At 40.3% G+C, this 72,089-nt stretch overlaps 1 pseudogene; it reads left to right on the top strand.

The window, feature by feature from the left end:
* The first annotated feature begins 47,044 nt into the window (after window positions 1–47,044).
* LOC144374184 (hexokinase-2-like) lies at window positions 47,045–65,083 on the top strand (annotated as a pseudogene).
* Window positions 65,084–72,089: the final 7,006 nt, after the last annotated feature.

Raw genomic sequence — 72,089 nt, 5'->3', positions numbered from 1 at the left:
GTCATCAGTCCTAAGAATAATTAAATATTCCAGCATTACCTTTTCTACCTCTGTTAAGACTGTTTACAAATGCCTTTAAGTTTAAAGGAATTCTCCAATATTACTTTCATGAACTTCAAAAAAAAATCTTTCATTACCTTACAGATTGAAATTTTATCTTAAAATTACTTTGTACCGTATCATATTTGAATAGACGACTCAATGAAGACATCAACTACCGTTAAATGGGAGGGATGTTTCAATGGAGAATAATTTTATATCATCAGTCAGATCGTAAGCATCTTGTCTTGTAGCAATATTCATAACGGCATACTGGATATGCAGCTAAACACGCTGCTTGATTTTATTTTCAATTTATTTCAGACAACTGTGAACATGGAGATCATTGACAGGACTATAACTCTTTGAGTTTACCATTTTACTTTTGCTGCAAAGTATTATTTCCTTGCTATGCTCTGAGCTCCCTTCTTTTAGTGTTTTCCCTGGAAGACAAATCTCTTCTTATTAGTATATGGCATCTGCATTGTTCATCACCAGCCTAATCATTTCACCACCATTTGCAATAGTTGGAAAACTACTTTCACAATATACAGGAATCTAGAATCAGTATCCTGGATCTTGTTGATCACAGCCAATTATGGGGCTCTTTATGTCTTTTGGTAGGAAATATATTATTATGTAATATATAAACTTGCAGGGGCTAAATATTTTTGTTAGGGGGCAGGTGTATCTTTCTTGTTTATGCTGAAATATCAGTGGCAAGGAGACATCCTCATTGGGAACAAATAGCCAAGTAAGAAATCTCGCTAGAATCTGCCTTTTGCTGCAGAAACAGAAAGCATTTGCAGGATCTCTGGAACACACTTGCTGTATGCTGATGATTTTGAGCCTGACTCCACCCTGTGTCCTAGAACCTAGTTGTAAGGGCCTCAATGAGGATCTAATGAAGGGGTATCTGACTGTGCATCTTTAGAATCAGGATTGAAAACAGGCTTCCTAAGGTTTTCAAAGAGTCTTACTTTTGTATTTCCCTATGCTTTTAAATGTGTGTGGTCGATTTTTTTTTCCCCCAGTAACCAGCATGTAAGCTTTAAACTGAATGCTGTGGGCTGAAAGCCTTCCCTCTGTGTCAAATGAATTTTCACTCCAGGGGTACCTTCATCTCCTCCCTGTCTGTTCTCCACTCACCCAAAGGTGGACTGTTATAGTCTCAGAAATATGATTATCATATTCATAAAAAAATGTGTGCACCACGCATTATAGAAAGTCATGGAGAAAATGGAAATACCTCTGAATTGTCAAGGCCATGAACTTGCCTTCCTTTAAGGTCTACCATACTCATGCATTCACTTCCTCACATGTTCAGTAAGTAATGACTGAGCATCAGATGAATGCTAGAGGCAACACTCATCTGGATCATAAGCCTTGTTTTAAGTGATTGACCCTCTCAGATAGGAAGCAGACACTAATTCCATGTGCAAATACAGAGGTAAATATCTATATGAGCAAACAAATAACATACATTTACTTCAAACAGATAGGTAGAAACTGGGTGCGGTGATGCACATCTGTAATCCCAGCAGCATGGGAGGCTGAGACAGGAGGATTGTGAGTTCACAGCCAGCCTCAGCAAAAGTGAGGCACTAAGCAACTCAGTGACATCCTGTCACTAAAATAAAATGCAAAATAGGGCTGGGAATGTGGGTCAAGGGTTCAGTGCCCCTGAGTTCAATCCATAGTACCAAAAAAACAAATAACATACATTTACTTCAAATAGATAGGTAGAAACCGGGTGCGGTTTCTACCTATCTATTTGAAAGAAGGAGAAATACTAGAAACCTATAGCAACCAACATGTATTGAGGGGAATCAATCAACCTTCCAGAAGTAGTGGCTTTGGGGATAAAGTGCAATAGGTCATTAATATTCATCTAGGTGAAAGTTGAGGATAATAAGGAGAAGCTTCTTGGCAACATGAAGGAACTATCATGATTCTTTGGGTTTGGGGGTGTTTTTTCACATTGTTTCCAGTTTAGGGCAAGTTGAAGTTACATGGGATCCAGAAGCATGAAACTAATCTGTGACCTTTAAAACGTTTAAATATTTACATTGTCCATTTAAAAATACTTTATTTTCTGTGCAATCACTCATGGTGGGATAGGTACCAGTTACAATTTTATTTTAAATTGCAAAAAGACCTCACCTGGGCTGAGGTCTTCACTTTTAGGAAATTGTATTTTGTCATGTATGTAAAATACATATGTATGAAACTGAGTTCAGAGGTGGGCTGTTTCAGAGTTATTACGGAAATATTTTGGCTTCAGTTATGGATTGGTACTTTGGGTAGGACCCCCTGGCCTGCCACTTAACCCAGTTCTGTTTAACTCAGTAAACACCTGGCCAATGCTTCTTGAATTGGGTTGAGGCCCGTAAACCTGCCTGGGTGGAAACAGATGATACCCTGCTCACAGGGCTCTAGGAAGCCTCCTTGTTCCTTTCCAAATTGCCATGGTTCGCCAACTGCAGTTTTGAAAACTATGGATGAAATTCCTTCTGTGTCCTTGTGGGATGGCAGAGGGTGGGTGTGGGGTGTAGGGTCTGAAGCTTGCCGGGGAGTGGCTGTGCTGAGATTTCAAGTCCTTCAACTGAAGGATTGCTTCCAACCGTCATGAGGAAGGCCTGGCTGGGGCTGCTGAGTCCTGTCTGCATGCTGGGGCCACAGCCATGCTCAATCCAGACAGAACGGGCCTCGGCCAAGACAAAGGGCCAGCAGCCCCGCATCCTCAGTGGCTGTCACAGATCAGAGGGAGATTTTAGGTTTTATCTTTGGATGACATGTTGCGCTGTCAGAGAGAAAGAGCTGTCTCAATAAGGGTTTGCCAGAGTCTGGCACCACAGTGAATAAATTTAAAGGCACATTCCCCAGCTTCGCCTCCTCCTGCTGAGACATCACAGGGCCAGCCAGCCGAGCAGCTAAGACTAAGAACCCACAGGTTCCGGAGCATGAATAAAAACGGATGTAGTCATACTTTGCATTTATATAGCCCTTTTACAGGTCTTCACAATAACCCGGAATGGTGGGCTGAGCAGGTGTTATTATCTATGTTTTACAGAAATACCTCCCAGAGGCAAGGAGCACGTGGGAAGAGATGAACGGATGGAAATGCAAGCCGATGAGGCTAATGGGCCTTGTAAAAAGCAAGATAGAAATTGAGTGTGTTTAGAGGGAGGAAAGTTGCATTAAACATCTATGGTCGGGTTTTTAGTTTCTTCCCGCTGCTTGTGTTATTTATTTTTTAATTAGTTACATCAAAAATGTTGGTTTATGAATTCACGACGGTGGTATCATGAGTGTGTTTGTTTACAGAAGGGATCTTAAGTTCACAGGCCCGGAAAGGCTTGGCAGACGGCCTGACCAGAAAGGCGGGTGGCCTGGGCTGTGCTTCAGTGAGAAGCCCGAGCCTCTCTTACAGTGGACGCTACCAGTTGCAGATAAGGTTCTCTGCAGGAATGCAAGAGAGGGTCCCCGGGTGATGTCCTTGGTCAGGAATACTCACATGTTACACAGAAGCTCTCATTTGAAATATTTGTGACTAGAATTTTTAAAAATTATAAAAAACACCCAAAGGCAAAAAAAAAAAAAGTCTTGAAAGTGGATTCAGCACACCTACTGCAATTCCCAACCACCTACAACCAACTGCCTGAGTATTAAAAGTTCTGATTATATTCAGAATGGTCTACCAATCCTCTTTCCACTGAAAGAGATCCTGAAGTCTGTTCCTGGAGAGAATCTTTGCCTTGAACCTACTCGAGATGTTAGTAGTGACATCTTTGAACGGCAGCTGTTGATCATGAGAAGCAGCTTCAGCATCCCAAAGTGTATTGAGAGCCCTTTGAGTGACTTCTCATTAGAGATAACTTATGATGACCTTTGACACTAAAAATTCCCCGAGCCCTTCTCTAAAGGGTATGTGGACTGTTCAAATAAATGCATCCCCGTGGGAGCAGAGGGACATTGTTATCTCCATGTCAGTAGGTTTTCCTTTCATTTTTATGGACTTCTAAGTTGAAGTGGTCACATCCCTCTAGATAGTAGAAGTAATGTTATCTATAGCTTTGTAGAAAGGAGCATCCCATCTGCTTTAGCCGCTGAGCTACATCTAATGCATAAAATGTGCAGTCATTTTCAAAATTTTCTGAATGCAAGAATGTGGTGTAAGGTAAGAAGTATGAATCTGAGTGACCAATAATCCAAAATTATATCATCTGCCAGTGGAACACAAAGTAGCTAACTGGGTGACTCCTCGGAGCCAATGTAACTCTGGGCCATAATTCTTGGATGTAGGCATCTGAGCTCATTTATTTTCAAGTAGGAAAACTGAGGGGCAGAAAAGCACAATGTGAGTATTTCAACTTCATGGGGTTAATGAAGTGAGTGTCTCAATGGCTTTTTTTAAAAAAAAAAATCCAATGCTAGTCTCTAGGAAAACAGAAAAATAAGTGCTAGCCCCCAAACCTGCACATACATACACACACGCAAATACACTGGAGAGGCTTGGAGTAGACTCGTAAGACTCCTTTCATCTTCCCATCTCACTTCTTCCCTCCTCTGGTTCTTTCTCTCCTCCTTCTTAAGGTGTTCTGAATTTCAGTGTCACAGTGGGGACATGGTTATGGTTGCTGGTAAAAACTGCACTGGCTAACCCCATCGAAGTAGAGAACGCAATTTTATATTAGAAATGAGAACATTGAGATAATTTGAAAGAGTCTAAAATGTTTCTGTGATGGGAGACAATTCATTTCACCAATTACCCAAGAAATATTATTTCCAAAGGGAAGATAAGCTAACAAAAGGTAAGAAAGAAAGAGGGGAAAAAAAGTCACAATCTCTATTACCCAGCAACAAAGGCTGTTTATATTTCAATGTGTGATGTTTGTGATTATTCTGATGCGAATTTATGTGTTTACAAAAATTGATTCCCACTCTACATTATTCTTCCATTCAAGGATTTTCAAACTGTGACTTATGAACAATTAGTGGGTTAGAAAATCAATTCCATGGATAATGGCTGGCATTAAAATAATTAATTTAACTGAAACATAAAGTAAGAGAATAAATGGAGCAAAGGGGAATCTTTTTTCAGTTGTACATACATGTGCACACACGTGCACAGTTGTGTTTGGAGTCACGGTGTGAAGTGATTTCTTTTTTGAATGATTGAATATTATTGATACAAAATGGTGGGTTTCATTCTTATTGACAGCAAAAATACCTGAATCAGTACTACAGCCTATCTCCTTTTCATATTTATTGTGAAAGCACACCCTTTTAAACCAGTATTGGCATCCAGAATCATTTTGAATTCTTCCTGAACATTTCATCAGTGAATCCCCTTCTGTTGAGCACTCAGTTAGTTCTTGCTTTGTGGTTATATGCAGCATGATGGTGAACATCTATGTGTATATTTCCAATTATTTCTGAAGAATAAAGAAGCTAAGGATCTCCAGCTGTGAATGTTTGGGTTGTTCCTAGATGGTGTGGTATTAGATTTCGAGCAGGCCATCCAAAGTTTCTTGTATGCTTAATGAGCAGACAGAATTTTTCAGCTTGGAGGGTCTCTTGGCTGTTTCAACTGTTACTCCCATTCCACTTCCATCTTGTAAGAAACTTCCACAGATTCTGCTGATTTTGATCATCATGAGAAATAGTTTGCAAACCATTTCATTTCTGCTTAAAATATTTTGGGAAATTAGTTGTACTCTGCTTTGGGCCTATGTTATTGCTACCTTAATATAGCAACAAAACACCAGGTACTTAGGATTCCTGCATCTCTTGTGGTGGAGACATCAAGCTGTTTGTGTCCCCAGGTCTTTATTTCTAAGGCCAGCTAACTCAGGAGTAAAAAACTCAGGAGTTTTTTTTTTTTTTAATTTTCTTCTTCTTTATTTGGCTAGCAGTTTTTTTTGGGGGCAAATCAGAGAATTAATCTAACTTTCAAGGATTGGATCATAAGTTGATTAATTACGTCTCATACAGGGGCAGTGACCTCAGATCATTCTACCGTTGACTTTTCTTGGAAGGAAACCCTGTCTATTGGTCAATAGAAAACCCTGTCCATTGGTCAATCATTCTGTCATCCCTTGAAACAGAGTCTGGCATTAAGGGATGTGGAAAAGGTTTTAAATGACTAATCCTTGCTGACTTTCAATCAAAATTAAAGTTTTGCTTGTTTTAACACTTCTATCATAAAGAGCAATTTGTATGTTTACTAGAAGCAGTCTCATAATTTCTTTATCTCCACCCACATAGGCACAAAATTCATTATGTTAAATTTACACACTGTGACAAATCTCTCTATGCATCCTGCACATGAGGCAAGCTTTCTGAAACTTATTTGGCATAATGAATAAATGTATCAGAAGATCAAAAAGTTGTCTCCAGAGTCTGCCTAGGATTCCTTTGAATGGAAACCTTTCTACATTTTCTGTGATTTGATAAGAGCAGGACTAAAATTGCCTATCATAATAATTATTTCCAGTCGATAGGCTAATCAGGGTTTTCTGCAAGCTGCAGAAACCGTACCAGCATGTGGTCACTATCTATAAAGGGCTTTCATGTTTCTATCCTCACTCAGAAGTGTGAAAACTTGTCAAATTAACTGTGTAGAGCAAGGGCTGAAACTAGGGTTCTTGTATGTAAATAAAGCGGAATCACAGCCTAGCCGTTTGGAAGTGTGTGCCCCTCTTCTCTGTGGAGGTCATGACAAACTATTATGTCAGATGCAGTAAAGTCTCAGCAGCTTTCAGAAACAGGCAAGGGATTGCACATTTAATAAACACAATCTCATTTGAGGAGTTAGAAATAACTCAGATTGGAGGGACCTCTAGTGGTCATTGTTGGCATGTCTGAGGGTGAACCCACTAAAACAAGGAACACTAAAGTTGCTTTAAAAATCCTGTGCTAGGGGCTAGAGACAGCTCAGTTGGAAGAGTGCTTGCCTTGCATGCACAAGGCCCTGGGTTCAATCCCCCGCACCACCCAAAAAAAGAAAAAAAAAATCCATTCTAAATTTACCTGATATACATGTATAATTTCACTACTGATGTGATTCTGTACCACATAGAGTTAGAGGAATGAGAAGTTGAGCTCCCTTGTGCACAGTGTGTCAAAATGCATTTTACTGTCATGCATAACTAATTTTTTTAATCGAGAAAAACTAACATATTTATTGTGAGAGAAATCATCTTACAAGAAATTCATGTACTTTTTTGCATTACAATTCTTAATACATATATACACCACAATTCATATCTCTGTATATAAGGTATGTTGACACCAAATTTGTGTCTTCATACATGTACTTTGTATAATGATGACCATCACATTCCACCATCCTTGGTAATCCCCTTCTTCCTCCCTTTCCCTCCCACTCCTCTTCCCTATCTAGAATTAATCTAATCCTCCCATGCTCCCCCTCCATACCCCACTATGAGTCACCCCCCTTATGTCAGAGAAAACATTCGGCATTTATTTTTTTGAGATTGGCTAACTTCACTTAGCATTATCTTCTCCAACGCCATCCATTTACTTGCAAATACCATGTTTTTTTTTTAATTCTGAGTAATATTCCATTGTGTATATATGCCATAACTAATTTTTAATTAAAAATAAGGAGGAAAAATCCCATTCTAGGGAAAGTTAAAATATTGAGGAAGGATATTATAAAATTATACAGTTATACTGGGTTTGTGTAAGAATATGTAACAACAAATCCAATTAAGTAAACTATAATGCATCAAAAAAAAAAAAGAAAAAAATCACATTCTATATTTCTGCAACAATACATTATTTATTTTTAAAACTTTGTTTTAGTGAATTTAACTTTACCAAAATAGAATATTTGATACAGACAAAGGAGTTGCTCTGCAGGAGAAAGATTAAAGCATTCAGTCTGAATACATATACTCAAAAGCCAATTGAAATTTTCCTTTTAACATGCCATAGAACCCAAATACAAAAGCCAGGAAAAAAAACATTTTTCATGAATCTTATTTCTGCTATCACAGAATATCCTACTTAAATTACTTGGAGTATATTCCATACATAAAGCACTTTTTAATTTTTATCCCCAAAGTTTAATTGACTTCCATTATTGAAAATTTTTCAAAATGAGAAACAGCCAATCAATCAAAGATCCCTTCCATAAAACCCTCTGTAAACGTTTCCTGGGACACTATTTGATATAATAAAATCAGTGACCTGAATAATTCCAAAAAGCCACATCAAAGTACCGAGTCATCCTCCTGCCTTTAGAAAGCTGAAGTGTTTTGGAGAAGAGACCACAAATCCCAAGAACCTGGGAGTTCTGTTGCCAAAGATGACCTTCCCTAGAGTTTGGAAGTTTATGCATCATGATAATAACCGAAATAAAGCCTGGTAAATTTTCATAACTCCAGAGGAATATTACAAAATCCAATGTACTTTTGCTTCTACCTGTGAATGAAAATTCATTTTTCCCATTATTTTATATTATAGCACAGTCTACATAGGTTTGTTCTTAATTACTTGGTAATTATCTCTCCATGGATTAGAAGATTTGCTTCCAACTGCAAACTCTTTGTAAACAGAGAACACCTCTTCTCACCTTCTTACACCTCCTTATTAACAGGCTGCTCCCTCTCCTGTGTATTGGCCGGGTTCCCTCATTGCTTACAGGCACCTGCTTTACCCCCATGAGTCCTTCCAAAGGAATGTACAGGAGTCTGGAGTGCATAGGTATAGGTGGGGGGAAAGAATCATCCCTACTGTAGATCCTGGGGTTTTTATTATCATTAAGGCTGATTCAATGTCATATATCTGTTTCCTTTAAGAATCTCTTCAGGCCATTTTGTCTATAAATAGGAATCATCTTTCAGAGCCAATAATTCCAGGAGCATTGTTTACTTAGATCAGAATATTCTTATTTTTTTTAAATGCCTGTTTTCATAGGTTATTATTTCTTTTCATTAGGAATGAAGCAAAAACACATACAGAAGCATAAACATATTGATCTTGGTTATCAACAATAGAAATCAGACATTTGCTTTCCACATTACAAATGTGACACATATATCAAATATTATCTGTAACTACTGTAACTATGGTAATTTTAAGACCTGCCACTGGATCGTGGTGTTTTAAAGGAAGCTCATAAATTATCTTAAACTTGCATTACTTTTAAATATTGACAATTATTTGAAGATGAATGACTTGCTTTCTACTCCTGTGGACTTTCTTTTCTGCATTTGCCTCTACCCAAAAAGAGGCTACTGAGACTTCTTCAGAAAATACTTGGTGAGATTCAAGAAAATGGTTTGTTTTCTTTTATTCATTTCTACAAGTGTCAAAACCACAGACTCTTAAAGAACTCTGAAATGTGTGTTCTCAAGGGCCACAGTGGGAAGGCAATATGGATTGCTCCCTTTGGAGGTGATCCCAGGTGACAGGTGCTGGGTGCCCCAAGGCAGGTGGCACCTAGTGTTCAGGAGGTCAGGGGAAAGCCAGCCCCAGGAGGCAGGCTGAAAGGGGAGGAAAGGAGCCCTGAGACAGGGAGAATAGCTTGCACCCTGTGCAGGATAGTGGGACTGAGACCTGGATTGTCAGGTGCGGAATGGTCCTCAGGGAACCTCTCTGTGTCACCTTTAAAAGCCCCTGTGAAGATTGGATTGAAGCAGCAGGTGGTGGAAGACATTCCCACTGGAAACCAACATACTGTGAGACCTCACTCAGCCACTGTCTAGCAGGGTAGCCTCATGCACAAGACTTTCCTCTCTCAGCTCCTGCTTCCTCCTCTGTAACAGGAAAGAGGCGCATTAGATAATCTCAGAGTTTCCTTCCAGCCCTGTAGATGCATGATTGACTCCATAATAGGTTTCTAAACTGTAAACTATTATAGAAAGTATCTGCTGGGAATGGAAACACCTTAGCCATTCCAAAACAAGGTGCCATACAATCTTTTCTGAGTGGTTATTTTTTGTGAATTTTATATTTCTTCTTTATGTATCTTACCTGCAGGAAGAAATTAATGCAGGAAATGCACAGGATGATGGTTTTATACAGACACTCACCAGATCCAAGATCTAGAAAATTTGCAGGGAACCATAAGGATCCCTGTGCTCCCTTCCTGCTTATGAGCTCCCTTGACAGACAGCCCTGCCTGTCCTCTAGAAGCACAGTTTGCACTTTCCTGTTCTAGTCCATTCCGGTGAAATCCTTCAGAATGAGCCTTCTGTGTCTGGCTCCTTTTAGCTAATATTCTGCTTACGAGAGGATCAGGTAGATGCATGTTGGAGTTGGATCTCTGCTGTCATTCTCTTTGAACATGTCCCAATCCATTTATCCACTCCATGGTTACCTGCATTTGTGTCCTTTCCATGGGGGATAATGGCGAGAGTGCTGTGAACCATTTTGTGTATGCGGTTTCGATGGACACATGCAGGCAATTTTGCACAATCCATAAAGCGCAGGTTTTTTTCATTTTGACAAGTTGATTTTGACAAATGGTTCTCTAAAGCGGCTGCACCTGTTTATCCTTCTACTGGACTGCATGCGAGTTCCAGTTGCTCCAAATCATTTGTGAGCCTCCATATTTTCAGTCTTTTGATTTTATTCATCGCAGTGATGCACAGTAGACTCACCTGGTAGTCCTGATTCACATTTCTAAGTACTGATATCTGAAGGGAATCATAATTGGAACAACTAAAGCCAGCTAGCAGTTTCCTAAATGTGTTTGCTTTGTGTCTTACTGCTTTAAAAATCCTAATAGATTAAATGCATAACATATAATTATACAATTTCAGTTCAATGCTTTAAAGAAGTCTCTGTCTGCTTGAGTAGAAATGATTAAATTAAGAACTGTCAGACGCTGGGCGAAGGGTACCAACTTTCAATGATAAAATTAATAATGTCTGGGGATCTGATATACAGTATAGGATGTAATCGGTGTCATTTTAGTTGATTTGATTGTGAGAATCATCACACAATATGTACATATATCAAATCATCACATACACTGAATACACAAAATTTTTATTTGTAGATTCAATATTTAATTGGTCTTTTTAGTGGTTGTGAAGTGCTTTCTAATTTGTTCTTCTTAGGTACACGTGACAATAGAGTGTATTTTCACATATTATACATACATGGAGTATAGCTTATTCAAATCAGGATCCCTCTCTTGTGGTTGAACATGATATGGAGTTCACTGTATTCATATATGAACATAGGACACTTATGTCCAATTCGTTCTGCTGTCTTTCGAGGAAGTATTTTAAAATACATATCCCTGAACAAAATGAGGCTTGGTATTTTAAAATTAATGTGATATGTATCATATGATAAATTCTTTTTAAAATGGAATAAATAAATAGATCCGTCATATATATTTTAAAAAAAAAATAGGGCTGTTCATATGCCATTTCATCAGTGAGATTTCCAGGAAAAGGTTCTCAGCCTCCTTTTGAACCCACCCCTTTGGTTCATATCACAGTATCTAAATACCGACATTCTGCAGTTTTGGAAGTTCCTATTTAATGATGGTGATATGTAGCTGGAGAAAAGAGTCCTCGCCTGGGTAAAATAATCCTTTTCCCTGTGTGCCTCTGACTCTGTCGTAGGTGATCTGTGCTATCTGCATAAGGCATCACACATGACCTTCATGGTGCCCTGCATACCCCTTTCCCCTTCCTTTATGCCAGTCTTCTCCCACCAGTGATAGCTAACAGACCAACCACTCCTTAAAGCTTGGAAGTACTCTCTCTGCCCTCACACCAGCCCAGGGCACGTCCATTTCTGGCTAAATATTAATAGGCTTTTTGGATTTGATGGACTAATTCAGCTGTCAACCAGTTAAAATAGATACCTCATCTGAGAAATCAGATCAAAGTTGATATTTTAAAGCAATGCACACATTTTTGGAAAGCTCCATTTCTATATCAATGTACCACCTTACAATTAAAAAGAAAACCCACTAGCCCTTGGACAGCAAAGACCTACTGTTGACAATACTACTTACTTTTAAAAGCCTGCTCATAATAGTTCAAACATAAATTGCCTGTTTATGTATTTTTAATTGTAAAATGTTTATCACCACCAACACCTTTTTATTTCTCTTCACTGAATAAAATTTTCGATAATAACACATAAATATTTGACACTGCATTAACATGATTCTAAAATCACAATTTCAGTTAATGATAGGCATGTTATTATTTGTCTACAATAATTGCATCTATACACTGAGTAGTAATTGAAATATTTTTATTAACAGGGTTTGACATATCTAGTAACTAGTTTATCTTTTATGAAAAGACAAAATTCTTTGAGCATAATCTACTTAAAATTTTACATGCCCATAAATCATTTGCTTTTCTCTATGATGCTAATTTGGACCAATGTTCAATTTGAAGCATCTTCTATTTCAATCACACAAGAATGGATGGTATTGCTAGATGTGGTGGTGCATGCCTGGAATCACAGAGGCTTGGGAGGCTGAGGCAGGAGGATCTGTGTTCAAAGCCAGCCTCAGCAACTTAGCAAGGTGCTAAGCAACTCAGTGAGACCCTGTCTCTACAGAAAATACAAAATAGGGCTGAGGATGTGGCTCAGTGGTCAAGCACCCCTGAGTTCAATCTCCAGTATCCCCCACCCTTCAAAAAAAGAACTATAAATTTATCTGGTTAACATAAAGTTGCTAAGTGACCAGAAGTTCACTTCCTGGAATTTAATGTTCTGATATTAAGGGTAGAAGATGGCAATCATATACTGCTATCATCCACATATTTAAAACACAAAACTGGAATTGAATAAGTTGCCCAAATTGGAAAAGACTGAAACCTTCACAAGAGTCTCACATAAACAGATTTCCATCCTATCTTCTTAATTAAATAAAAAAATCACTAACAAAAAAATCATAGTTATTTCAGTGTAAGTTGTGGTGTTCTGACACAGGTAGGCACTGAGTGATGACAAATACCATAACCATTACCCCACTGTGTATCTTCTCTTGAAAAATCAGGCTATCCTGCTAATAAACCTTCATTCCAACAAGCTGTGGTCCAAAGCTGAGAGACTCTAACATTCCTTCTTTTGGAGACTGGGTAATCCAAGATTTTCATGATTTTTTTCTAACATCTAAATTTAAATAATTAAAAAATCTTACACTTAAGAAAATGCATTCATCTCTAGATAGAGAAATGTAAGGAGCAAAGGTCTACCTAAGTTGACTGAGGACGTCATGAGGTGAGAACTGGGAATAAAATGAAGATCCCTTAAGTTCTGATTCTTTAAAAAATTATTTGTTCTTTCCAGATATACATTACCGTAGAGCATATTTTGACATATTCATGCATAATTATAACTTGTTCCAATTGGGATCCCATTATTGTGGTTTTTAAAGAACATAGAGTTACATTGGTCAGGTATTCATATATAAGGATAGGAAAGTGATGTCCAGTTCATTCTACTATTTCTTCTATTCCCATTCCCCCTCCGTTCCCTTTATTCCCCTTTGTCTAGTCCAATGAACTTCTAATCTTCCCCTGTGTTGTTGTAAGTTAGCCTCTGCATATCAGAGAGAATATTCAGCCTTTACTTTGGGGAAGTGGCTTAGTCTCTAGTTCCATCTTTTTACCAGCAAATGCCATAATTTTATTCTTCTTTATGGCTGGGTAATATTACATTGGATATGTGTACCATATTTTCTTAATGCATTCATCTGTTGAAGGGCATCTAGGTTGGTTCTATAGCTTGGCTATTGTGAATTGAGCTGCTGTAAACATTGAAGTGGCTGTGGCGATGTAGTATGCTGATTTTAAGTCCTTTGGTATATACTGAGGAGTGGGATAGCTGGGTCCAATGGTGGTTCCATTCCAAGTTGTCAGATACTTACCTAGCACTTGGGTAGGTACTTAAAGCCAGAGTCCAAAATCTTTTAATCTTAGAATTTAGCTTCTATAGTTTGTAGATCCTTCATAAATGGCCATGAAAACATTGGAATTTATGTTTTAGAGGCATCTGCAGGTGAATAGAAAACCAAGGACTTATTAATGAAATTTAAGAGCTTGGGCTTTGAGCTCAGGCAAATCTGGACTTAGATTCTCCTTGTTCTAATCTTGCACACATGTAAGTAAATTCATATTCCAGCTCTCAGCATGCCCTTCACAGTGACCTTGAAGTCCAACCCCATCCTCCCCAATAGGTTGGCTAAATTGCTGCTGCACCTCCCGAGGAGACCTCTGCCTTTTCCTCTGCCACTTTCCATCTTCTCTTCAGACACAAATGTGATTTTCTTTCAAAAATTGAAAGTAGATTCTGCTGTGTCTCTGCTCAAAATTTATGAACAACTTCCAATTCACTCCAAGTAAACTAAAAACTTACTATGAGCTGAAGAGACATATGCAATATTCACGTGGCCCCCGCTTCCTGGTCTTATTGCTCATGGGACCCTGTGCTTTGCCACCCTGAGCTGACTCTGCAAATTCCAACCACCCTGGCTTGTTCCCTGACCACTTCAAGCACACCCCTCTTGGGGTCTTTGCCCCTGTGCTTTGTCTACCTGAGTTATTTCTCTTCTAATGGTTAACATGGCTGGTGTTTTCAGGACAACTCTCAAAAGTCTCCTACAGAGTGGGTGGACTGTGACCCAATCGATATGTACAACATTGTCACTTGTATTCTTTCCATCCTCACTGGGATTTCTCTATTTATTTTTTTTTCTTTTTGCTGGAAGTATTTTCTCCTCTCTAATAGTCAATCTGATTTGGTTATTGAGTGTGTTCCCTATCCATTCTGCCCGCTCACTGGATAACATAACCATAAATGGAGATGTTTGCTTATTAAGTGTCCTGGACCCTGGTTATGGTTTAGATACGAGGTGTGCAACCAAACCTTATGTGTGAGAGAAGGCAAAATGTTCAGAGGTAAAATGATTAGATTATGAGAGGTCGGACCTAATCAGTGGATTAACCCACTGATATGGATTACCTGGGGGGTAACTATAGTCAGGTAGGGTGTACATGGAGGAAGTAGGTCACTGGGGGTGTGCCTTAAAAGTTTATATTTTGTCCTTGGTGAGCAGAGCTCTCTCTGCTTCCTGGTTGCTGTGTCCTGAGCTGCTTTCCTCCTCCACATCCTTCTGCCATGATGCTTGGACTCAACTTGGGCCCAATACCATGGAGTTGGCTGACTATGGACTGAATCTCTAAAACCCTGAGCCAAAATAAAATTTTCCTCCTCTAAGTTTATTTTTGTTAAGTCTTTTGGTCATGGAGACACAAAATATGACTAAAACAACCATAGAATAGTTCCTCATATACAGAAGCACCCAGTACATATTTATGCATGAGCTAACAAATCAAGAAATGAACCTCTCTGAATCCTAGAAGAGGTTAGTGTAACACTCACAGAGCAACTTTACAATCACATGAGACAATGTATGTGATGAGTTTAGCATGGCATCTAGATATAGTGGGTTAAATGCAATGGACTACTCAAATTAATTTCCCTTGTTTCCTAAATGTGGCTACATCGTTAAGAGGAGCTATCGCCAATCAAGAGTCACAACTTGCTCAAAGGATACTTTATAGACAGATGTCATGGTGATTAAAATCCCGAAGGCTCACTTCCCCTTTTCCATTTTCCTTCCCTCTCTTCCCTCTCCCCCTCACTTGTGTGAGCTGAGAGAAAGGCAGAGGATTCGAGATTGTAGGCACAGGTCAGCCTCATGGGACAAGAGGCAGAGAATGGCAGAAAATGGATTTTGAAGGGCAAATGAGAGCTGTCTGGTGAAGAGGAACTTATTTTTATGTAGTGCTAAATCTTCCAAGACAGCCTCTAATTTCCTTACATATGGTGTTAGCCCCTCATGCATGTAGGCACTGAAGGGAAACATCTAAATATGTGGGTCTCACTTCCGAATGAGCGCATAGCATTGGAATGTAAGTACATATTTTATGGCAGCCAATAATAATAAAATCACCATTCCATGTCAAATACTGTTCGTCCCATCTCCCTCGGCCTTGGACTAATTCCTGCAGGTTTAATAGCTGTGGGAGACCTGTGTTCATTGCATAGGTAACTGCAAATGAAAATGCTCTGCTCGACTGTGTTTCTACAAGTCTCCCTCGCTGTGCATCATCAGCTGTACAAGTGTTCTGCCAATATTCATCCTCCGAAGGGTCGTCGTGAGATGCTCCTGTCCTCTCGCAGAAGCTCCAGCTGAGAAACTGCTGGAACACCACAAGCAGGAGCAGCCAGCACCAAGACACATTGCAAGCTGCTTCCAGGGCAGTACCTGGAATTTCAAGTTCCCGACTTAGGCTGAGACGTATTGACTGCACCGTGCCTCCAGAGAGGAATCACAGCTGGCCAGCAAAATGCATCAGGGTCTGGCTTAACCTCTGTTCCCAGAAGGATTTCCCTTGGGAATCTGGGACCCACGGAAGGGCAGGCCTTTGACTGAGCTAATTGCGGCAGATTGGGTCCAGAACATCGGGTGGCAGAGAGTTGCTTTCCTGGGAGATGAGCCAGTGGTTCATTCCCTTGTTCTTCCCTGACTTCTACTTCTTTCTTAAAGTCACATACAGATCTGCAGCTAAACATATTGCTGTTTAAAGGAAATCACAAATCAATGTAATGTGCTCTGGCATTAATTACTACATGGAAAATATGTTGTACTGGAGAGCAGAAACACCAGGTGATGTTAGTTGATAGAATCAGGGCTCCCTGATGTTCCCCTCCTGCAGACTGACCTCATTCATTTGGTCACAAAGTACGCCATCAGCTGAGAACCTTGGACTCAGGGATGACTAGCATGACAGTTACTTTCCACCCTTATCTGTATTGCTTCTGAAAAGTCATCTAACACTTGACATTCTCTCGTCACCCAAAAGTCGAGTCCAAAAATTGACATCTCTCATCACTCATCTGTCAATTTCTTGGCATCGATGTCAAAACCACTTAAAAGAGAGAATGACCAACCCCATGGAGTGACTCCTCCCCCATCTATGCTCCTGGGGAGACCAGAGTAAGGAGGAGCAGATACCACCAGGCAAAAGAAGATAGCACTCTCACTGTGTGTGAATAGATGAACTTTGCTTTTGTTAGGGAAGAGTTGATTCTTTCTTTTAAAGAACAGAGCACATTTATTTAAAGTCTCCTGTGAATGGTTATTATAGAAAATGTAGGAATATAAAGAGTCTTTAATTGTACCTGTGCTTTCAGGAGGTTGGCAGTGTGTTGGGAAGGAGAATTCTTGATGTACTGAATATTCTTAAGTCGAGTGTGTGCAATTGCCCAGAAATACAGCAGGAAAGGGAATTCTTCCTTTTTCACCTCCCTGACCTTTGGACCTCAGCTATGTGTGCTGTAAAGATGAAAACTGTCCTAGGACCGAAACTATACAAAACGACACAGATGGACAGGCTTGTTGGACAGTGTAATTTGGAACGAACTTAATTGGGAAGCAAAGAAATCAGGATTGGGAAAAATGAAACACCGCTGATCTCACAGGCTTAACACAGGAAATCCTTTCAGTGTGGTCCCAATGGGGCATAAAGGACCATGTCCTGGACAGGGTCTTCACCTGGGCATGCCAGCTCATTTCCTAGGGGCAAAGTCCAGAGAAGTTTCAACCATAAGCCCACAGCAGCTTGCTTTTTTGGGAGGTGGTGGTAGGTATAGGTTGTACAGAAGGCCAAGTCTGGGTGGTTCTCTGTCTGACACCATCTTGGACAATTCTTGCTACTTACATATGGTAAGTACTACTTATGGTATCTTCAGCCTGTCTGTGACCATCTTCTCCAATCAGTTAGTCTCTTTTCCTGGTGAAATTTACAAAAGGAAAGTTAATAGGGGGAACTGTAACTTCCCCCACCACTGGTGGTCTCGGACTCATATGTGAACGCCCACTCAGCATGTCTTCCTTGGGCCACAACACCTGCCTTGTGTACTGATATGTTGAATTCAGCAGGGGGATGCATAAGTGTCCCAGTGAATCTCAACTGCCAAACACTCCTCTCTGGATCTTTATTGGGCAGCAGTCAGATATCCTCATGATCAGGGTCCCTGCCAATGGGTTGACCCCCTTCCTGGCCTCTGAATCTTTTGGCACAGTAGCACAAAGTGACCAAACATGACCGTGACCAATTTCAGTGGAAATTTGGCCATACTCTTAGCACCACAGAGCCTAGAGTTGCTGAAATAATGAAACACCTTTGCTAAGTAGGTTACTGAGAATGGAGTAAGTGGAGTCAAACATACTTTTACCACTTGGAAACTGAACTCAGAGACTTTACCTTTCTTCGTTCCTAAACAATAACAGAAACAACAAAAATGGGTATTTTATAAAAAATAATAATAATAATTCATTTGATTTGGACTGGAGGTCTTGCAAGTCTGAGAACTTGACGATAGCATCTGGTTGGCATTGGGGGAGGAGCTCAAGATGGAAAGGCAAGTGAGCCTAGGGAGGTCACATGGTGAGAAAGGAAGTGAAAGGGGGTACAAAGAGCTGGCCAGCTCTAGGAATAACCAGTCCACACCCTCTGGAACTACATTAATCGCTGCACAAGGGTAGTGACCTCATTAGCTCTTAATGGTCTCAGCACTGCTCAGTAGGGATTACATTGTGGTGAAGTCTCAACATAAGCTTTAGTGAGGATAAACCATAATTCAAACCATAGCACTTCCTACTGGTGACAGGGCACCATATTGTTTTAGTTTATTTAGGATGCATTCTTTATCCTGGAGAATGGTGTCCCATGCTCACATGGAATCATTTCTTGTTGTTATCTCAATTGCCCCTTGAAGAGTTATTCTATGTTCATTGGGCAGGTGGCTCTTGAGTAGTGTAGTACTTGCTAGAACCAGGAGATTACAGTATTCAGGTGCACAGTGCCTCACCTCCTCTGCTGGAAGGGGGGGCACATTAATGCAAGGGCACTGACCTTCCATTTTTAACAAACATATGTCTTCCAGATTTGTTCTTTTATGATGGAGTTGGCTGTTTTTGACTATCTGCATTTTCATGTAATTGCAGAATCCATGGGCCAATTTATGTGCATACACAGGGGCTGTTAAAGTCTAACTATAATTATTTCAAATCTGTAGATCAATTTGGGGAGAATTAACATCTTAACAACACTCAGTTGTCCAATCTACAAACATCATGCATTTCTTTATTTAGATCTTAATTCCTCTCAATAACATCTGTGCAGAGGTTTAAACATCTTTGTCTCTTTATATTTAAAGTCCTTAATATTATTGACAGGATATCTTTCATTCATTTATTTATTGACTTTTATTATAGGCTCTATAGAATATAATAATTACTTGGAATTGATCAAATGGTCAGCAAACTCCCTAACTTCACCCATCCTAATTATTGTATATGCACCAGCATATAATGTGTGGATAGTGATAATTTTGCTTCTTTCCTATCTATCCCCACATATTTTTTTCCCTTAATTTAACCCACTGGCCTGTATCACCAGGACAATTATGAATGAAATAAAATAATGAAAATATTTGCCTCTGTTATACTCTCAAAGGAAGAGTATCGAAAATGTCACTTGTCGATATGATGTCCACAACATTGTTTTTGTAACTACCTTTTATCAAACTTAGGAAATTCCCTTCTGTTCCCACTTCACTATGATTTTTATCATAAATATATATGAGTCTGGTCATTGGTATGTCACATCCTTTGAAAAGATTATATTTCTTTCTCCACTATTTTGTTAATGTAACAAATGAGATCTGTTAATTTTTTTACAAGTGATATAAATCCTTGTTTTCCTGGGATAAATGCATCTAGATTTACCTATAGGAGATGACAAGATGAGGTTTCTGAGACTAGATGTGCACCTGAGGATTTTTTTAAATTTATATGTGGCAGTGGAATGCATTACAATTCTTATTATACTATAGAGCACAATTTTTCATATGTCTGGTTGTATAAAAAGTATATTCACACCAGTTCATGTCTTCATACATGTACTTTGGATAATAATGTCAATGACATTTCACCATCATTTCTAACCCATTGCCCCCTCCCTTCCCCTCCCATCACTCTGCCCTATATAGAGTTGTCTAATCCTCCCATGCTCCCCCTCCCTACCCCCCTATGAGTAAGCCTCCTTATATCAGAGAAAACATTCGGTATTGTTTTTTTGGGATTGGCTAACTTCACTTAGTATTATCTTCTCCAATAAACCCTCCACAGCTCACTGATCCTTCAGATTTTGTTTTGTTCTCTTTAAGCTAGTTCTCCTAGACTGTTACATAGCAATTTCTAATCGCTGAAAATGAAGTCAAAGTAGTTTTATATTCAAGATTTGCCAATATCTATTTATTCACTGCTGTGTAATATTCTGTTGAGCCAGGCACGGTGGTCCATGTCTCTAATCCCAGAGACTCAGGAGGCTGAGACAGGAGGATGGCCAGTTCAAAGTCAGCCTCTGCAAAAGCGAGGCTCTAAGCAACTCAGTGAGACGCTATCTCTAAATAAAATACAAAATAGGGCTGGGGATGTGACTCAGTGGTCAAGTGCCCCTGAGTTCAATCCCTGGTAACCCCCCCCAAAAAAAGGAATGTTGTTGAGTAAATATATTTTATTCATTCTTCTTTCTATTCTTACACATTTTTCAACATTTTGCTAATATGAACAAAGATAATCTGAAATAATATATGTAAATTACTTTTATTAAAAATGTATCTAGTACATATAAAATATGTGCAAATATATATATGTACATATATATTTATATTTATATAAACATGCACATGAATATGTTTATAGAAATGTATATACAAATACTTTGTAAATATATGTTTATAGAATATGTGTATATTCATATATATAAAAACACATACATGAAATAATTTTTCCAAGAACAAACCTCAGGGAGGTTTTCTTCCTGGATATTTTCTATTATAGATCATGGTAATTTTAACAGTCTTTCATATACATTTTGGTACATAGGAAAGCATTTCTCTTGTGCCCATACTTCTCAAGAGAATTTCTGGGTCACTGGATATATGAATATTCCAATGAAAAAGAAATTGGTCTCTGCTGATTAAGGCAGCTAAATTTTTACTTCCTACTAGTAGATTCCACTAGCTTAATGGAGAGACACAGCAGCAGATGCTGTCATTCCACTGAAAAATGATGCTCCTTTGCCTGGGATTGGATGGATTAGGAACACAAATTGAAGGTAACAAAAGTAGCTATGAAAAGACTTGCTGATGAAGTCCATGTCAACAGAAAGAAAAAGAGACAAATAGCCAGCCACAGTGGTGCATCCCTGTAATCCCAGTATCTCGGAAGGCTGAGGGAGGAGGACCGAAATTTGAGGTCAGCCTCAGCAACTTGGTGAGGCCTTAAGCAACTTGCCTAGATGCTGTTTAAAAAGAAAACAAAAAGGCTGGGGATATGACTCAGTGCTAAAGTGCCCCTGGGTTCAATTTCTGGTATTTAAAAAAAATTAAAAAATAATTCTCAGTTTTTATCAAAGCATGAATAGATGGCAGTGCTATTATTGGGGTTGAAGGAAAGCTTTGGCATCATTGATGAATTCTATATTTTATAAAGATGTTTTTCTCAGTGATACTTTAAAAGATTGCACAGCTCTTACAAGCTATGGTTACAAAATATCCCACTTACTTAACAATTTTGGGAGCTTTTTTTGGCAATTTTCATAATATAACGGGACTTGGCAATATTTTTGCCAAGAGCTAGCTAGTAGATGTTTTAGGTTTGCAGACCTTCATATTTCAGGTCTTCGGCCATCATACAGGAATAAGTGAGGCTGGGTTCCAAAACAGCTTTATTTTTGCTAAGAGCTAGCTAGTGAATGTTTTAGATTTGCAGACCTTCATATTTCAGGTCCTTGACCATCATACAGGAATAAGTAAGACTGGGTTCCCAAACAGCTTTATTTATTGAAACAGGCCCGGGCCACAGACTACCAACCTTTGACATCCATGGTGGTAGAATGATTGACTGAATAAATGCTAATTAACAGAAGCCCTCAGAAATATTGAACTTGGAGATGGAGGCAACGCAAAAGTTTGGCAAATCAGGCCCTGATCTTTGTGAAGCCATTTCATTTCCCTTATTTGTGATTCCTGTGAGCCTCCAGACTGTGTTAGAACCCTGTCCCCAAATGTGCAAGGCACAAAATGTGGAAATCAGATAGGGGCCCTTTTGATTAAAAGACTTCTGTTGTCAAATCTCCGTAGAAAAATAGAGGTGAAAAGGCCTTTTAAAATCAGACAGCCAGAGGCGAGATATTTGTTTTGATTTCTGATTCACATCACTTATTCCAAGTGGCATTTCAGCCTTTCCAGATATTTTTTCTAAATTATCCATCATTGAAAGGTGTCACCTGAAGTTGACAATCACCTCCCCTTTGCAGGGGTCAGAGCTAGTTATTCTCAGTGTGTCTCGTGGAGGAATGCAGTCCCTACATTCTAAAGGTTATTAATATTTACTCCATATTGTGATGTATTGAAGTAGCCACTTTAATCTTGCCTTTCAAGTCTTGATAACAGAAAGGATGGGAAGATTAATAACCCCATGATGGGTAACTAATTGCTTTTGCTTCAGCCTGCAACCTTCCACCCCTCCCAGAGCTCATTCTAAAGTCCATTTGACAATCTCAGATATGGTTTTCAAGCCTGGATCCCAAGAGTTCCAACTCCAAATTGAATAGGAAAGAATATGTTAACAAAACAAAACAAAAACTTTTCTATCCATAAGGCTTTTCTACCGAAGCACTACCCAATATTATCCAGGTAGGGAATTTATTAGAGATAATTGCTAAGATGACTGTTAAGAACCGAACCAGTCTTTGCTTTGAAGAAAATGATTATGTTAATTAATTATGTTATTTAATTGTTTTTAAATATTTTTAATGATTTAATTCACTACCACACAATCAAAGCTTTACTCTGAAAATGCACTCAGTAAGTACCCCGCTGTCCAGTGCATTTTCATCCATCACCGAAAAATAGTTAACTAATCAGGCAAAGTTACCTGAACAAAGTGGCAAGGAACAGTAGGGTCTTAGGTGCACTGTCATGGAGACGGAAAAGATGAGTCAGGATGGTGGGAAAGACCAGGCCAATATACAGACAAGAGCATATTTCAGAGGAATCAGTCTGGTTTTTAATTTTACTGAGTCATAAATTAATCTCTGTTCATATAAAGCAAGAAAGAAGTTATGTCAATCAATGTCACTACACCTGTACACATGGGTCCCTTCTTCCTGTTGCCTCAGCAACTGAGACTGTAACAAAATGCATGAGGCATTTCTTGTTCATCTTGTTCTCAAAGGTTTGCAATAAACTACAACTGCTTTTACTTTTTCTTTTAAGAATTTGCTGGGGAAGAAATCATGAGTTATTTTCCCAAAATTAAATATTCAGAATTTTCCTCTCAAAAGAGAGATCTTTTGTTATTAAATTTTTAAAAAGTTTTTCAATACCAGTATTCATCCAGCAGAATGACTCCTAACCCAAATCTAACATGATATTAACCCTAACCATACTCTGTTCCCTGTATCTCATTTCATATAAAACCAGGTACAGAGTTTATCTTGAAATTCAGGTATGTAGAAGATTCTACACCTGCTGAAAACCTCACAGATAGATGCAGAAATGATCCCTGGAGAAGATGTAGGCAACTATGTAGGATCTGAGAGGCCTAAAGTCATCTTCCATGGCAAAAAACCTATCATCCTGATTCATCTGTCTGAATCAGCCTCTCTCTTCTCAATGCAGGCAAGATGGACCAAACCAGGCCTGTGTGGATAGCTGATCCTGGGCACATATAGTATGTATACCTTTCTAACTTGTGAAAAGGTTACAGGAAGATGGGGTAGCCACCATCTCATGGAACCCTTGGAAACCTCTGTTAGGACAAACTGGTTGCCAAGGCAGTGACCTCATTCACTTCCTTGAAGGAAGTGACCTCACCTCACTTCCTCTCTAACTTTGGATCCAGGTATCCAGGTACCCAGAGCCAGCCCCACTCCCAGTGGGCTCACTGTTTTGGATTTACCAAGGACAGAGTCATTCTTCCTTGGCACCTACTGATGTGGTGAAGGCCAAATGCCAGGAAAGCTCTGAAGAGGGGTCTCTTCTGATAAATAAGGTACTGGCTCATTGTTGGTTCCTGACAACTTCACAGTGTTGTCCAAAGAGACCAGAGCTGAGACAGGACAGGCCACTCCTGGGGAACACAGTGTCCCCCACCAGTCAGAGGACAGTTTGGATAGATGCAGACCAACTCAAGATGGGGTGTGTGTGTGTGTGTGTGTGTGTGTGTGTGTCCTTGTGGTTTTGTCTCATGTTCTAAGAATATGGAAAAAATATGAATTGTTCAGTTTGGAGTGGACTGCTTATTAGTGAGTCCTTTTGCTCAAGGCGAGTGTTTCTAGGTTGATGTATCCAAGTGTGTCTGTGGTCAAAGAAAGCAGAAAAAAGAATGTATCAGTGGATGTGTCCTGTGTAGTGGAAAGCTTTCCAGCACTCATCCTGGCCAATTTAGGAATGGACTGCTGCTTGCCTTGCAGATAGGCAACACCTACTATGGTCCTTAGTTCCTGTAACCTTCCTGAATTTTGGCCACTCTCCAGAAGGGGCTTGTGGTTTTGCATACAAGATATGTACCACCTTCAAGCTCTGTGACATGGCAATGAACTTGATTGCTAAAGAGAATGCCAAGCATCTCAGAAAACTCAGAAATCGGTGTGAGCAGTAAGGCTCTGAGTGGAGAAACCCTGCTTGGCTAGATAGCAACACAAGTAGCATGATCAAGAGCTGTCAGTGCCCTAGTGTTAACCTTGTGGAAAAGTCTGCCCCAGGGCTTTTATCTTACCTATTGTTCTGTTCCCCTGAATGTCAGGAAAGTCTTTGCCTCAGGCAATCCCTTTGTGAAGCCTCAAGAAAACAATTTCAAAATGAAAATAAAGGGGCCTCACTGTGGCTCTTTGGTAAAGTGCTTTGTAAAGGGATGTGTCTGAATCAAACTCTTTGCCCTGTGTGAGGCTGTGCCTTAGATTCTCAGCACCCCATGAAACTAAATAGAGATCTCATGAGTCTATCTAAAACTAAAATGACCAAAATAACAGTAATTTTAGATGAAGTCTCTCGCCTTCCTCTGGTAAGGCTCCTGACCTCCATGAAGTGAGAACAGGGATTCTTTGGGTTAAATTAGTTGTTCCAAGCCCTGCAGTAGCTAGAACAGGGGTGGTTGGGTTTTTTCATGACTCCGGGACACATAAAGACTCTACCCCCAGCAGTCAGTAGGCCTCTAATGTGAGAAGCAGAGCAGTATTAACTGCAGGCCCATTTTATCTATCCTGGTTCTCAGGAAGGGTGTCCAGGCCACCATGACATTAGGCAAATGAGGGGCATGGGAGCTTACTTTGGACACCATCTAGGACTGCTCCCATATGGGAACTTCCAGAGAGAAGGTTATGATGAGTTTCTATATGGAAGAAGATGAGGGACATGTAGGAGTGTTTTTGTTGGAATTGTGGTCATTTGTGAGGTGGTTGGAAGAGATAACTGGGTCAATCTCAGAATGAACTCTGGTGTGATTCCTATTAGAGACTGAGTTCTGGAAATGACCTCAGGAAGTATTGCCATGAAGACTGTTTGTATTTGAGGAGGCCAAGCATGAGAGGTGCCCTTGGAAACTGAGATCTAGGACCAGGGTGGCTTTCTCCACTACACTGAGAATCTCAGCCATGATCTCACATGATTTTCTTTGAAAGCCTTGTCAGCCATAGTTGAGAGCCAAAATACATGGACCTCACATTTTGCACCCCAATGGGCCTGGCTTTCTGTGACCTTTTGGCCACTCTTTCAAAAGACTTCCCTGTGTGAGTTGTCCAGAGCTTTCTTTGAAAGGATATTCCTCACCACTTAATGGTTACTGAAAGAATCAAAACCCACAGTGCCACCTACTTCATTCTTGGGTGATTGATAGACCAATAGCATGAAATATTTGAAATTCCCATGACCAGAAACCACTGGAGAAACTTGTTGGATCTCTTGTTGCTCATCATGGCTGAACCAGAAAGTGCCTTTATTGACTAGAATTCATGAAAAGGTTTAGAACAGAGATTTCGTTGAGTTGGATTCTGCTGGGAACTGGGTCTGGAGCAGTGGAGTGCAGGTATTTGATAAAACATCTGTGGTAGGGCCATGTGGATCTGCCATTGGCTTCCAAATAACATGTGACTGACATGGGGCAGCCATCAGACCCTTATATGTAATGGCATCTTGTTGTGGGGAGATGTTTTGGGGTAATGCTCAGAATCAGGTTGCTATGCTCAAGTGGGCAAAATGTATGGGATAGCAGCCCAGTTGGTGTTTTCTCTTGCAGACCCTGACTCACCACATGTGACAGAACCCTTCCAGCAATATGTCCCAGTTTGTTGTAGGGACAAACAAGGCATGGCACTGAACATAGCAGGAAACAGTTTTATTTGACTGCAGCCAAGTTCAGAGGGCACAACGTTTGTTTGTAATCAATCAATTTCCTGAACCCTGGGTTTAGGGAGTTTCAGATATTTATACCCAGCATGTAAGGGGAGAGGCTTAGAAGCTCACAGTCTGCAGAAATTCACATAAAACCAGCTTTTTGTTTCACTGTTTTGGGCAAGTTAACCCTTCAAGTACAACACCTGAGAATAGGAGAGCTTCTTCTCCCCTTGCTTTTCTCTTCCTACCAGCTGTTACCCTGGAGCCCATTTTTAACTTATCTCAAAAATGTAGACATCTCTGTGAAGCCCAGGTCAAGGCCAGAGGCCTTGTTTGCACATTTCTTCAAAGTACTATAGTGGATACCTTTGTGAAAAAGTAGTAAAGGGGTGTCCAGCACCTCGAGTGCTGGTATCTTCCCAGCCAGTCCAAGTAAACATGGCAAGATGAAAATGGGAAGTTTATCTACATTGATCTCTTTTGCAGAGACCCTTTGGCTGAGGATCCCCAAATCAGCCATAGAGAAGAGGGAATCTGTGGAGAAAGGGGGTGCCACTCCATTGGTCCCCTTTTTCCTCCAGGGAGATGTCTTTCCTGCTGTCCTTTAATAAAGCTTCAACTTTCCACTCTAAACTTGCCTTGGCGTACTTCTCTGGTGTTATACTTCAGCATTGGGGAAGCAAGGACTCATTACCAGTAAACAGCGGTAACAATAACAGTCAAAGTACAGATATAATGCCAAAAATAAAATCATTATTAAGAATTGAAGATAAAAATAATCTTTAGTGATAAGAATTCCTTAATTTGATACTTAAAAATAATAACAACTCTCTCCAGGGGGAAAATTTGTGACATATGCAGTCAAGGGGAGAAATAAAGAATGTAAACATGCTTCTGCCCCTTTTAATTATTTATTTGCTCAAATTAATACAATTTTACTCTATAGGTTCTTAATGAAGAAAACAACAATCCTTAATGATAGGCACTGCAATGGAGATAATCAATTAATAGCAAGCAATTCTAGATTAATTCACAAAAAACAATTTTAGATTAATTCTGAGCATTGCAAAACACATTTAATCATGACAGGCTAGTGACAGACATGTCCTCTGAATGCTAAGTTCAAAACTCTCAAGCCTTAGGCTTTATGTCCTGCAGATGCACACTCACTCAGACAGCAGCGATCAGGTCCCAAACCAAAACAGGCTTTCTCTGGTGTGGAGTGGATGACCAGTTGAGGAGAGGGTCATAGGGAGAAGTTGCAGCCCTCACAAAGGTCCAGACAAGGCAGGGAGTTTGAGAGCAGTGAGGATCACACAGAGAATCAAGAGAATGATGGCAAGTGCTGGGATGTCAGTGCAAGTCCTCATCAGGCTGTGCAGCTCGAATGCATCCTTGTTTAGGCTGGCTGAATCCCTGTTGATTAGCTCTGTTTTTATACTAAATTTTGGGGGTTTTTGACCACCCCTTGTAATTCTTATCAGATGCCACCAGATTTCTCCATGACGTCATTTACCATGGGGTCAGAAACATCTGGTCTGTTGATCTCCATCCTGATATTCTCACTTTTCACTCTTATCAGGAGAGGAAATCCTGCCAGAGGCTTCACTCAGTTTATCAGATTAAAGAGAAGTAATTTGTCTGAGGCCATATTAGAGGCTCTGTGTGTGTGCCTGGTGATAAATGACCTCTAATAATATTCTCAGGTTTCAAACTGGAGTTTTTTAAATGCAGTGAGAAACTGATGTGACTCCATTTTTGAGAAACCAGCTTCTACCTCAAAGCAAAGCCGGTCCAAAGGGGGGAGTTACCCTTTCCTTGGTATGTGCTCCTAGGCACATAGCCACCCTGCTGAGTTGTTTATCTGTAAATAACTGGAGAGATCTTCCATACCAGGTGACCCCGACTCAGTTGCACTAGGTTAGGACCCATAGCAACCCCTTAGCAACCACAATCAGCGTGAGACAGGAAAAATACCTGAAATGCCAGGTGACCTTCCCAGTAGTTTTGGTGATTGGTAACATAATTAGACAACCCTGAAAGTTTATCATGTGCACTCTTACAACCTGTTATGGCCTAAACCAATCAGTTCAAATGTATCCACCACTTGAACTAACCAATCACACTTACCCAAGTTGTTCCTGCCAATGAATATGCTAATCAATGTTAAGAGTTGTTGTTTGACTTTCCTGTGATGTGGAATGATTGGCTTTGTGATGTTGTGATGTATACTGTATCCCCAAAAATCTTATTAATCCTCACTGAACTAAGGGTCGGGAATTACTCTTGGGACCGCTGCATCTGAAATGGTTGTGAGTCCAGGCTCGAGCTTTCAATAAACACTCTTGTGTGATTGCATTAGATTTGGCTCCTGGAAATCTATTGGGGTTCCATGAATCTGGCAATAAAGGAGTTGCTTAGGATCAGGCCTAAGGCCATTCTCACACAACCCCTTTCACCTTGACAACATAACTCCTCTATTTATGAACTTGATCTCTTGAGTCCAGTGTTATTTCAAGTTCTGGGTCTAAAAAGACATATTTATTTCCCTGACGTTTTCAATAAAGCACAAGGAAGTCTTAGAAATAGCTTGCAAGAGGGCAAGGGATGTGGCTCAAGTGGTAGTGTACTTGCCTGGCATGCATGGGGTGCTGGGTTTGATCCTCAGCACCACATAAAAATAAAATAAAGATGTTGTGTCCACTGAAAACTAAAAAAAATTAAATATTAAAAAATTATCTTTCTCTTTAATAAAAAAGAAATAGCTTGTAAGTATAACAATGTTATACTGCAAAACTTCATGAGCTTTCATATTGCTTGCTGTGTGTGACTGACCAGTATGTGAAAAACCTTGGGGATATGTGAAAAATATATTATGAATATAACGGGGAAAACACTTGAGGTTTTTTTTTTTGTTTGTTTGTTTTTTTCCTTATTGTACACACATTCTGAGGCCAAATGAGGATCTTTATTAGAGGTCATTTCTCAAAGAAGAGATAATGATCATGAGGGAATAAATTAACCTAGATATTATGAAATAAATATAATATATGATTGATTAAAATTGAGGACATATATGGGCATGCCAAATCATTTGCTGAATCATTTCATTTACAGTTATTTAGTTATTTTAATGTTTTGTTTACTATCTGCATTAGAGACATCATTGACCTGCAATTCAGGAAAAGTGTTAATTCTACCACTGAATTTATCAGGTTTTGTCACTTTGATATATTACTTATTGCCATAGGATCTCTTGTTCTTCGATGTGTATATTTATAAATTTACACATTCTAGAAGGTTTTAGGAAGATAAAAGAAAATATGTATTAAAAGAGTAGGTAAAAAAGCTCTTTAAAATTAATGTACCATTGCTATGGTTATTATATAGCATTTTCTTTTTAAGAATGTATTAACCAGTAATATGTATATAATAATAACATAATAACCAAATATGGTATAAACAAATAAACATAAATTAATAAATTTTATATGATTTATTTTATAATAATATTGGTAAAATATAATCAAAGGTGAAAATAAACATTTAAATAATGATACATGCACATGTCCATTTTTATTAAAGTATAGTGAAATATATCTATTTTTGTAATATACTTTTGTTCACAAAAGCATCATAAATATTATTGTAGCTGCACAAAATTAAAAATCCAAATTGTACATACCTCAATAAATAAATGGCTTTTAGTGACTGAAATTTCTGAGTCTGTTTTGTGAAACACAAATACTCAGTAAAATATGCTCTGAAGAAAACCTCAATTTGAAAATGTAAAAACATAGAAAGGAGTATTTAGAGTTGTTTTACCATGAGTTTAAATTAAAATAGTTTTGATACCCGAACAAATACTCTGAAGTTTTTACCCTTAAGAAATACATATGAAAGAGTACATCAATTCTGTCTCGAGTAATGCAAGCATAAGAGAAATATGATAAGAATATTAAGTAAGCCTCAAAAATCTGAGGATAATGAAATAAATAAATTCTTGGCAAGAAAATATCTAGAATCAATTTTGATATAAATTCAAAACAAATCAGCATTCTAATTTACCAAATCTTAATGATTTAATATATTAGAGAAAAGAAATCAGAATTCCAAGCAAAGACTTGAGAAGTGGGTGTGCACAGCAAGGTTTAACCTCAGAAAATTTTATACATCCCCTGTGTCTGTCCATGTGTCTCTCTCACATCTTTCCACTGTGACACCAAAAACAAAAACAATGAAGAACAAGTTTTTGAGTAATTATATTTAGGTCTTAAAACAGTTAAAGAAAATGGCTAGCTCTCTTTATCTATTTTTAGTAGTAATTTGCCTTAGTATTTCCTCAATAATTAATGATCACCCTGTGCTTGTTGCTCATAATATAGAATGTGTAGAACCACCGAGAATGAGGCTCTGAAGACTACTATTTGAATAATGTCAAAACAAAAAGCGCCACAGAACAGTAAGAACTGAAAAAACAAGGCCAAAGCCAGTGCAGAACCACACAGCATGTAGGGCTATATCAAGGAGGAGTGGAGGTGATCTATGAGGTCTGACCTCTCTTAGGCAATGCAAAGGACAGACTAGTATACACCATCTTAGAAAATATTTCTCTTCAAATCTTATATTTTAATGGATACATGGTAAGAATCCAGAAGTAAAATGTAAAATAGCACATTTACATTCATTTCTGGGATACTTTTACTTCTAGTTCACTAGATTAGCTAATTTTAATGCCTTTCACTATGTCCCAATTGATATTTTAGCTATAGTAGATAACTTTTTCTTTTTCAATATTTATCAGGTAATTTACAAAAAATTCCATTACAGAATACAGTCATTTAAAAAAATTAATGATGAAATTGTTCAAAACACATACACAGTAATATCACAGGGTATGAAGTCTGTGTAGACATCATAGTCTTTATGTTTAGTTCCTAGTTTAAAGAATGATTGATTGGCTTGAAAGTTTAGCTTGAAATCTTATCTCAAAAAACTTGAAAGAACTTCTCCTGTGTCTTTAGACAGGGAGACTGGCAGTAACTCAGGGACAACTGTGGGTTTGGCACCTTTATTCATGATCACATTTTCCTTTGTGGAATACTGTAAACTCTTTGAAGATTCAGATTCCCACTCAGCAGTAGGAAATTTTACTTTTTCATGTTTTATTTCCCCTTTTCCATATCTCATTTCTCTCATTTTAGAATTATGTTAGGGAAATTTATTCTCCTGGTCCTATCTTCTGTTTTTTCTCTGAAGAATCTTTTCAACATTATCTTCCAAGTTTTGTAATAGCCACCTATTTCTTAAAAACTTTTTAATCTTGTTTTTAATATACAAATTATCTGCATTAATTTTTGAGTTTTGCACCTGGTGAGGTATGATTCATTGGGCTCAGGTTTGAAAAAAGATAATCTTTAACTTAATAAAGTTTCAATCATATGTATTAAGATAAAGACATTTAGTTTTAAAATTACCCAGTTTTCTATAATATTTTAAGTACAATAATTTTAAATGAAAAATATTTAAAATAAATTAATTTTCTTTCTCATTTGGCAATCTTAATAAAGGCATAATAACTCATTCTATTCTTTTTATAATTTTATTATATGAAATATTCTTTATCGTTTATCATTCATATAAAATTATTAATAGAAATTCATCACTGGTTAAGAGACATGATTCAGCCAAGAGGCAAGTTAAATATAAATTCAAGTTTTTTCTCCATACACAAAATAACCTTCTGAGTATAATTTATGATTGGAAAAAAAGCCTTCAAGATGGCAAGTAGCACAAACAAGTTTACTAAAGGCTAGAACTGACTCTGAAGGTGCATGCCTCTCCCACAGCACACCACCATGAAGTGAAGGTTTCTAAGGCCTGGGAAATTAACTGGGGTATTTTTAATGGGGACATGTACTCTTGTGATACTAACAAATTGTAGAGGGAAAATGACTCAAAAACCCATGAAATGCAAGAACCCCAGAGTTCTGAGAACTATTTTAGATGTAAGCCACCCAGGAGACCTGCCTGACCATTGGATCTTTTTACTTTAGACCTTTTAGAGTGGGAAATAAACTTTGATTAAATAAATCACTGAGATGTGGGGTTCTAAACCACATTTATTTTCTCAACTATGCAGTCTAAAACATTACTCCTAATGTATTGAAGCACAAGTCTCTGGGACACATTTTTCAAGGCTTTTTAATTTTATTAAAATATACACTTCATGTGCCACATTCTTTTCCAAATTTCTTAAGAAACAATGTCAAATATTTGACATTATGCTTGACCATACTTAGGGAGTCACTTCAAGAAATGTAGAGTCATTCCACTCATGCCAAAATGATATCATATTTACATAAAAAGTGAGTTTTTAAGTTATCTGTGGAATAAGGTACAGATTCTATTCAAAACATTAGCAAAAGAGATGAAGTCCTGATATATAAAAATAAAATCAGTTTAAAAAATATTCCAAGCTGGATATGGTGGCGAACACCTGTAATCTTGGTTGGCTATAGGGGCTAAGGTATGAGAATTGCAAGCTCAAAGACAGTCTCAGAAATTCTGTAAGATTCAGTCTCAAAAAAAATTCCTGAGATTTGGCTCAGCAGTTAAGCACCTGTGGATTCAATTCCTGATTTAAATAGTAATACTAATAATAATTCTAAGTGACATCATGAGAAACAGAATAAAAATTTGTAACTGAACATCTTTTTTCCAGTGGTATTGGGGATTTAACCTAGGACTTTATGCATGTGAGGCAAGCACTCTACCAACTGAGCTATATATCCAGTACTATGACTGGACATCTTACTAGACTCTAGCTTCCTTCTGTTACTTTTGTACTTTTACTATTCCTTCTCTTATTCTATACTTTCTGCCCAAATTTTCTCCAGAAACAACAACAACAACAACAACAAAACTCACTCCTTCCACAAATTATCTTCATAAAGGACAATTTCTGGAACATCTTGACCCCTTTGGTAAGGATTGTCAAGCCTTCTATTATGAGTTAAAAACTCTATCCTTTTTTTTAAAAATTCTGTTCTTCTGCCTGTTTTTCTGTCCTTCTGTTCAAAATTGTGATTTATAAGTACATAGTTACAATTATGGTCTACATTGCTTCCTTGACTTAGAACAGTTAAGCCTTTTGCACACTTATGTCTAAACTGCAATACTCGTGCTTTGATTTTTCTTTGGGTTCAGCTACATCACCAGGATGGTTACAGTTCTTAATTCAAGCAGTTTCTGTTTGATCTGGTCCTGTGTGGTGTTCAAAAATTTTTGTGCTTGGTGAGACTCTTAGTGAGGTTATATCTCATATACCAGTTTTGATGTAATGAGTTTTTTTTTGCAAATGTAGTGGATATGATAAGTAGATGTGACATTGAGACTCATGGAGATAAGTGACTGCAGGGTCTACCTGTCTTGCTATGAGATCTTCTTCATGGTATAAAAACATTGTCTTATTTCCTGTATATAAAACTTAAATTGATGGAGTATACAAACCATGCTTCATTTAGTTCTGATCTTAAAAGTTATGACCACTACATATCTATATTGTAGACAGCACATGGTGTTTTTAAGGGCTAATTTACTTTAGGGAACTCTGAAAAATTTTTTAGAACTTATAAGTAAACAATATTGGTCATGTTCAAATTTTCCAGTAAAATCTGAGAGCAATTACTAATGATTGGCACATAATCAACCTGAGATTCCCAGGGTTTAAGTGAAGTGATATATCATAGTTCATAAAGTTATTAAGTGAGAAAAACTTAAGATTAAAATGAAATATAGCTAAGGTTTTACACCTAAAAATTACTACAATATTCACAAAGTCTTACACCTAATAAATTATGAGGCAAGACTATGACTTTACTGGCTTCTCCATTTAATATTTTCAATTGAGCAACATTTTATTAGAAGAAATAATAGTACTTCTGATGACAAATATATAAGAAAATATTCAACACCTTCAGCATCCACAATGTTCAATAGAAACCATGTAAAGTAGAATTTTTATATCTTTTTATCAGATTTTTAGAAAAAAGCATTTATAATCTGATAGTTAAAAGCATTTTTTGAATTGTGCTACTGTAAACATTTTTGTAGCTACATTCTTTTAGAATTCTGTGATTCCATTCAGTATATGAATTGATAAAGCAAATGTTATTTTTATACAAAATAGGATATTGCTCATCATTAAAGACAATGAAATCATGGCATATGCAGGTAAATGGATAGAATTGAAGAATACTATGCTAAGTGAAGTAAGCCAATCCACCAAAACCAAATGCTAAATGTTTTCTCTGACATAAAATTGCTGATATGTAATGAAAAGGAGGGAGAAGCATGGGAGGAATAGACAAACTATAGATAAGACAGTCGGGAGGAAGGGGAAGAAAGGGAGCATGGGAATAGGAAAGTGTTGAAATTAGATGGATGTCATTATTCTAAGTACATGTATGAAGACATGAATGGTGTGACTCTATGTTGTGTATAAGAGATATGAAAAAATGTACTCTATATGTGTAATATGAATTACAATGCATTCTACTGTCATATATAACAAATTAGAATAAAATTTAAAAATTACTTTATTAAAGACTGTGAGCAAATTCCGAGGAAATAAAATATTTAAAAACAAAAACAAAAATTAAAAAGCATGTTTATATATGTTGAAAATGTTTTATATATTCCATTGTGGAGTTTGTTATACCCCAAAATAACTCTAATATATTATGAAAAAAAAGCAAATGCGTTTGAAGCAACTAAAATATATTCATTTGTTAAAAAAGTAATTTATTCTCTCATTTAAATCTATTCTTTGAGTGAGAGAGAGAAAAACAAAATACAAAGCATTATTAAGAAAGTAAATCAAAATAGGTAGAAGTGGAAAACTAAATGCACAAATGAAGAAAGTAGTCTTAAGTACTAGAGAGAGAATCCATGCTAGAAATAAGAAAAGTAGTGAATGCATGATAAGACTTTGAGGAATGACAGGTTATTTATCCTCTGATAAATCTCTGGAAACTTATTTTCTTGGGAGAAAGATAACATATAAAACTATTTCTTGTAAGTTTAGATATGATTTTGTAATTACTTTTCCATGAAAGTTCACTAAATAATATCAATACCAGATACTTTCTGGAATTTTTCTCCAAGTCAATCAAATATTTTATATATTTTAGAATGTGTGTGTGCATGTGCACTCTAGAACACTATGTATAAATATATATATGTATCTAAGTTTTATCTAAGGTTAACATTTATATGTATGTAAAATAATTTGATTCTTTTGTATTTTTCTAAATATAATGGTACATAAAATATTTTTGTAGGAAATATAATGTGAGTGATCTGTTTACTTTTATTTTAAAGTGTCTGAATTTTTTTTACATGACTGGCTTTACAAAGCCAGTCATTTCTATATTTTAAATAAAAGATGTGTTTGAATAAAAGCATTTTAAAAAGCCTCCACTCAATGATGTATAAAACTCCCTATTAAAGACTATTGGCCATTTTTAAATTTTTTTAGTAGAAAATGTTTCCCATAAGAAGAAGCAATGTATGTTAGCCCACCACAGTACTTAAATCGCCTTTAATATAAACCTGTGGCAGGGATGCTAAAAATATTATATTTCAAAGCACAATGGATCTCAAACATCAAATAAAACTCTAGCCTTAATGAAACCAAAACAAAAGATTTGACAAGCATTTTCTGTTTACCACAGAGCCTTCTCTCAAAGAAGTAGGAAATCCTATGCTAAATATTTCATAGCATACTCTTGGTGACAACATTTTCTATCTTTCTATAACAATCACTGGAGTTCCAGATTTCCCCTCACAGTCAGAATTCTATTTTCTTTTATAGAGTATGCTCACAAAGCAAAACAAAGAGGAGTTCATGGAAAAGGACTTTTCACTCATATTTTCCTTACTGTCTTTTTTTTCTGGAAACAAATAGAATGCACTTTTCTTCAAAATTGCTTTCAAACCATAGTTTACTACACTTTTCTAATCCCGATATTGGACTGCAGCAATCTCTTCTGTGGGAGCCAGTGTTGAGGGTCTTCTGCTGCCGAACAGAGGCCTCACAAGCCATGTGGAATGTGAATAAGCCATGTCATGTCTTGTGAGCTGCATGGCTTACACATTTGCTTTTCAAGGGAGTCAACCTGATGTGGTCTAAAAGGTCCTGTATTATATAAATTCTGATTTTTTTAGAAACTGGCCATCTTTATTCAGCTAAACTTGTGTGCTGCTCCTAATGGTCTCTGCATTAATATTAGTGCAACACAAAAGAGCAGTGGGTCTCAACCATTATTTTCCACGTGTTTCAATCCAAATATTCATCAGGACTACTTCAGGACTTTTTGTATAAAAAGCCCCCCCCCAATATAGGTTAATATTGTTAGGCATTGGGTGAAGAGGAAGAGCTGGAAGACTATGGTTGGATCTGGTGCAGTGCAACCATTCTGATGTGCTTGGGACTCCACCAGTTTCACCACTTAGTTCATGTCATAGGAAATTCTTCCATCCTGGAAAATAAGATAGCCAACCATCTGCATGGCCTGGGACCCAGGCCTTTGTTGCTACTTAGCTGGACTTTCATGGCAGCCTTCTAGCCAGACTCCCTTACCTTACCGCCCCCCCCAACTACAGTGAAAATGCAAATCTGACCTGCTGAAGAACCAAGTTATTGGCAATGACATTTGCTGCATGCTTGCAGCCATGTTATATAAGCCTTGTGTCATAAGGACACACTTCGGAAATATCATTTTCTGGAAGCCACAAATCAGTGCCATCTTGTATAGTTAACCCAATCCACTGTCCTGCCTTCTGGATATGTGGGCATGCCATGGACTTCCACACATGGCCACTGCATCTACATGTCCCCTTTTCTCTGTCTAGCAACTTCATATTCACTATATCCTGGCTGTCTTTTGTTGCCTCCCAAGAAAACTTCCTTGTCATAGCAGCAATGATCCTTCCTTCGATACTTGTTTCCTCTCTCCCTGTTGGCTCTGGGACTGGGGTTCATGTAGCACCAGACAGCTAAGAAGATAATTTCTCCCATGATCATTGGCAAAACAACTAATGGCAGAATGGAAAGTACTTTGTGAGATGGTTCAATCACAAATTCACTTTTTGTTTATTAAAATAGTGATTTTTCAAACATTTCTTTAAATGAATTTTTTTTTCCAATTTTTCAGTAGTGGACCCCAGTCTCAAATTTAGCCAATTGAAATCTTATGGAATAGAGCCCTATGTAAAAGACAGAAGCACTGAGAAAAAATAGAAATTGGAAGTGAGGGTATAGGACATTAGCTATATCTTTTTTATATTTAACTTAGAGATAATTTACCACTGAGCCATATCCCTAGCCCTTTTTTATTTTTTTATTTTTGTTTTGAGGCAGGGTCTCACTTGGTTGCTTAGGGCCTCAAACTTGGGATCCTCCTATTTAGCCTCTCCAGTCATTGGAATTATATGCGTGTGCCACTGTACCTGGCTGTGAACCGTATCTTAATTAACCTCCCTTAACCTTCATTAAGGTCAGACCTTGCCATCTTCATGGATGCCTAGCACTCTGGGAACACTAGGTGAAAAGGGAGTCCTGGGAATCAAATCATGGCATTTGCAGGTAAATGATGGAGTTGGAGAATATCATGCTAAGTAAAGTAGGCCAATCCACAAAAAACAAAAGCCAAATGTTTTCTTTTGATAATGTTTTTTCTTGATGCTGATCCATAATAGGCATAGGGGGAGCATGGGAGAAATGGAGGAACTTTGGATAGGGCTAAGGGGAGGGAGGGGAAGGGAGGGAGGCCTAGGGGTAGGAAAGATGATGGAATGAGTTGATTATCATTACCCTAGGTACATGTATGAAGACACAAATGGTGTGACTCTACTTTGTGTAAAACCAGAGAAATGAAAAATTGTGCTCCATATGTTTACTATGAATTGGAATGTAATCTGCTGTCACGTATAATAAATTTGAATAAATAAATAAATAAATGAAACTAGGAAAAAGAATAAAAGGAAGGAAAGGGACTCCTGCAGTCTGAAGTATCTTTAATTTCCTGAGGCCGGGGAGTGAGGGGCTGGACTCTGCTCCAGCCTCAACCAGGGCACTACCATTTGTTAACACAGTTGCCTCAGATGAAGGGCACTGCTGCTTAAAAATATAAAACAAAACCAAAACTGTTTGCAAGAGCTTAGAGCACTGACTGGCACTCTGCTCTGAGTGCCTGAAAGGAACAGGTGGTGATCTATTTTAATGAGTGAAAAGTACCTAAAGATTAAAAATAGACCCTGTTGGAAAAAAATATAACTCAGACATTGCCAGGACTAGATACCTGTTAGTACACAATATTAACAATGCTGGAGTGGTGGCACCAAATAAATTAGTTATGTCACATCAACTAAGGTGACATTAACCATCATGGTCAGGTGGTTAATCAAATGTCAATTCAGTCCTCGAGGTTTCCCTGTGACAGGTGCGTTCCCAGGAGAAATTAAAACCCCTTTATCTTGCTGACCTTATGTATCTGATAAGAGGGGAAATGAAAGTGGGCTGCCCATAGTCCAGGATGAGAAATGAGTCAGCAAACAAACCCTGCCAGAAGGCACCTCTTCAACTTTCACCTTTGGGCAATTTGATGGAGGGTGGCACCATCCAACATTCCTATCTCCAGTTCCTCTTAGCTAGAGACTAGTGTCATTTCTTTGGGTGTCTTCCTTCCCACCCCTCTTTTGGTGCCCCTTCTCTTGCCAGAGTGGGGAGTCCTTCAGCAGAGAGGATTTGTAAAGTGTCCTACAAGGTGGAAACAATGGTTTGATATAATTGTATGGAAGAGAGCATCAATTTGTGGCTACCAAAAAGAAAAAATAGCCTGCATCAGTAGGTTCTGAGTCCCACTGTAGAGAAGGGTGTGTCACCCATTGCTAATGGCTATGTACCTGCCACCTCATTTGTCCCATTCTCCACTCAATATGGAAGGTCTAGTCTGAGAGGATATAGCTGTCTAATAAACCCAGGGATATGGGCTGTGATTACTGATAAAAGCTTAGGGTGTCTGCTTTCTTCCTTGCTACTTTATGGATTCCAGAAACTATGAAAGATGAGGGTGTAGTAGCAAGAAAAAAGCACATACTTTAGAGACAGATGGACTTGGTTTTCATTCCTAGCTCTCATTTACCCCCAAATAACCTTAACCAACTGATTCAGCTTCTGAGACACAGCATCATTTTCTTTGTCACCCAGGCCAGCTTGGGGCCTGCTGTCACCTCAAGGTCTTATAAATTGCTATAGTTAGTGAAGAATTCCCTATTTGAAGATATACAGCTTTCCTATGAGCAGCCTCCTTGCTCATTGCAGCAGAAACCTTTGCTAGTCCTGGATTTGAATCTTGGTTGGAATGACTGGACCTGAGCCTGGTTTTCTCCTTTGCAACTTGGGATTAGGGTGCCTAAATGAGTTGTTGAAGATCAGTGACATGTTTATAAAGAAAGAGCACATTGCTTACTTCAGTGTCTCTCCTGTTAAAGATATCTACCATTGAACCATCAGTCTACTAAATCTCCCTATCACCTGCCTCTGTCTTTTTTTTTTCTTTTTAGCATAACCATCCAAATGGGAATAAGTCTGAACTCTGTGCTAGGGGTAAGAGAAATGAAGATAAGGTCCTGGATTTTATTTTTCAAAAAGATCATAATAGAAGAATTTTAGCTGGGCACTGTGGCACATGTCCATAATCTCAGTCTCTTGGGAAGCTAATGCAGGAGGATTGCAAGTTCATGGTCAGTTTCAGTTACTTAGCAAGGTCCTAAGCAACTTAGAGAAAACTTGTTAAAAAAAACTGGCAATTGTGGGGCTCAGTGATTAAAGAAACCTTTGATGATCCCTTGCCTCCTTACATCAGAATAGTTGTGACCATGTTTAGCAGGAATTGGAGAGATCTAGAAAGGGAGGTAACTGAATACAATCTTTATTCTTCAGAATTTTTAGATATAGGACACTAAAAATCTTCAAAGTATGAATATTTTGACAATATAAAAAATAAAATCTTTCTGCATGGGTGAAAATAGCATGCATCAAATTAAAAGATAAACATCCAACTAGGGAAAAATAAGTGCAAGTATGTAATCATCAAAGCTGTTTTCTTTACTATACAAAGAGTTTCTTTAGCATCTGAAGATAATTATGACTATCTTAAAAAAAACAAAAACAAAAGTTATGAACAGATAATTCACAGAAAAAGAAAGTCCATTCAACCTTTCAAAATGTTAACTTTATACCAATGAAAGAAACCAAGTTTTAAAAAATCAGATATCACTTTGACTTAGCAGATTGGCAAAGATTAATTGCTACATAATACGGGACACTGTGTGCTCATGCCACGAGGGCAATACACCCACTGAGCTAGAATTCACAAGGTCTGTCTGCTGTCTGTATGGTCCAGCACTGAACCATGGAGGACTGTCATGCATGGTGTGGATATGGGCACTAGAAGAAGGGTCTGTCTACTGTCATGAAGAGAACACCTTAGAATTTATGGAGTCATTGTGCAGGCTCAGATTCCAGACTCAGAAGTAGTCCTTGGCTGTGATAGTTGGGATCATGGTGTTTGTGGAGGGGTCACAGGGAGTAGAAATGTGGAAGGATGAAGAGAGATGTCTGCTCCAGATGAGCCTGTTGTGAGGAAAGCAAGGGATGACATTTCCTTCTTAGAACAGAATTTTTGACAGTACTTTATATTTGTGGTTTCCTTTAGCCCAACAGAAAATAAGGCAAAACCACATTCCTGATGGAGCTGTGCCCCTGCAGTGAATCCAGCTGGGCTGGCCTTGGAACCAGGGCCAGCCCTGGCTGCTTCGTCCCCATGGTCACTGATTCAGTGGATCATGTGTGCCCTGGGCCTCAGAGTGCTGATGAGGCAGTTCATCTTTGATTTTCCTTTTCATCCCTCATGACAACTACCACATCGTGTTTTCTAGAATCTGGCTGAGGTCCCACTACCAGGGGAGGCTCAGAACAAGAGTGTCTGGAAAAGTCACCCATGGCCATGAAGGGGGCAAATCCGCCCCAGACGGGTGGTTGCTTTAGTGAGTTGGCAGCTGTAGTGTGTGATGAGGCTGCCTCCAGATGCCAGCAGGGAATGGAAAATTAGTCCTCAGGAGGAATGCTGAAGTCACTGGAGCTGCTTCCAGTGACTTGGACAGATGTCTATAGTCTTCTCTGCCATCATGGGCCGGGGAGACTCTTCAGCATACGTGTGGGGCAGTGTTTTCTGAGAGCCTGGATAGGACATATCTGGGACCTAGTGAGCATTCCTTAAGTTCTTGGCATAGTGCTGGGGGCATAACATCTATTTTTTCCCTTCACAATCCCATGAAGTATGCTATTCCCATTTTAGAGATGAGGCAGCTGAGGCTCAGAGGCTCAGAAACCAGTCTTTGATGAAAAGTGATTGCGCCAGGATTCTCCATGTAGGTAACATGGGCAGAAGAGCCTGTCTACCAGTGTCATACCTCCTGACAGCAGGTTGTGTACAGGTGAATTCTGAGAAATCTCCAGTACATTTTGTCTGCTCCCAGTTTCCCTTTTGCACTCAGGCTCTGTGGTAGTGTTGTCAGGGAGTTGGCAAGATTTAGCTTTTCTCAGGGCCATAGAGCTGAAGGTGCTGAGGGGACCTGGGCACAGAATGAGCCCTTCATTTCATCTAGCAAGCACAGTACCCGACCCTCCATCATTGCACCTTATTTCAGTGGCTGGCTTCCACTGAGAAAGAGGCTAAGTGTTGACAAACATGTCAATTAGTGTTTCCCAGGAAATTACCCTGTATCCTTCCAGAAACAATGCTGTGTGGTAGGGCAGCAGAAGACTCAAGGAGCCATTATGGGTTGAGGAGGCCACTTGCGCGTGAGCCCTCCTTCTTTCCCAGCCCTGGATCTGGGCTCCTCGCCTCTTCAGCATTTTCATTCTGTGCCATACAATGGTCCACTTCCCTGTGGCCGGCTGTATTATTATCCAGAATCTGAATGTTTCCTGTCTGCACTGCTTGTTTCCTGTCAGGAAAGAACTCTGCCTTTCTGGTGCACGTGAAGATTTGACCCATTTGTGTCTGTGGGAAGTTTTAGAGACCTACTGTCCCCTTTCTGACTCCTTTACAGCTCTGGGGGTTGAGTAGAGCAGCTGGGTGGCCTAACTCATGTCTTTCACATTCTGGGGTCAGCATCCTCCCACACTCTAATAAGCCTGAGATCCTCTAGGGGCACCTGGTTGGCTTATTTGTTAGGCCACTGAGTTCATAGACAGTTGTTCCATTCTCCTCCATCATGTGACTCTGATTCTGTAGTAAGAGATCACCATAGTAGCATGCAAACATTTTTAGGCAGTTTTGTATGGTGGTCACAATTTGGCACAGGTACAGGGCTCAGACCTTCTGGATATTCTGAGGATTTAAAAACAAAATTGAGGCCTGGATGCCTGGCACAGGATTTGCTGGGGTCCATATGCTCCATTAGGACTTGCAGAAATCCCTTAGGAAAGTCAGTCTTGAGGGGTTGAGCACCCTATTGTTGGATGTGAAAATGCCTCATTGTTGATGTGAATTGTAAAAGTAAATTATAAAAGTGCTTAAGATTAAGAAGATCAAATCTAACTGTGTGTAGAAAAGAAGTAAAATCCCTTGGCCATGCAGTCACCTATAGATGGCCAGTGTCCATGAAGGGACTTGGGGTTTGAAGTCTTGATTGGTCTCTGTGAGGCAGTTTCACTTTGTCTTCCCCAAACTGAGTGTCCCCTTCTTTGTGTTTAGAACACGGAGAGTTCCTGTCTCTGGATCTTGGAGGAACCAACTTCTGTGTGCTCCGTGTGAGAGTAACGGACAATGTGCTCCAGAATGTTGAGATGGAGAACCAGATCTACGCCATCCCTGAGGACATCATGTGAGGCTGTGGCACTCAGATATGGCCTCTATCTCAGGGTCTACGAATGCCTTCCTTGAGATGTCCTTTCTGCACCTTCTCCCACTGCTCTCAGATTGGAGACACTATCATGAAAACATTCCTGGACACTAGCACAGCTGTAGGGATCCCTGTCGGCCAGAGCCTGGCTCTTCCTGCCACATTTTATATGCAACAGGTGCTCAATAATAAAAGGAATGCATGGAGGAGAAATGGAGTAGAATGCTCTTTAGTATTATCACATCTTTGGCCTAAGGCTTGGGAGAGGTGACAGCCCTCAGAATTCTGTTCCCTGTTCCTTCTACCAAACCAGGCCACTCCTGGGAAAGGAATTCCTGATTATGAGCAGAGCAAGTGAGGAAGGTATTTTTTAGATCCTTTATTTGACTTTGGGAGTGGCCTTGAGGGTAAACCTATTTTCCTTGCTTGAATGCTGGTGTTTGAGAAGGAGCCTGGGTCACTGGGATTGTGGGCATTTTATCTCTGTGGAGGGTGTCACATGGCTCCAGCATAAAGTCAGGGAGACACAGAGGGGTGAGTCTCTTCCACTGGCTCCCCATTTACCTGTGCCATGCTGTTGTGTTGAGGAGGTTGGGCCCCTGTGTTCAGGCAATCTGGCTGAGGGATTTGGGGCAAGTGATGAAGGCACCTGGCAGAGCATCAGTGTATTCATCTGAAGAGAGGGATGAGAGTATGGAAACTGTGGTGAGGATTAGAGGAGAGGAGGATGCATATTAAGTATTTCACACAACCTGGCCCATAAACTGGCACTCTTAACTATTTTTCTATACTTCTTTGTACTCTGCTCCAGGATGCTGTGGCCATCATGGGGGATGTAGTCATCTTTTCTTCCCATTGCCTCCCTCACCCACTCTGAGCCTTATCCCTCAGATTATAAATACTTGAGAATCAAGTAAATAAGACAAAACCAAAAATCACACCTGAAGTTTGGCTGTGCTTGCAGTTCGCTGAAGATGTGTTGGGTGGATTTTTATGTCATCTGACACATCACATCTTTGTAGCCTATTGCTAACCCTTCACCATGAGGGGCATAAAGACCTCACAGTCCTTATAGAGTCCTCCCCAGGGCCTGGCAAGGGTGTGGGACTCCAGCAGACAAAGTGGAGTATCTATGCCAATCCAGAAAGAGAATTCATTTCAAACATTTATGATCTGAGTGAAATTTTCCTTGGCAAGCTTACCTGGAAATCTCTTAAACCATCTAGTTTCTGTTCTTCATGTATATACATAGGCAAAATGTTTTAGCCCAGATTAATAAACAAAAACCAAAGAGTATGAGACCTACATGGAAATGAAAAACTGTTGGGTTGTTAGGAAGGTTTGGAATCAATGAAATAAAACTATATAAAAATGGAACAGAAATAAAACTAGAAGAAAATATGGGTGTTGATTTTGCCCTAAGCAAGAGAAATAATATTATATATCTAAAATGACAGAAAGTATTTGAAAAAAATACTGAAAGGAAATCTAAGGGGTTATTTTATTGTTATAAATTAATGGTGCTGTTTTTTTCCTACACCCCTTTTGGGGTATTATGTATGAGTATTTTAAGTAAAGGAAAATAAATGGATTTTTAAAATGCAAATTTAGTTAAAACCAAGACCAATTTACCAAACTCCTAACTTGCAGAGGTTTCTTGAGGAACTCTCAACCTGGGCAGAGTGGGTCCCTGTGTAAGATTCTAGAGGCAATTCTGCTCTTCTATTGGGGAAGTTGATAAGAGAGAAAATATGGGATGTATTAAACAAATTCCCAGTACCTTCTTACTGATACACTAGTCAAAATGATTTTTAGTGCAAAGAGTTTTATCCCCCCAAAAAGGAAGTTGTGTTCTGCCACGTCACTTCCATTTCAAAGCAGTAGGTCATAAACCTGAATAGTGGCCACTTACAATCACTTAAGGTGTGTCTTGTGGGAAGGTGAGTGAGTGGATCCTTAGACCAAAAAAGAAAAGAAAAACTTTCAAACTCCTCACAGTGATGCCCTTTGAGCTTTTTTTATAGCAGGAAGATGTTAGCTCTTTCTCTCAGCATATTATCTGTAGGTCCTCAGCTAACAGAAAAGGGGTTAGGCTTCCAGTTCAAGGAAGCAGATAATCTCCTCTTCTCCACTTTAAAAAAAGGTAGGAGGCTGAGACATGAGGATTGTGAGCTCAAAGTCAGCCTCAGCAAGGTGAGGTGCTTAGTAACTCAGTGGGATCTTGTCTCTAAATAAAATACAAAATAGAGCCCAGCACTGGCCAAGGAAACTTTTTGCGGAGGTAGAACTGCTCTCTATCTGGCCTGCATGATTCTGTAGCTGTCAGCCTCTTGAGGCATTAATCACTTGGGAAGTGGGGCTACTGTGATTGGAGAGCTGAATTTTTATTTTTTTATTTTTATTATTTTCTAATGAATTGAAATAGCCCCAGATGGCCAGTGATTACTTTCTGGGCAGGGCATTAGTTAAAGCATCTTCACTGCCTTTCTTCTCTGCCTTCCCATCTAGAGAGGGAGCTGGTGAGGGGAAGGGCTGGTGAGGGGAAGGTAACTTTCTACTTCTCCTATTTAAGGAAAAGATAGTTGTTCTTTTTCACTTCCCCCTCCCCCACTTAGCTTTTCATTTTTGCCACCTGGTTAACCTTGCACTTGGAATGTCTTCAGCCTCTTCCTTATATTTTGTTCCCCAAACCTCTGACCTCATCCTTTCAGCATCTGGAGGTCACCAACTTCTCTTTGAGGGTGCTGAATGGCCAAGAAGGAAGTCAGGGGGCTTTTGGAGGGGCTGATTAAAAACCTGGCTCATTGTGAATGCAGCTTTCTCCAGGGCTGAGGAGCTGTGGGTCCTGCTCAGTGTGATCACAGTTGTGAGAGTGCCCACCAACAAAACCCTATTCTTTGTTGCTCTTCAGAGAGAACTGAGTATTCCGTTTTTGAAAGTAGAAAACAAAGATAACTTCTTTGGATTGCCCCTAGGTGATTAGTTTTCTAGAAAAGAGGAAAAAATAGAAAAAAGTTACTCATTTTTGCTAAGTTGGTTCATAGAATGCCAACACAGAATGTTCCACCACTCCCCCAGTCACAAGAAACAGGGATGCTGAAGTACTACCTGATGGTGAGGTGAACTTTCCTTTCTGGTAAGATAATTGGCTAGGAATTTGTGTCCGGGGGGGTCTGCCAGGGCCACCAAAGGATGTCCTATTTGTAGGGCGTGCAAGGACATTCTGATAACTTTGGCCACGATTTACCCCTTCCTCTCAGGGTTATTTTGACAGATTTTAGATAAATAGTCTAAATGGAAGACAGCTTTTAATGAGTACTAACTAGTATTAAGCCCTTATATGAACTGACTCTTTTAATCATTTGGGGAACTTTTTATGGGCAGTCTAGTTACCATTCCCATTTCTTCGATGAAAAACAAATGAAGACTCAGAGAGTAAGAGGATCTGGTACAAATTCAACTAATTCCTTTGTGAGCCCAAGGTCTTAATTTCTTTGCCATTCTGCCTGCTCATCTTCCTGTATCATGTGTCCTTAGCTATTTGACCACAGTGCTGAATGCCTGGCCAACTTCATGGATAAGCTCCAAATTAAAGACAAGAAGCTCCCATTGGGCTTTACCTTCTCATTCACCTGCCACCAGAGTAAACTAGATGAAGTAAGATGGGTTCTTCAGAAGACTTGCTGCATTGCTTCGCTTCTGGAGCTGGGAGGACTGGGAAGAACGCCGTGGTGGCCATCTGTTGCTGTGGTGTCGGCAGTAGCACTGAGGGATTTTATAGCTAAGGATTCAGTATTTAGAGTTCTGGGCTCCAGGTGACTGTGCGTGTGTGGAGGTGTTGAGGGGTGAAAAAGTATCCGGGAGGTGGGTGCTCTTTGTTACTGTGCATTTCACACCTATTGCACAGTGTCCCAATCCCACCCAGGGTGACAGGAATGAAAAGCTAGGAACTCTTTTGATCCTGAGTGTTTTGATGAAAGGTCTTGGAAGAAGGTTGCTTCATGAGTTAATGATTCAAGGATATACATATCTTATTTTGCCAAGTCTAAAGTTTGCTCCTTCTATTTCTTAGAGGTAGTAAATCCTGAAGGAATCACTCATTTGATCTCCTTTCCTGAACCTGGGAGGATCCTGAGTTTCTTTTTCCTCCGCTAGTCAGGAGACAGTCTACAAATTCAATCATGACTTTAGCTGGGCATCAGAGAGCTCTACTAATGATGCCTGCCAAAATGTGGCCTGTGTTTAAATTGTAGAAAATCAATATTCATTCCTTAGTTGTTTTGTAGTAGAGTTTCCTGGTCTCATGGACCAAGGGCTTCAAGTCCAGTGGTGTGAAAGGCAAAACGTGGTGGCTCTGATCCGGAAGGCCATCCAGCAGAGAGGGGTGAGTGTGGATTGGTGGGACCTCAGGTGTGCAGGCCCTTTGGGATTCACCCTGAAGTCTGTGCTCAAACTCAGCCTGAGAAGCTTTTGTAGAGCTTAAGGGGAGGTATTCTTCTTCTCTGCTATTACACAGTAATTTTATATATGATCAGATGCCTTTGGGGTTTTGATATTAACATGGTGGAAAGTAATCTTAGTCTTGGTGCAAGAAAAAACCTTCAGTCCTGAAGAAGACTTCATATCATTTCAAGTAAGGAAGTTGGCATAATGGTGACATGACAGTACAATGGGGCCGAGAGTGGACAAGATAAAGTTCTGTCATATGAGTGGGAGGGAGAGAGAGAAAAAGAAAAAGGGAGAGAGAAGGAAGAAGAGGGGAGGTGAGAGGGAGAAGAAAGAGAAGTAGAAGAAGCCAACAAGATTGACTTTTCTTAGTGCAGTAATGGCTACAAACTAGACCACAGGGCTGGTGTCAGGAAAATGGTTCTCCACAATGAGAACAAGCAGGGTGGGAGTGAGTTGCCTGATGTTCACCTGGGTGTGGATCTAGCTTTCCAGCTCGCACCTTCCTTGGCTCTGAGTTGGGTTAGTAAGCCTGTTGCACTTGAGCTGTGTGTCTTGCTGCTCTTTTTCCATCTTCACATCCTGTATCCATCCCTTATGTGATGGTGAAGGTCATAACCCTCCATTTCATTCATACAGGACTTTGATATTGACATTGTGGCTGTGGTGAATGACATGGTTGGGATCATGATGACTTGTGGTTATGATGACCAGACTGTGAGATTGGTCTCATTGTGGGTGAGTGAGCTCTGGGTATGAGAGCCGGATGTGCAGTTGGGGGAGTGGGATGAAAAGAAGGGAGTGACCTGTAGACTGGGTTATATTTGAAGATAACAATGTAGTTTCTTTGGAAGGCCAAGCCAAGGCTTGTGGAGCTTGGGGTAGTAGAGTTCTGGATCATATATTGGGTAGTCCAGGAGTCTGCAGGAAGGGATCCTAATATGGAGCAGCCTTGGACAGTAGCGTGATAGGAAGATGGGGACAGGGGAGGGATGCATAGGGAGGTGCTTGAGCAGTTCCTTGCTTTGGTCAGGCACTGGCAGCAATGCCTGCTACATGGAGGAAATGTACCACATCGACATTGTGGAGGGCGACGAGGGGCGGATGTGTATCAACATGGAGTGGGGGGCCTTTGGGGACGATGGCGTGCTCAATGACATCTGCACGGAGTTTGACCAAGAGATGGACCACTGAACCCTGGGAAGCAACTGTGAGTTGGCCTTTGGGGGGAAGGGTTGGGGGTGTGTGTTGGGAACTGAGGTTGGGGCTTCTCAGGGACAGGGCATTTGTTTTCAGGTCATCTCTATAGTCTTACTTTGTCCCCCAAAGTTTGCCAAGGTACCCACCAATTATGGGAACATTTGGGAATATAAATTGCTGAGAGGGCTCTAAAACCAGCGTGAGTGATAAACCCAATCATCCTTCAACACATTCACTTTGGAAGGCCATATCCTAGTTCTTAAAAGCCCCTTAGTAGCTCTCAACCACTGCACCCCACAAAGGACCAGGCTATATCATATCGCTGCTCACTGCCAACCCACAGAGTCCCAGGGCCTCCTGCTTCAGTTGCAGACTGATTAAGGCTTATGGAAAGGCTGGCTTCTCAGAAGCCTTTTTGGGCTCCACCCCTGGTCTGTGGCCCAACCATAATCTCGAAGTAGATCGGATAAAAGGCCCCAGCATTTTGTGACCTGAATCTTCTACACTCCAGCCAGGTCAGAGTTGGTTTTATGTTATTTTCGACTCTTACACAACCTTATTTCATTCTCACGTTTGCCAAATGTCTCTGAAGATGTTGAGACTGGATTGCTACAAGCACTAAACATAGTTACAAAACATTTTGAGCAATGCAGCATCTCTATGGTCTTCTTGGTGTTGGGACTGTTTTGGGAAGTCTTTTTGCACAAATCTCTATTTAGAAAGGAAAACTAGCCCTATATACCAGGTCAGTGGTGGGCAGCCTTTTGCTTTACTGGGGAGTCCTTTCTTCCTCAAAGCTTGGTTTCATTAAGTCATAAGCTTTTTTTTTTTTTTTAACGTGTTGAAATGTGAGTCCATTTACCTGAACTTAGGAACATACCGGTTGTGTCTGCCATAGGTGGCCAGAGGTTTATGAGCTGAGAAGTCACTCACTCAATGCCTGCCTCCATTAATGAGACATGCCCATGTCATTCCAAAGAGCCCTGTACCCTTTGAAGTATCAAAAGACAAAATTCCCCACCAGGTCTTGACAGCATATTCCTGGTTTATCCATTAAAAAAAAAAGATTGAGAAGTCATCTTTCAAATTGTCAGCTGAGGTAGCCCCAAAATCATGAGCGATGACATCACACTGTAGAGACCCGCTTGCCCTGGGGGTGTTTCCCTTAGCTTCTATACAACCAGCTTCACATGTGAAGATGTGGAATCCTCACTGTTGAAGCCAGGTTACTCCCAAGGCAGGTGCCCATGTTGGTGCTTTGACATTTTCAATGTGCCTTGTGCTCGGAACAAATGCTGCCACCTGTTCCTTAGCTCCAATGCTTTCCAACTTGGCCTAAGTTGTCTCTTTGTAGGTAATGTCCAAGTCCCTTCCACACCCCTGCTCTGGGCCTCCTTGTCACTGAAGCCAGTCCTAGACAGTACCAGTAGCCCTAGGAGCCTCCTCTCTCTAAGACCCAGAGGCTTTCTGAGAGACCAATGGGTCTTCTTTGCCCAAAAGAGATTGAGTTTCCTCTGCCACATAGTCGTCGCTGGAAAGACTTCTAAAGAAAACAGTGTCACCTAGTGCTGCAAAATTAAATTACCAATCTGCCTCAGGTTGGGAGCTGATCTCTGCCTTTCTAAAACATGTTTCTTCTATCACCAGCCTGCTCTGAAACTTGGATTGTGTTTACCCCCAGACTCTTTGAGAGCTGTTCTAATTTGGTCTTGTAATCTTGCCTCACTATCTTCCTGCCCCAACTTGTCTCCCCACCCCACCATTTTCTCAGGAATCCACAAATTGCCTTAAAGAGGCTTGTGCCTATGTTTAATCAGGTTGAATTTTTTTTCCTCTTGAAAAAAAATATTGGGTCTCTACGTGAGATTCTATTTCAAAGAAGCTTTTTTTTTTGAGAGAAGAAATTTTAAAAAACATTCTCCTACACAAAATTAAATTACCTAAAATTCAGTCTGTCCAGAATGTTCTATACACTTGGTTGTTTCATCTGTTTAAGTCCTGTTTTTTCCCATTGTTAAAGACTCACCAGCCTGAGGGTCAGTCCTAATCCCGCAGTTCCTGCAGCCCCCCAGCTGTCAGGTTGACACACACCTGAAAAAGTTAATCCTTAATCATACTGTCCTCTAAAACATGCTGAATCTCACATATTTGTGTCTTGCCTCCCTAGGAAAGTTGTGCATTCATGGACGGTGGGGGGGTATTATTGCTTTGGTCTGTATTTCCCTGCAGGTTTGAGAAGATGATCAGTGGGATGTACATGGGGGAGCTGGTAAGGCTCATCCTGGTGAAGATGGCCAAGGAAGAGCTGCTGTTCCAGGGGAAGCTCAGCCCAGAACTGCTCACCACAGGCAGCTTTGAAACCAAAGATGTCTCAGATATTGAAGAGTAAGTTTCTGGTCCCAATGCCTCTCCCCATAACCGAGTGTCTGGTTATGGGGAGAGGCATTTGGAGAACATGGATGAGGCATTGGCTTTTGACTCTTTAAGCAGGAGGTCCACATGATTGCCTTTTTTTTTGGGGGGGGGTGATACTGGGGATTGAACTCAGGGGTGCTTAACCACTGAGCCACATCCCTAGTTCTTTTTAAAATATTTTGTTTAGAGATAAGGTCTCGCTGAGTTGCTTAGAGCCTCACTAAGTTGCTCAGGCTGGGTTTGAAATCATGATCCTTCTGCCTCAGGCTCTCAAGCTGCTGGGATTATAGGCATTTTCCATGTCACCTGGCCACAATAGGGTCTTGAAGGTTACCCATGGTGGGTCTGTGAATTCACTCTACTTACTTGTCTGTGCTCCTGTGGATTTTGAGGGTGATGCTAATGAAGTGACTCAGGGTTCTAGAAACAGTTGGCCTGCGCATGCAGGGACTTGGGCTGTTGCCCTGGGTTAAATCCTGGAGGCATTAATGGGGGCACCTTAACACTTGTTTGCATCTATCTCCTTGTTCTTCTCCTGAATTTCTGACATGTCTTTTCTTATCAGCAGTTCTCAAAAGGGACTACCCTGAGCCCTACTTCAAAACAGAAAAATAGGTGCTTGGATGCCCACAGATATATTTACCCACTCTTAGTCCAGCCCGGGGGTGGGAGTGAGGATGGCCCATAGTATCCTGATAGCTGGGGCTAGTTTTCCATTATTGCTATTTCCTCATGTGAATAGAGGGGGTCCTATTAGTTGAGGAACCAGATAGAGAGAGGAGGTGATTTCAGTGCCAAAAGGAGCAGTGAAAGCATTCCAAGGACTTTGTTCTGAGTGGAACCTTTAAACAGTGGCTAAACTTGCTACACCCCAAGGGGATGATAGTACTCAATCTAGTGAGGCATTTGGCTCCCCTGAGAAGGGCACTTATGGTGTCAAATCACCTACCTTTTCCCACCATCTTCAGACACAGACAAACTCTGGCTGCTTTAGAGAGAACAGATGGGCAGCACAGCTGGCACATGTTTAGAGGTGACTGTTTATAGAGGCAGAGATTCTGTCTGTTTACCCTAAGACAAGTAAATGGCAAATGAAAAGAGTGCAGAAGGTCCATGAACCAGGTCTTATCTTCATATTAGCAAACAGAAAAGAAATACTGGTTTTACTTACTGGGGGAAAAATGAGCCAGGTTAGCACTGTATGTGAGTGTGTGAGTGAGAGAGAGAGAGAGAGAGAGAGAGAGAGAGAGAGAGAGAGAGAGAGAGAGAGAGAGAGAGTGTGTGTGTGTGTGTGTGTGTATGTGATGTCTGGGAAAGATACCTCAAGGTGGCGATGTTGCATTGTATTCCCTCCTTGTTGTCCCCACCCTGCTCACAAACAGGTAGCAAGGTCATAAGAGAAATTGTGTCCTCACTGATAGATGGGGTTTGCTGGAGCTGATGGGCTTCCTTGCCAACCCACACCCTCCTCCTGTTGGCCACAGTGGGTCAGACAAGTGCACACACACTATCTTTCTCATTCCCAGCCATAAGGATGGCATCCGGAAGGCCTACCAGGTGATGGTGTGGCTGGGTCTGAATCCATTGCAGGAGGACTGTGTGGCCACTCAAGGGATCTGCCAGATTGTGTCCACACGCTCAACCAACCTGTGTGCAGCCACCCTGGCTACTGTGCTGCAGCATATCAAGGAGAGCAAGGGTGAGGATAGGGTGTGCTCCACCTTTGGGATTGATGGCTCCGTCTACAAGAAACACCTTCAGTGAGTCAGCATGTTGGGCCCAGGAGTGAAGGAGGTCCCAGAGTACCTGGGACCTGGTGACTCCATTGGGCAGCTCTGTTTTTCATCCCAAGGTGTCGGGGGTCTTTGTAGAATTATAGTTCCCAATGGAGCAAGTGGCTACTGGAGGATGTCATTCCTGGTGTGGGTGGAGGTGATTTCTGAAGGCTGATGATGACTCAGAGCTCCCCTGCATGCTGGGTACTCTTCTTGGCCACCCTCTTCTTTATAAGACAGAGTTTCATTCTTTACTCTTATGATTCTTGGTGGTTCTTATATGTGCTATGTATTCTGCCAGGGACCACCTCAGTCCTGGGGGTTACCAGCCTCTGATTTGGGTATTGAATTGATGCCATGCTGCATGTTTTGATCCCTTGGGTTATATATATCCAGATATTCAAGTTTCAGTTGGGACCTGGAAGATGCCTCTTGTTGCACTCATTTAATTTCTCCTAACATGAGTGCCAGGTCAATATGGCATCATTAACTGAGCTGGTCACTGTGGAAGGTCTCAGCTCTGAGGTCCCCTAATCTCCTAGCTCAGTGCCTCCCAAACATTAGTTAATGTGCACATGAATCACATGGGGATCTTAAGAGGCAGATTCTGGTTCAGAAGGTCTGAGGTGAGCCTGAGATCCTGCATCTCACAGCCTCCAATGAGGCAGTTGGCTCATGGACCACACTTGGAGTACCAGAGCGATACCTCAAAGCAGTCATCACCTGGAGAGTTTCTTGCCAAACATAACATGTTATCTTTAGCTGTTCAGATACCTTGAGATGGTTGGAAGAAATTGGCAAAAGAGAGGTGAGAGTGCAGAAGAAGTTACATCTTCAAATAAAATGAGTTATGGAACATGAAAAATGGGTAATGTTAGAGCCACCTGATTCTATTAGACTGCAGAGGCTGATTGCAATCTCCTGGGCAGAGGAGATTTTTTGTGACTGCACATAGGGAACAGTGTTTTGCAAGAAGTGTCCTTTCCTTTCAGTGGGGGATAAACCCCACCAGGGCGGTCATCTGAGGTTTTATACAGGGATTCCTAACATGGGAAAATGTGGAGGGAGAAGGCTGAGGGCAGCCTCTGCTCTTGCAGGCCCAACTTTTGGGCTGAAGCAGTGAGCCATTGTGCAACCATTTATACCACTGACCTTAACTGTGGACACCTGTCTCTTATCTCACCTGGGCGGCTACAGTTTTGCCAAGCGTCTTCACAAGGCTGTAAGTCGGCTGTTGCCTGACTGTGTCATTCACTTCCTCGGCTCTGAGGGTGGCAGCAGCAAAGGGGCAGCCATGGTGACTGCGATGGCTTACCGACTGGCTGATCAACAAAGAGCCCACCAGAAGACCCTGGAGCCTCTAAAACTGAGCCATGAGCAGTTGCTGGAGGTCAAGAGGAGGATGGAGCTTCAAATGAACAAGGAGACACACTCCATCTCCCCTGTGAAGATGCTGCCCACCTACATGTGTGATACCCCCGATGGCATAGGTATGCAGCAGAGATGCTCTCCTGGCAGGCCTTTGTCCTAGCATCGATGATTGGGGAGGTCCGTTAGCATTAGCCTTGGACTTTTGAACTGCCACCTGTTTTTGAAGCTATATTACTATAATACTAGAGTCAACCAGACATACCTCAGCTAAAATCAAACAGTACTTACTGGTACCTACTATGTATCAACACACTTAATGCCTATTAATTCCTTTAATATTTGTTAGCTATTAAAGATTAGTAGTTACTTTTGTGTATTAACCAACTGCTGTATGTGGCAAAAAACAGAGGCCTGAGAAGTTAAGAAACTTGCCCAAGTTCACGCTACTAGCAAAAGTCAGAGCTGGGATTCAAATCCAGGAATTTAGGTACCAGAGCCACTGCTCACAACCATCACTTGGTCCGGGTACTGTACTACCTGGGCCAGGTTTGGCTTATGCCTGCTTTTGTGAATAAAGTTTTACCGGCACACAGCTATGCCCATTGGTCTGTACAGCATTCATGACTGATTTGCACTACCCTGGAAGAGTTGAGTGTTTGCAGTGAGACTATGTGGTCCATGAAGCTTAAAATGTTTCCTGTCTGTCCCTTTACAGAAAAACATCACTATAAACCCTCTTGTGGGTCTTGTAACCTAATAAATCAAGGTCTTTTCCCAAATAAGAGAAAATGATTGCTGAGCAGGCCAATGTAGCAGTTAGTATAGGTTCCAGAGACTAGGGTTTGATCCTTCTCCCCTTTTCTACTGATGTGATTCTACATAAGTAATGTTGTCCATCTCAGCCAGATTTTGATCATCCATAAGAAAGGAATGAACTGTATCCCTTAGGATGGCCTAAGTGTTGGATGGGGACTGTGTGTGAGGCTTGTGGCACACTGAAATTTCCTAATGGTGGAAGTTTTTCTCATTTTAAAAGATTTTCCTTCTAATTCTTTTAAAGAATTACACTCTCTTTTTCCTTCTCTAGTCTGGAATCTAACCTAAAATGGTATTTGATTTGGCACAAATAGCATATTTAGATAGTTTTAAATGTACTCTATCAGCATCCCCAGAGCTCTGCAGTGCTCACTTTGACTTCTGGGCCCCCAGCATGTGGACTCATTTGAGAGTCACTAAGGAGCCAGCAGAGATCTCATCCTGGGGCATCTTTTTTCTTCATCATTAAATAGAGCTCACACTCCATCACCCCCTGAGGCTGCTGAAGCTGTAGAGTGGGCCCTGTCAGGGGAAGGTACATAAACTGTCACTCTTTGTCACCCCAGCTCATTACCTCCTTGGATTTGTTTTCCAGAGAAAGGGGACTTCTCGGCCTTGGACCTTGTAGGAACCAATTTCCAGGTCCTGCTAGTGTGTGTGTGAAATGGGAAGCAGTGAGGAGTAGAGATGCACAACAAGATCTAATCCATCCCACAGGAGGTCATGCATGGCACAGGCGAGGAGATGAGCAGCATGGAGCCTCCAAGAGGGCCCAGGAAGCTTCTTGCTTTCAATGACAGCTCTTTCCTTGTTCACCCATGGACCTGGAGAAGGTTGGTGCGCCCCAGGCCCAGGCTGCTCTCTGGGTTTGTGCCTGAGCTTTCATTTCTTCTGGATAGAAACCTTGAGCTCCTACTGAGGTCTTGTTGGGGCTAGCCCATCTAGGCCAGGGCCTCTTTCTTAGTGCTCCAACTTCTCCCCACAGCTCTTTGACCACATCATCCAATGCATCACTAACTTTCTGGAGCACATGGGCATGAAGGGTGTGTCTCTGCCTCTGGGTTTCAACTTCTCTTTCCCCTGCCAGCAGAACAGCTTGGATGAGGTAACAGTGCCTTCCCACAGGGCTCTCCTATGGGCTTTATTGACCTTAATGAGTGAAAGAAGGGCACTAGTGACCCTTGGGGAGTAAGGGCCCATTGATAAGAATAAGTTGGTTGAGGCTGGTGAAGGTTAAATGGGTTAGTTAGGATCCAACTTTCTTTGGAAGAATGATGATGGTGATGCTAAAACAAAACATGAAACTCACATATTTTAAGCACTTATTTGTATGCCACATAATACATTTAGCTTCCCATGTGCATTATCTCATTCAATCCTCACAGCAACCATCTATGTTAAGTGTTCATATGCCTAATTTTCAGTAAAGAAGATAAGGTCTACTTAGGTACTTGGTGCCTTGCTCCAGGTCATCTAGCTTGGGAGTAGCCAAGCCACTATTTGAATTCTGTTTTTCTGATGTCTTGAGCCCATGAGCTCAAATTCTCTCTCCTGCTCCTGAGGCTTTACAGGCTCAGGCATTTTTATTTTGTCTCCTGTAAATGTGGATGCTCTGGTCTTTCTAGACTCACTTTTGCCTCTCATTCCTGTTCAACTTGCCTTGGATGAATGAAAGAGGAATTGAAGATCCGGTGTTCCCAGATGTTCTGGATAAGAGTACATAAAGAGATGGAGGACAGCTGAGTAGGCAATGCTGGGATCTGGGCTGATGGCTTCAATATTAGAGTATTTTTATTTGAACAGTGGTTCCTCTCTGACATAGCCAGTCATGTAGAAACTTGCATGCATGCTGCAGGGTTATGGTGCTGTGGATGCAGTTTCCAGGTGCAAAAGGCATGGTTCCTGCCTTAGATGCTTCCAAACTGGGCTGTTGAAGCAAGCTCAGGAAAGTAAGAGCTGCTGTTTGGACCATGGCAATGGGATATTACAGCTCTGAAGACGCAGTGAGGTGATAATCTGAGTGCAGTCCTGGAGGAGGTGAGGAGTACTTGGAGCAAATTAGAAGAATGACTTGATAGGGAGAGGTTTTATTTATTTATTCTTAAATTTTTGAGAATTATAATATCTATATTATATAGAAAAGAAGAAAAAATGATTAATAGAAAAGTAAAAATAACATTCCAACAAGGTCCTTCCAGACTTTTCCTACAAATTTTTATTTTATTTTATTTTAAACAGACACTATCTTTTCATACCATGTATTTATATATTTTATTGGGTATGATAACTGTTTTTATCTGAATAGAAGTAGTTTATCTGAATAGAACAGTCATCCTGCTGGATCTTAATCTGTATGTTCCAATTTTCTGTAAAGAGCACATGTTATGTCTAGGATCATAAAAATGAACAGCAAACAAAGGGAAAGACGATTCTATCTGTTAGCTGATGAGGTCATCCTGATGATGAGGTATTAGCAGGTGCTCAGGAGGCCTGAGGGCCTCTGGCTGTACTTACTCGCCACTGGCCTTGGGCAAGTCTCCCCAGCTGTTGGGGCTTGTTGGTGTCTTTTTATAAGGATTACCTGAAGTGATATTACTTGGACAGTCTATAAATTTTAACGCGTCAAACTTTTGCCAGAGATATGAAGCTAATGTGCAGATGAGAGAGATGGGTGGAGGTGAGCACACCCTTGTCTGGATGTGAGTGTGTAAACCAAGGCTCCACAGGAATGCGCTTTGTTCTTCTGAGTCTCTTGGGATCTGATCATGGTGTGACACATCCAGGTGGATGAGATGCCAAGGTGATGGGCATGAACCACCAAGCAAGGCCTGGGGACACCATGCAAGTGGGAGGTAGTGAGCACACAGTCCACTGATGGGTCCAGCCTCTTGGGAAATGGATCTTGGACTGCTGACACTGGTTCCTGGTGTTCGGCAGCACAGAGGGCTCCAGTGAACAAAGATTTCTCCCACGTGCAAAGCCACTGGGCATTTACTTCCAGATGGCCCTGTGACATGGTCAAGGGCCACATTAAAGATGGGCCCACAGAGGACTCTGAGAAGCCTTAGAGAGCTTTCTCACTAAGAAATGTGAGGCCTAGACACTTCCCCAGCTGTGTCCAGGTACTCGTTCACTGGATACGGAAGTATGAAAAATTAAGAGATGTACTGACCCTTCTGATTTAAGTGAAGGACAGGTACAGGGCAAAACTGCTTTGCCCAGTAAAGGAAACATGTATTGGGACATTTGCACAGTGCTTATGAGCCATTAATTGGAGTCAGCAGGTCTGGAGGTGAGTCCTGCTTTTAGCTTCAAACTAGGCCTAGGCAAGTCACCTGGGTGTCTGGGTTACCTGTAAAAGGTGGGTGTGATCATAATAAATGTTCTCCAAAGATGGCTGTGGGGATTAAATGGTGTAGCATATATCATGCACCAGCATTGGTGTACAGAAAGTACTCAGTAAATCCAAGCAGCAACCTTAGGAACAACCTTAGATTGAGGATCACTGGTAGGTGAGATGACTAGTTACTCCAGGGAATCTGTCTAGTTTAAAAGATTGAGAGCCCAGAAATGACCCAGCAGCCCTTCTCTGAGGTCTTCTCTGTGCTTTTTAGAGTATCCTCCTTAAGTGGACCAAAGGCTTCAAGGCATCTGGATGCGAGGGTGAGGACATGGTCACCCTGCTGAAGGAAGTGATCCACAGGCGAGAGGTAAAGGAGACCCCATGCATTGATTCCTTGATGCTTGAAGTGATCTGTGAGGGCCAACATTGAGTGCAATTGCTTTGGCTGGCAGGAAAATTGATGTAATCACTCAGCTCAGCAATGGTTGATTGTCCACTGTGCATAAAGCTCTGTTCTGGGTGTGGGGATTCAGGAATGACAGCAAAACAAAACAAAACAAAAAAGAACGTTTGTTCTCAAACATAAACCTATAATCCAATGGCAACTGTTATTAAGGGCTAAGATAAATGAAGTTGGACAAGGAGAGCAGATAAAGTGAGCAGGGAAGTGGCAATCTTAATAGCAGCACAATAAGGAAGTCTTCATGCAAGCCTTGAGCGAGCCTAGCATGAAATAAGGGAGTGAGCCACAGCATTTGAGATGTATTTTATATACATGTAAGTGTCCTTGCAAATGTCTGAAGGGAGAATGTTGGGGTTCACTTGTGGACTAGGCATCTGCTTCTGCCTTCTTAGGAGTTTGACCTGGACGTGGTGGCTATGGTTAATGACACAGTTGGAACTATGATGACCTGTGGCTATGAAGACCCTCACTGTGAGGTTGGCCTCATTGTTGGTAACATTATCAACCATCCTCCCCACAGGGGCGGGGGGTACAGCCTTGGATGGGTGGGAGGCTGGAGCTGAGTGAGACCTGGTGTCCCTGTGATTGGCAGGCATGGGTAGCAACGCCTGCTACATGGAGGAGATGTGAAATGTGAAGCTGGTGGATGGAGAAGAGGGGCAGATGTGCGTCAACATAGAGTGGGGGGGGGCTTTAGGGCAATGGATGCCTGGACGACTTCCGCACGGAATTTGACAAGGCTGTGGATGGTCTTTCGCTCAACCTGGGCAAACAGAGGTAGGCACCCAACTAGGTGAGGGCCTTGTATTCCAGAACTGGACAGCAATAAGTTATTGGAGACTCCACCATAGCATTTGCAAGGAAGCTTATTATCTTGAGATGACAATGGGTTTCTTAGAAAGTTCTGAGTTAGTAAACATGAGGAAGCTGCTTCCACCTCGAGGCTCGGGAAAGCGGAGGTGGGGGTGGGATCAAAACCTAGGGCTGAGTCTGTGAGGGAAAAATGATGAGTGGACCACTGCTGCTGCCAGGGTAAAACAGCATTGCTGGGGCACCCACACAGGAGCAAATCCTTTCTTCCTCCCCCAGCCATCCAGCGTCAAGCACCCTCTCTTGCCAGAACTGCTCAAGGGCCAGCATCACAAAGCTCCATGAGTGGTGGTGGTGATGGTGGTCGGGTGAGGGGAGGATGTGAGCAGACAGCACATGCTCAGTTTTGCTGAAGGTGGAGGATCAGTGTGAGAGGACACTAGGAATCCTGCTCAAGTGAATTAAGTGGCATTCCTTTCCTGCCATGCTGTCCTCCACTTTCCGTTCTGTCTCAACACATCACACCACCTTCCTATTTAACCTCCATGAATTACAAGTTTGAGAAGTTGATCAGTGGCATGTACTTGGGCGAGATTGTCCGTAACATCCTTATCGATTTCACCAAGCGTGGGCTGCTCTTCCGCGGTCGCATCTCAGAGCAGCTCAAGACAAGGGGAATCTTTGAAACAAAGTTCTTGTCTCAGATTGAGATGTGAGAGTTGATTTAGGGTTTGGAGGAGGATGTGGTCATGTCCTATGTATTTCTCATGGACAGACAAGCTGAAGGATTTCACAGCTCAAGTGAGATCAGAGCAGGGCTCACACAAGTCAGTCTAGTGGCTCACACATGAAAGATGGTGCTGAGCATGGCATGGGGACATGAACAGGGATATTGTTGTATATTTAGGTCAAATAGAACAAGAAAGATACCCCATTATAGGATGTAAATTAAAATGTGCAGAGGAAAATAATGAGATGAAGCATCCATGCTTGGCTTGGGGATTCTTCTTCACTGCTGGCTGCAACAATCAGGCAATGAGGATTGATTAAAGAGGACAGGCTTCACTCTATCAAGGACTAAGTAAACATCAGGCAGGGCAGAATCATGCTATGCTGTGTCTTGTTAGACTGAAGCCTCTGTCCTCTGGTCTAATGGCAGAAAACTCTGTTCCAAATTAGAATGGTGAATTTCAGAGCCCTTAAAAAATTAATGCTATGGTTACTCTCAAAGCATAGACCAGGAACTGGGTAACTGACCTGAGTGGGCCCCAAGGGCATCTGCACCAGTGAATAGAGTCTGCTCAGTTGATGGGTGAGGAGATGATTCTAGGTCTCTAAAATAGTTTTCTTTATAAAATAGGGTTTATTTTCTCAGTACAATTTTATGTGCATCTATTTCATAAAAAGGACACAAGCAGAATGCAGACTACCCAGTGTGGGGAATGGAAATCAAGCAGGAGTGTAATGCTAGTGAGTTAATGCTTTTCCTGAAGACCCAGGGACAGCAATGAGAGAAGGGACATAAACGTGTTCTACAGCTAGAAATGCCACATGCCAGCATGGCCACTGTCTTTATTATTTCCAAATGAGTAGACAATGAAGTTCCTTTAGTTTTGGATATGTTTTGTAGTGACAGTATTCTACCTTCCCTGCACAAAGTAGAATGAGGACCTTCTTTTAAAATTTCCTGTCACTCTCAGGATAAAAGAGCCAACCAGAGAGGGGTCTCCAGCCCTCTCTGCTCTTGACTGACCACTCACCGTCTCCCTTCCACCCCAGAGACTGCCTGGCCCTGCTGAAAGTCCGTGCCATCCTGCACCATTTGGGCCTCGAGAGCACCTGTGACGACAGCATCATCATCATCAAGGAGGTGTGCACCGTGGTGGCATGGCGGGCAGCCCAGCTCTGTCATTCAGGCATGGCTGTCTTTGTGGACAAGATACAGGAAAACCGTGGGCTGGACACCCTCAAAGTCACAGTGGGTGTGGATGGGACCCTCTACATCCTCAGTGAGTTCCTGATCTCAGACCTTTATCGCTTTGTCTTTGTCCCCATTCCCCTTTTAACTTTATAGAAAATTATTATTAAATAGTTGTTTTTAATGTTTGTAATTTGGAGATCAGTAATCAGAACCAGAATCAAGCCTGTGTTCAGTATTGGACATGTGTTGCCCCCCACCCCGTCCTGCAATTGCACCCTCTCCCTACTCTGCTAGAAATAAGGGCTGCCCCAACTCAGTCTCTTGCTTTTTTTTCCCCGAGTCTCTATGTTACATATCTATATTGTTTAGTAAACATATACTAGAAATTGAGCATGATTTTTGAACTTATTCTCCCCCTATGAATAGAATCACATGGCTTCTTCTGTGACTGGCTTTTCTCACACAGCATTTATGGTTTGTTTATTTATTTTGGAGATGGGGTCTTGCTATGTTGTCCAGGGTCTCAAACTGCTGGGTCTTGAGCAATACTCCTGCCTCAGCCTCCCAAGTGTGTACTATGTGGATTATTTCTAGATTTTGACTCATATTACAAACAGTGCTGCTGTGAATGTTCTAGCAAACATGCTGGAACTCAAGCAAGATTCTCCCCCTATGATCTAGGTCAGGGAATTGGCAATCAATAGCCATGATTGCTCATGTAAATCAAGTTTTATTGGAAGAGAGTGGCACTCATGTGTTTATGTGCTGTCGATGGCCGCTTTCATACTACCCATGAGGAGTAGACACAGACAGACCCTATGGCCTGTGACACTGAAAGGGATTGCTGCCTGGCCCTTTGCTGTGCCCTCAATATGGAAATATCAAGTTCCCCTTTCTTTCAACTGTATTCCTTGTTTCCCTTGTCTTCTCCTTTCTCCCTTCTTATTACCATTTTGCTTCTGTCTTCTCTCACTTGTGTATTTGTATAATTTATTTTGAAGTGAGGAAGTAGCCCATATACTCTCTTCTGAAAGCCTTTAAGCTAAAAGCTAAAGGAGTAGAGCAGTGCCCAGCCTGCACAGTACCCACGGGGTGAAGTGAGGGTGGAGAATCCTGGATTAAACTGTGACCACCTCTCCCACAAATACATTTGTGTATTTTTTTCCTAAATCAAAATGTTTATATCAACATTTTTATTTATAAACATAGTTTCAATATATTTGGACAGTATTATACACTATCTACATAGTAGCTACTTGATTTTTTTCAATTTTTATTTTAATTTATACAGGACAGTAGAATGCAATTTGATACATCACACATAGTTGGAGCATAATTTTTCATTCTTCTGGATGCACATGATGTAGAATCCCACTGGTTTTATAGTTATATATGTACATAGAGTAGTAATGTCTGATTCATTCTACTATTCTTTCTGTCCCCATAACCAACCCCCTTATTTTGAATTAGCATGCACATATCAGAAAAATCACCAGCCTTTGGTTTTTTGGGATTGACTTAGTTTGCTTAGCTTATTCTCCAGCGCCATCCATTTACAAGCAAATACCATCATTTATCTTTAAGACTGAGTAATATTCATATATATATATATGTATTTTCTTAATATCAATCACATTTTTTTATTCATTCATCAATTGAAGGGCACCTAGGTTGGTTTCATAGTTTAGCTATTATGATATAATGAGTTGAGCTATCACCACATTTATTTTAATGACCTAAGAGGCTCTTTGAGTCTGCACTATTAGTGAAAAGATGGGGAGGGACCTCCAAAAATCCACGTCCCTTTCCTCAGTGATAAGTCTCATTGTAAAAAATAGAAGTCTTGGCTCCAGATGAGGGTTGGGAAAGGGACTTTTATTCAGCTTTCTCTTCCTGTCAAAAAATACATGTGATAATCAACTTATAAAGAGGAAAGGGTTATTTTGGCTCACAGTTTCAGAAGTTTCAGTCCAAGACTGGTTGGCCCTGCTGCTTTGGGGCCTGTGGAAAAGTAGCACATGATGGCAGGAGTGTGTGTGGAGCCAAACTGCTCACCTTGTGACTGGAAAGTGGAAAAGAAAGAAAAAGGAAGACCAGAGTCCCACAATTCCTTCCAAGGGCATAGCCCCAGTGACCTAAAAACCTCCCACCTCTTACATGAGGGACATTTAGATCCAAACTGTAGCAGGGATGGAAACCTAGCTCCCGACCCTGGGACTGGGCATCCTAAGCTTCACAGATGAGAGGGCATCCTGACCCTCTTGGATTGGGATGGGTTGGATGGTGACTGTCTCTTTTTCCAGTCCCATAGGAAGATGATCTGTGATCTCTGTAATGTCCTAACAGAAACCCTATACATCTGCCCCTCTTTCCTTCAGTGGCATTTTGAAGTCAGTGTAGGTCTGATGTAAAGTAATAACCCTTGGAAAATATAGAAACCACATGCACAGGATTTGGTCCTCCCCTGCAGAGGAGGTTACACACTTCTGCAAGACTCATAGGTGGCTCACAGGACTGTTGAACTTCTTTCAAGGATTCATTTTAAGAGCACAGTTCACCAGAATTCCAAGGCATTTTTCCTAGAGTGAAATCTTAGCTCCCTTGAGCTAAGAGCTAAATGGGTACACTGTGATATTGAACTTGGACAGATTATTAGCATCTCCCAGGCTTAATTTTCTGGTACAAATAAATAGACCCACAGTGTAGCTGTCGTGCTCCTCCTCTTAATTACTTGTGTGTTGCCAACATTACTTCTCACCTCTGAACACACAAATCTGTCATTATTAAAGTGCTTTGTTCTTTTGTCTTTCTCTCCCTTTTTCCAGTTTTGCCAAAGTCATGCATGAGACTGTGAAGGACCTGGCCCCTAAATGTGAAGTGTCCTTCCTGGAGTCAGAGGACGGCAGCAGGAAGGGGGCCGTGCTCATCACTGCCGTGTCCTGTCGCACCCGTGAGGCTTGTCAGCGATAGAACCCCTGAATTCGGAAGGGACTTCTCTGCTTCCCCCTCTTCCCTGTTTTAACTTATAAGGAGTCATCTTTTTGTGTCAGAGACACAGTCCCCTCAGCTTTTCCTTGGCAGAGAGGACCAAGTCAGATTGGGATTTTTTTTTTACATTCACTGTAAAGTTTTGTGCCCAAGTCTTGGCCTTTCTGAGCTACAGAAGCCAGGACTGTTCATACTGGTCACAACCATTCCCATTGGTTCTCAAACAACTTAAAAAATAATAATAATCCTTAGCACCCCTCCCTCCTCCTGGAATTCCACATCTCTGTGGAAAATTGCTTGACAATAACTGAGAAAGGAAAAAGATCAAGGCTAAGAGAATAATAGAGCCAATGATAAAGGAAAAATTAAATTAGTTCCTATTGTTTTTAACAAAGTGTTGAGACCATGGGAGTATAAGTTGGTAAATTGGTCAAAGTATAAATTGGTAGAACCTGTTCAGTGGGGAAATAGGTGATATATATATATATGTTTTACATAATTTTCCAGAAATTTGTGCTAAGGAAATACACATTGGGAACTAAGGTTTTGACTATTATATGGTTTATAATAGCTAAAAATAAACTGTTTGGCTCACCCTGTTTCAGGGTCCAGATAGTAAAAACTTGTCTCTAGTTTTTCCAAACATTATAATTTAGTGATGTGATTAAACAGGTGATGGAAAGTGGAGAAGCCAGATACTACAGAGAAGCAACCCAGAAATTATGACATCAAGAAAAGTTGCTTCTGAGGCTGTAGTTGTAGCTCAGTGGTAGAGAGCTTGCCTAGCTAGCATATGTGAGGCATTGGGTTTGATTCTCAGCACTGCATAGAAATAAATGAAAAATAAAGATCCATTGACAACTTAAAAAAAAAGCTTCTTCTGGAAGATTGCAAGTTCAAAGCCAGCCTCAACAATTTAGCAAGTCCCTGAATAACTCAGTGAGACCCTGTCTCTAAATAAAATACAAAAAGGACTGCAGATGTGGTTCAGTGGTTAAGCACCCCTGGATGTAATCCCTGAAACCAAAAAAAAAAAAAAAAGGAAAAGGTGCTTCTATCCTGCTGCCTAGATCAGAGTGCAAAAGCTGGGGTCAGAGGGAGTGAAGAGGCAGTAACTGGAACCACAAAACTGGGTGGGGGATGTAGAGTTACCAGGGTTTCTCTCCCTCCCACCTTTTAGTGTTCTGCAGTGTTTCCTGATGGCTGAACCTAGTTGGTAAAGGGAGCCTGGGAAATGGGATAAAGAGCAGGGTGGTGGGATGACTTGGACCCCAGCAATTAGCAAAGTAACTGGCATGTGCCCTACATTATGGTCTTTGATTAGACCATTATATGGAGTTATCAAAAAATATTATAGGCATTATAGAAGAATATTTAATAACAAGGACAATGTTCAGAGGATGCTGCTTCATGCCCCCAGTGTGTTAGAACCTGAACAGTTGCCCTCTGAGGGAGCTGCATCCTGGGATCAAATGGATTGAGAATTAAAAATGTACTTAGGCCTTGATGTTTGCACATGTAAGCACTTATCATTCCTGGAACAATACATATAACAACTATTTACATTATATTAAGTATTACAACTTGCCTAGACATTTACGTTCTCCTGTATGGGAAGATATGTGGAGGTTATATGCGAATACTCTACCATTTTATATAATGGATTTAAGCATTCATGAATTTTAGTATCCTTGGTGAGTCCTGAAATCAATCCTCCATGATGCTCAGGGATATGACTATATTATGATCCTATTGTTGTTAAATACAATACTATATGACAGCAGGTGTAGTGGACTTCCCTGAGTCTCCCCTCTGCCTCAATGATCTGTTGTGGTAAAGGCAGGCAGCCCCCTCCTCAGCAGCTCCCCACAGGTTTCCCACCCCTCTGGGCATCTGGGAGGCTTGGCCTTATCTGCCATTCCTAGCCTGGCTACTCAGTGCAATGTTGGTACCTGCCCTTGGGTCTCTGTGGGTTCCCTTAAAGCCTCAGAATAGCTTCTCTGTCATTTCCCTTGTGGGGTGTGGGTTTGGAGTGGCATAGACCCTTAATTCTCCCCAAATCCTAATACTAGACAGGATGTTTAGCATATAATTTTCTAAATTTCTTAAGATCAATTCCTGCATGAGAGGATCTCAGAGCCCTGGATTCTCCATGCTCATGCTCCATCCCTCACCATGGGGAAATTATTCCCTTCCAACAAGTATAAGGTTCGTACACCACCTACTCACATCTTAGAAATATCGTTTCTAGATTCAGCCAAGACCATCCAACTTTTTCTTTCTTGGTTGCTTTGTTTTCTTACAGCTTGGGCCTCCAGGAGCAGAAGGCCACTGCTTTATCCTTTCAGGGTAATTTCTCATCATTGCACAAACTTTTCTTGCTTTTTAATTTTCTTGTTTCCTTTCATCCTTACTCTCTTTTTAAATTAATATTCTCCACTTCCAAATGCCAACCATTGTGCTCCATTTGAAACTTATTTTGTATGTGTTTTGATGAAGCATATATTGCTTTGATGCTTTTTAATTTTATGTGTGTTTGTTTGTGATGCTGGGGGGATGGCACCCAGGGCCTTGCAAATGCTCTATCACTGAATTACATCCCCAGCCTCTGTGTGCATTTTTTTTAGAAAAATACTAATTCTATTTGGTTAAAAGTCTCTTTCTGTCTCCCACCTCACAAAGCACCGTGTTTTCAAAGGCCCAGGGGTGTCATGTGCTCAGCTAATGCATTATTTCTCATTGCCACAAATATCCCATTATGTGCATATACTCACTCCGTGTTCCCATCCATCTTCTTAAGAGTGGTCATGTGCATTGACTCAAATCTGGATACACAAACATGGCAATGAGTGTCACTACAATTAATTTCTTTGCACATGACCACATAATTATCCTTGTAATCATCTCTCTGGGCATCTACCTAAGAGCTGGACAGCTGGATCATAGGATGTGCAATTGCCACATTTGACCCCCACACTACCAGCTTACCATCCTGAAAGGCTGTCCCTGCTGTCAGTCACCTGCACAAGTCTCCACTAACACTTGGCATTGTCTAGACATCTATACATCATTAATCTTATTAGTGTAAAGTTGAATCTTATTGTTGCTTGAATCAACATTTCTCTGGTTACTGTGGATTTCAGCATTTATTTATATGTGTTTGATTTTGGATTTCCCTTAGTTGACTCCCTTTTAATATTTGTATTCAACCAGCGTTCTTTTTCCTTTCTGATGCACTAGAACTCCTTATTTAATGTAGGTATCAATCCTTTGGGAGCTTTAGATATTGCAGGTATCTTCTAACCTGTTCATTGTGTCTATGGTGTCTTTTGTGGACTAGAAAGCCTTTAATTTGGAGTAATCAAATCCACCTATCATTTTTGTTTACAGTTTATACAGTTTTTCGGGATTTCTTTTGGTACTGGCAATTGAACCCAAGGGCTCTTAACCACTGATCCACGTTCTCAGCTCTTTTCATTTTTTTAGTTTCAGACAGGGTCTCACTAAGTTGCTTAGGACCTTGCTAAGTTGCTGAGGCTTGCCTTGAACTTTTGACACTCCTAAATTGGCCTCCTAAGTTGCTGGGATTACAGGTGTGTGCCACCACACCTGCTTACTGTTTGTATAGTTGGTTCTTCTGAATTTTCTGACTAAAATGGTCTTCTGTTAATTTTATTTATTGGTAATTTTTTGCCTTAAAGGATAAATGAATCCCTTGAAGAAGTTTGTTTTTTATATAATATTAAATAGGATTTAGTTTTTCTATTCCCATGTTACTAGTGATTTATATCTTTTCTTACTGGCTTGGGACAACTTTTCTAAAATATATTAGGCTTGCAAGGTTCCATTTCTGAGTGTTCCGTCTCTCTAATTAATCCTGTTTGTTTGTTCTTGGGACAGTAACATTCAGTTTCTATTTCCAAGGTTTGTTAGTGTGCCTAGTATCTAGCAGAGTTAGTATTCCCTTTTCTTTTTCAAAGTTGACTATGCTAGTCTTGGCCCTTTATTACTTCATGTAAAATTTAGAATAATAAGTAATCTCTGAAAATAATCTACCTAAATTTTTGAATTTTGTATTTATTGATCATGGAGTTAAAATTAACCTTTAACATATTCACAAAAGCATTAAAAATCTCTATGTATTTATAAAATCTTTTCTGTTATTTGTTAGAGTTTTAAAGTTTATAAAGATTTTATGAATTAAGTTAATGCCCATATCATTCATAGTTGCTGTGTGTGGTTCTTATATTTTTGGTCGGTTATTATAAGTGTATAACATAGGATTCTAACCTTAGAATCATTACTTTGTTGTGTGTGTGAGAGGTACCATCTTTGGCATTGTAGGCTCTGTAGCAGATGTCATTAATACCCCAACTCCAGTTTAGATGAGAATGTCTTCAGATACTGAATGTTCCCTCAAAGAAGGATTGACAGATAAAATATAGGATACCCAGTATTTTATCCTAAATATTGCATGGGATATGCTTATACTAAATAATTTTTAATCTGAAATTCTAACTTAACCAGGCATCTTATATTATTATTTTTTAAATGTGTCAACTATACCTGAGAAGCAAGGAAATATACTGAAATTTTCCTTATAATTTTTTTTTTGTTAGCCAGGTGTGGGGGCGCATGCTTGTAATCACAACAGCTTGGAAGGCTAAGACATGAGAATCTTGAGTTCAAAACCAGCATTAGTAAAGGCGAGGTGCTAAGCAACTCATTGAAACCCTGTCTCTAAATAAAAAGTACAAGATAGGGCTGGTGATGTGGCTCAGTGGTCGAGTGCCCCTGAGTTCAATCCCTGGTACCCCCCCAAAAAAAGTTTGTTATAGGTTTTTGGTAACAATTCCTGGAATTTCTTTTTCATTCTTAGTGTTTTAGACCATTTAGGCTGCTAATAAAAAAATTCCATTAACTGGTGACTTAGAAAGAGCAGAAATTATAGAGTAAAAAAAATCATTAAGTTTAATGATTGTAAATTGGGTTTGGGGCTATGTATTCCATATTTTGACATTTCATATTGCATCACAAACTTACCACAATATCCAAATTTTCACAATATTTAGCATATCGTTGTTCATCATACTTTGAAAACTTTTATTTTAGAAAAATGTAAGCACATAATCAAAAGTAGATTAATGATCTCCTGTACTTCAGTGGTTATCAACTCACAGCTAATCTTGTATTCACAGCCCTCAGCCTTGCTCTCTTAATGCTTTAAAGCAAATCACAGGCATTTTTTGGGAGGGGGAGTAACTAAGGATTGAATCTGGGGGCACTCTACCCCTTAGCTATATCCCCAGTCCTTTTTCATTTTTTTTTATTTAAGTCTTGCTAAATTTCCCAGATTGGCTTAGAACTTGCAATCCTTCTGCTTCAGTCTCCTGGATAGCTGGGATGTCAGTTGTACACTACTGAGTTTGGCTTTCAAAGGCATTTTTATAACTGAAAATGCTCTTGCAGGGAACTTCAAAAGTTAAGAACTGTGTTTTTTTAATCTATCCACCACTCCTCCCTAGGTAATTATTGCTCAATATCAAGAAACCCCAATTAGTGTTTAAGCTTCCAATTATCTCACAAATGTTGTTTTTTTTTTTAAGCTTGTTTGTTTGAATCTGAATCTGAGGAAGTCTATCCATTGCACTTGGCTGATGTGTCTTCTAATATCTCTGGTCCCTTCTAGCTATTTTTCTTCCTTTGAAGAAATTGGGTCATGGGTCATGGCCTAGAATTGTCCATGATTGCATCTCCACTTTGACATGTTCTCCTGTCCTCTGTATTTCTGCAAATTGATTCTTAAATGTTGACCCTCAATCAGATTTAGGTGTGATAATCTAACAAAGCTACTTCAAAGGGATTATTGTTATTACATCATTTTTTGTATTTGTCATATCTATAATTGTTTCTCCCCTTTCAATTAGTCTTATCTATTTGCAATTTCTTTCTCTCCCTTTTTTTTAATTGAATCCAGGAGTGCTTTACCACAGACTCACATCCCCAGCCCTATTAAAAAATTTTTAATTTTGAGACAGGTTCTGCTAAGTGGCTTAAGGCCTTGCTAAAATGCTGAGGCTGCCCTTGAAATTGCAATTCTACTGCCTCAGCCTCCCTAGTTGCTGGGATTACAGGTGTGCACCACTGTGCTTGGCTTTCATCTCCTCTTTTCTTGATTGTCCTTGGCAAAATTTTACTTTATTTATTTATTTTCGAGAGAGAGAGATATTTTTTTAATATATATATATTTTTTTTAGTTATCGGTGGACACAACATCTTTCATCTGTATGTGTGCTGAGGATCGAAAGCGGGAAGCACTCATGCCAGGTGAGCACGCTTGAGCCACATCCCCAGCCTAGAATTTTACTTTATTGAAGTTTTCAAAGAATTTGCTTTTGCTTTTGTCTTTTCTTCCTTTACTTCATTGATTTTTTGTCCTTATTTTTATTTATTTTTCTTTCTTGTTCATTAAATTTGCCCTTTTACTTTTTTCCAGTTTCTTGAATTAACAGTTTTTGTTTGAAGTTATAAATTTCCCTCAATCTACTCTTTTAAGTCCCAGGAATTTTAAATGATTACCATTTCATTGACATTCTGAGTGCATACTAATTTGCTATATGTTTTCTTTTTACATTTTATAATTTAATCTTATTTATTTCCCAGCAATATGTTTTGCAAACTATCCTTTTGCTATGCATTTCTAATTTTTTGGTATTAGGGTCTGAGAAAATGATATGTTTGTTATTTTTTATTCTATGGTATTTATCAAGTAATCCTTTGTGGCCTGGCACATGGTCAGTTTTATAACCCTTCTATATCTGTGCTTAACAACAGTTTTTCTGTGGTACTGAGTAAAGAATTAGAGGGAGAGGGAGAAAAAGAGGGAGAAAAGGGGAGAGAGGGAGAGAGAGAGAAAAATAAAGTACAGAGGCAAAGTGACTGTGGATATATTCCAGAATTTTTTTCTGAGTTCATTGATGGTGAAATTACAGGATATTTTTAGTTTGTTCTTCTCAGGTAGTGGTAGTCTTC

Source organism: Ictidomys tridecemlineatus, unplaced genomic scaffold (genome assembly GCF_052094955.1).
Source record: "Ictidomys tridecemlineatus isolate mIctTri1 unplaced genomic scaffold, mIctTri1.hap1 Scaffold_604, whole genome shotgun sequence".
NCBI classification, from domain to species: Eukaryota; Metazoa; Chordata; class Mammalia; order Rodentia; family Sciuridae; genus Ictidomys; species Ictidomys tridecemlineatus.
Note: the sequence above shows the minus strand (reverse complement) of the source record. Positions and strands in the feature narration are given on the sequence as shown.